This window comes from Halichoerus grypus, chromosome 1 (assembly GCF_964656455.1).
Source record: "Halichoerus grypus chromosome 1, mHalGry1.hap1.1, whole genome shotgun sequence".
Lineage (NCBI taxonomy): Eukaryota > Metazoa > Chordata > Mammalia > Carnivora > Phocidae > Halichoerus > Halichoerus grypus.
The window spans coordinates 110314724-110386812 of NC_135712.1; the positions used below are offsets into that span (position 1 = coordinate 110314724).

General features: G+C 44.3%; 1 protein-coding gene and 1 long non-coding RNA gene across 3 annotated transcripts; one reads left to right on the top strand and one right to left on the bottom strand.

Annotated features, from left to right (window-relative positions):
• Positions 1 to 16769: 16769 nt before the first annotated feature.
• Positions 16770 to 21043, bottom strand: LOC118537834 (uncharacterized). Of its 2 annotated transcripts, XR_004918305.2 has the most exons (3): positions 20947 to 21043; positions 17534 to 19126; positions 16770 to 17221 (listed from the first exon to the last, which is right to left on the bottom strand). It is a non-coding gene; the product is annotated as an uncharacterized LOC118537834 (long non-coding RNA). The 2 variants fall into 2 exon arrangements; XR_004918304.2 differs by lacking the exon at positions 20947 to 21043 and having other exon boundaries at positions 17534 to 20789.
• Positions 21044 to 21244: 201 nt separating this feature from the next.
• SIAH2 (siah E3 ubiquitin protein ligase 2) lies at positions 21245 to 40819 on the top strand. Its single transcript, XM_036095578.2, has 2 exons — positions 21245 to 22158; positions 39255 to 40819. The coding sequence occupies exons 1-2, from the start codon at positions 21739 to 21741 to the stop codon at positions 39810 to 39812; spliced, it is 978 nt and encodes a 325-aa protein (XP_035951471.1). The 5' UTR covers positions 21245 to 21738; the 3' UTR covers positions 39813 to 40819.
• The last annotated feature ends 31270 nt before the right edge of the window (positions 40820 to 72089 follow it).

Here is a 72089-nt window from a genome sequence, read left to right on the forward strand (position 1 = left end):
AATAAATAAATAATAATTTTTAAAAACCAGAATACAGATGCCTGGGCCCCACCCCCAGAGAGTCTGATTTAATTGGTGCACAGCCTGGGCACGAGGATTTTTAAAACCTCCCAGCAGATTCTAATGTGCAGCCTTGCTTGTGAGCCACTGTTAATGGACCATAAAAAATATTGTAAAAAAAAAACTGGGAAGGAAGTAAACCTGGTGTTAGAATACCTGGTTCTTCATCATGTAAAGCCACATTGAGTGCTTTAAACTTTGCTGAGCCTCAGTTGACACTTGATGCGTAAATTTACATGGCAAACCCAGCCCACGGTGGTGGTGGTGTAAGGGGTCAGTTAAGTTAGACTACAGGAAAGGACTTTATATTTTAACAAGCATAAGATATAATTAGGTGAAAGACGATAGCAGGCACAAACAGAGAGCATCTGCTTTTCTCAAAGACATCTAGATCCCTCGCTTCAACACCCAAAGAGGAATGAGTCTGTCCTTCCCTCCCTCAAAAGTCTCACAGAACCTTGTTAGCATTTTATCATAGCACCAACCCTGTATGCAAGTGACCTGCATATATGTACTGCCCCCAGAAATCTTGGGTCCACAGAGGCGGGCCACGACGGATTCACCCCCTCAGGCCTCACCATGTCTAGCACACAGTGGGCGTTCAATAAACATTTGCTAATTGAGTTGAATTGCATTATTTAACAGCACGTAAACCTGCGACATTCAGTGCATTTCAAACAACATGTCCCTGTCACCAGCAGACTCTTTATTCCAAGGACAAGCTTTATTTCCATAAATAATAAGATGCATAGGCAAAAAGCAAGAATGGTGGCCCCCCAAAACAAAGAGACACTGTGATACGTATGTAGGATCACAATCCACACAAAGGCCCTGCTGTTCCTGACACCCGAGCCACTCAACCATACTCTTCTGCTCTGGTACAAATATTAGTGCTATTATTGTAAACTTGAAGAGTTAGCCAATACCAGCCTAAAATAACAGCATGTGTTTATAAAATGTAAAGGTATTTTCCCTTTAGGAGACATTAAAGCAATGAACTGGGTCAACCCTCCCAAAACATAAGGCCATCCACTGCTGAAATGTAAGGAGAGACAAAATTCACTGTTCCTTCCTATTATTTAGTTATCCTTCTCTCTTTTTTAAGATTTTATTTATTTACTTTGAGAGAGAGAGAGTGGGGGAAGGGCAGAAGCAGAAGGAAATAGAGAATCTTAAGCAGACTCCACACTGAGCGCAGAGCCCCACGTGGGGCTGGATCCCATAACCCTGGGATCATGACCTGAGCCTAAATCAAGAGTCAGAAGCTTAATGACTGAGCCACCCAGGCACCCCTAGTTATCCTTCTCTTAATCAAGGCATTGGTTCAAAAATATAAGTAGCTCAGAAAGGGCTAACGTTGACATATAATATACACAGATATTGTATCATTTCATCTAGGCTTTCATAAACTCCAACCGGGAAAATTAATTTGGATAGAGATGGGAGGGGCATTACAATTTTTTGAGTGCTTACTATATGCTAGGTCTTTTATTTTCTCATTATATTCTTATGGCAACTATATCAGATAGTAACGTGTTCAATTGTGATTAAGAGAAACATTGAGTTAAGCAAATAGAATTAATTTTTCTCACATATAAAAGTCTGGAAGTAGGAGCTACTGGCACTGGCTCTAGGACTCTCTTGGCCTTTCCTTTATGTCTATCACCTCTTAGCCACAAGATGGGAGCCCTAGATCCAGACATCACAGCGATGCTCTAGGCAAGAAGAAGCGGGAGAGGCCAGGCCTGCTGGATATGTTCCCCTTTCCCTTTTCTTTCGTTTATCCGGAAAGCAAATGCTCTCCCAGAAAGGCACTCCCACTGACTTCTGCTTAGGTCTTTCTTTTTTTTTTTTTTTTTAAAAGATTTTATTTATTTGAGAGAGAGAGACTGAGAGAGAGAGCACATGAGAGGGGGGAGGGTCCGGAGGGTCAGAAGGAGAAGGAGACTCCCTGCCGAGCAGGGAGCCCGATGCAGGACTCGATCCAGGGACTCCAGGATCATGACCTGAGCCGAAGGCAGTCGCCTAACCAACTGAGCCACGCAGGTGCCCTGCTTAGGTCTTTCTTAGACTGGGTTCTCCAGAGCCTGAAATGGAGGTTCTTATGTGAGTGACTGACAGGGAGTGTTTTCAGTAAAACTTTTAAGGGAGTAAAGAAAGCAGTTTAAAGCAGAGGGAAGGAGCTAGGCCAAGACATGGATTCTGCTAAAATCTCACCGCAGCCTAGGGTCCGCGGCATACCCTTCTAGTCATTTTGCAGCAAGGAGGCTGCCTTTGGTTGAAGGCAATTCTCAGCAGGTGGGGGATAGGAACATTGTCCCAGTAGGAACAGCAGGACAGGCCACCAACATCATCTTCTATAATTTTATGTTCCAAAGCTAGGTAACATGGCTGTTTTTGGTTACAGTGGATGTTTGGAAAGTATTTGGTTCTTCAGCTTCTAGAGTGAAATGTGAATAATGCCCAGTTATTGACTGAAGCCAGTCAATGGTGTCTTCCAAAACAACTCCTGAGATAGCCTTCTTTTTGTTAAAGAGGGAAAATTTATTTCCTTCCATGTGAAAGGAATTCCACTAGAATGGCAGCTCTCAAACTTTTTGGTCTCAGGACCCCTTTAAATTCTTAAAAATTATTGAGGATTCCAAAAAGCTTTCAATTATCTGGATTATGCCAATAGCTATTTACCACAGTAGGAGCTAAAACTAATAAATTTTTAAATATGTATATATTAATTCATTTAAAAATAACAATAATAAATCCATCAAATATTAACATAGATAACTTGTTTTTGTCAGAAATAATTATATTTTGGGATGGCTGGGTGGCTCAGTCAGTTAAGTGACTGCCTTCGGCTCAGGTCATGATCCCCGGGTCCTGGGGTCAAGCCCATCATTGGGCTCCTTGCTCAGCAGGGAGCCTGCTTCTCCTTCTGCCTGCAGCTCCCCCTGCTTGTGTCCCTCCCCTGACAAATAAATAAATAAAATCTTCTAAAAAATGAATAATTATATTTTCTAAAATTAGAAAAAGAGTATAATTGTTACATATTTTTACAACCTTAATATCCAGCTTAATAGAAGAGAGTTGGATTCTCATAGCTGCTTCTGCATTTAGCCTGTTTTGCAATATGTTTTTCTTAAGATTTATTTATTTATTTTCAGAGACAGAGAGAGAAAGAGAGCAGGGGGGAGGGCAGAGGAAGAGAGAGAGAGAGAGAGAATCTCCAGCAGACTCTGTGCTGAGTGTGGACCCAACACAGGGCTCGATCTTCAACCTGGACATCATGACCTGAGCCAAAACCAAGAGTCGGTCGCTCAACTGACTGAGTCACCCAGGTGCCCTACAGTTAGGTTTTTTTGGTTGAAGTATATCAAGAGAACTCAGCCTCACGGAGATATATAGTTGGGAAAGGGAGGAATATTTTAATATTTTCAGATAATTGTGGATATTCTGCTTTGATACTATACCAAAACTCAACAAGTGGTAGTTTAATTGCAATGTAAAATATAAAACCACATCAATGAACTTTTCAAACTCTGTTACATTATAATTCTCTCACCAATCTTGCAGTTTGAATGGCTGTTGATAACATCATACACTGAATATTTAGGAAGTTTGGGTTAACTGAGTTGAGCAGATCTTCCAAATGTTGCCTCACTTCATTATAGAGTATCCCCAAACCACATTCATTAACATCACCACCAATATCATCAGAAAAGTCTTTAAGTACTGGAAAGCTGTCGAGCCTATGGTGGTGTATACAAGTGTTCTAAACTTCTAATTTTTTGCTTAGAAGCACAAATTGTATTATTAGCAACAAATACTATCAGTTACCTTGAAATGACAGACACTTCCTTAGAGAAAATGTTTGCCGAACGTCCCGGTCCAAATAACCATAATTGTTTGTCAGCAGTGGCTGGTGAGTAAAATGGTGTTCGGGAGGGAAAATCTACTTCAGCTCACAAGGCAAACAACAGCCCAAGGGCTTTTCCTGTGGACGAGGCCTGTGTTCCAGAATGCCACAGCAGTGTACGCAACAGTTGGTGTGATAAAATTAACTGTGTTCATTAAAGATATTCTTAAACTCTGGATTTGGGCTTCTTTTCCCTGAGTGTGGGGCAGGAGAAAACAGTGACTACTAGTGCAGTTTTGTGCTTCCACCCTGATTCATGGAAAGACATAAGCATTTTCACCCCGTCAATGCAAATGTCAACATAGTGGAAAAGTCAAATAGCAACTTAGCGTTGTTACGAAAATACTTTTTTTTTTTTTTTAAGATTTTATTCATTTATTTGAGAGAGAGAATGAGTGAGAGAGAGTATAAGCCCAGGGAAGGGGCAGAGGGAGAGGGAGAAGCAGACTCCCTGCTGAGCAAGGAGCCAGATACGGGGCTCCATCTTAGGACCCTGGGATCACGACCTGAGCTGAAGGCCGATGCTTAACCAACTGAGCCACCCACGTACCCCTGAAACTCCTTTTGACCTTGCTGACCCCCTGAGATGATCTTGGGGACCCCCAGGGTTCTGGAGACTATACCTTAAGAACCTCTGTACTAGAATCCATTGCCAGGTTCATTCAGCTTCCTGCCTACCACTGGCTTCCTTCCAGAGAGAAAGGGGAGGCTGAACTCAGTATGCCTAGCTCCCTCTCAGTCTCAACAATCAGAATCCATGTTTCCTCCCCTCCAGGAGACTGAAACAGGGTTTTTGCCAGTATTGAACATCCTCTCAGTCTATTACTGGTTACCTTGTATATAGCTTTTTAATCACTCCGTTTACCTCTCTAGGTAACAAGCCACTTACAGCAGTGACCCTGGACCAAGAGGGGACGTCTGACCTGATCTTAGACACTGGGATGCCCTTCCCTGGAAACCTGACACATGTCTGGTTAAATCCTGTGCCCTAAAACAATAGAGATTTGTCCTAAATGTGCTTAACCAATATGTCTGGGAAAGCAGTTCCTCCTGGAACAAAAGGAAGGTCTGACTCGGGGCAGATGTCTTCTTGGCATTGCGCCCCCATCTCTGGAATCAGCATGAGAATTTGATTTTGACTATCCAGCCCCATGGCAGGCAGTAATGGTGGGACTGCCAATCAAGATGCGCTTGCTCCCAGGCATGAGTAAGAGACATGTTAGCAAATTAAACATTCTTCCCTAGAATCTGAACCTTGAGTTAAGTGACTTTGAGGTTGAAAATGAATGATCATTCATCCTAAAAGCAGACCCAAAAAGACTGTCTGGTAGCCCTTGCCATCTGATCCGCAGTTCTATCGAAAACCACAGTTCATCCATTTTTATTCCTGTTCTCTGAGGTAACCCATATCCTCCCAATAAAACCCCTTTTGCTAAAATCAGCCAAAGTCTGTTTCTGTTGCTTGCACCAAATGACTCTGACTGATAGAGCTCTGAAGACAAACTGGCAAACTCTACCTTAGGAAGCATAAACTGCTTACAACTCCCCAAATCATGATTTTCCAGGCTTGAAAATGTTAAGATCCACCAGCTGCCCATTATATTTCACTGAGGTCCAGGATCTGGGACTTGTGCATATTTTCGTGGCTGTTGCACTTATTTCCACGCCACCTACCGTCAAGCCACAGTGGGAAACCTCTCTGCAGCTCTTTCCTGGCAAAGTGATGATAGTTCCAGAACCCCTGAGACATGACCTTTTAATGATTATTTGATAAGGAAACATTGCTTGCTAGATTTTTATATCATGCTTTTAGCACAGAATATGCTGGGTGAAATGAGCATTTATGCCTTGGTGCATGGCCAACTGAAGCCATATCAATCTACTTGGTTATTTGAATATCATGGAAAGCAGCAGCCGGAGGAGTCTGAGACATGACCCTCCTGTTGAATTTACTATGATCCTGATGGCACTGGCTAGCCACTACGCGGGTGATCCTGTCTCTCCCGATTCTCCAGAGTCAGCATCATGAAGCTTCGTATCACGGAACAGAATCTGATACCGCAGGGGTTGCAAATACACCGCACAGTGTTCAGGGTCAGCGAATATCCTATATGCTAGGGTCACAAATCTGGATGGCTAAGGAATCAGGCAAAACTGAAAGTAGCAGACTCATGGGGACAATGACCATTGTCTCATGTCTCCTATCAAGGGAGGAGTCTGGCGTTCCCCTCCAGACAATTGGAGGCCACCCTCGAAAGGGATTTGTGAACTTCACAACCATAGGCAAGTCTCATTTCCCCACTGCCTATCACTTTTCACATCACAAAGGGGGACAGAAATAGAGTTGCTTTGAAGTTCAAATGATGAAAGTTACCATGGAACTCTGCTCTTTCAACAGAGACCCTCAGAGACTTTGATGGGTAACAAACAATTTAGAAGGTCAAAGTGTTAACACATCTACATGGAGGCAGGGAGACAGAGGGCCAAGTCTCTAATATGCTGACATCACGTTTAAAAGGGTCCAGTGGCAATGCCTATGACAGTAGCTATCGTAGTAGCTGGCTTGCCGTGTCCTAAGGAGTCTATTATTATTGTTACGTTTCCTTCACACATCACGTGAGTGCTATAGTTACAATGAATTGACATCCTAAAACATAGCCAGATCATGGTGAGCAAAGAAGAGAAGACTGAAATTCCTCTGTGACAAGCTGTCCTGTTCATGCTTAGTCTGAACAAAAAGCAGACTGGTAAAGGGCATGTCAAAACCCAGGGGAGGGGCACCTGGGTGTCTCAGTGGTTAAGCGTCTGCCTTCGGCTTGGGTCATGATCTCACGGTCCTGGAATCAGGCCCCGCATCAGGCTCCCTGCTCAGCGGGGCGTCTGCTTCTCTCTCTCCCTCTGCCCCTTCCCCCCACTCATGCTTTCTCTCTCTCTCACTCTGCTCTTTCTCTCAAATAAGTGAATAAATTCTTAAAAAAAAAAAAAAAACCCAGGGGGAAAAAAATCCCCCCACACAGAAGTTTTTTTTAAAGGATTTGTCTTAAAAGCGATCATCAGAAGAAAAAAAATTATAACTACATATGGGGATGGATGGATGTGAATTAGACTTACTGTGTTGATCCTTTCACAATACATACACATATCGAATCACTATGTCATACACCTGAAACTAATATAATGTTATATGTCAATTATATCTCAATTTAAAAAAAAAAGGGATTTGTGGCTGGATTTGACTGGTGGGCATCCAATTTATAACTGTTGGCCCGAAGGGTATATTGGAAAAGAACAAACACAAGTATTGCATTTATTGAACTAAATGCCCAGTGACAAGGTATGCACGCCTTGTCAAATACCTTCTCTCATTCAACATTCACAGTAACCCTACCAAACACATAAAGACACCCTCATTTGCACATATAAGAAAAATAAGCTTCAGACATCTTAAACACCGACCCAATGTTACATAGCCAGTAGGCGGTTTTGCTGAACTTTGTTCCCAGGTAGGTCTACAGCCCTTGTTTTTTTTTCCATGACAAATCAATGACCTAAATGTCCACATTGCACAAAGAGATGTTTTGTTCGGACGATGAAGCTGTAAAAGGTTGTATTCGTTACAAACATTCCACAATCAATAATTGTCACATAAAAATCTGGATTTCCAACTTGAGGGGAAGACCAAATATTGCCCTCTCTGGCCACTCTGGACCTGCTGCCATAGCTGGTAAAACCTTGGACGTAGACTTGCCAGTGGCACGGTCCCCAGGCGCTGGTTAGTGGCTTCCCCTCTTCAATGGCGCCAGGCCTGCACCATCTTATTCTATGAGCTCATATCAACTGGCTTCATTTGCTGACTTGCCTTGCCTGGCTCCTGTGGACCCTGCAGTTTGTCCCCTCCGCCTTCTGTCCAGCATGTGTTTTCATCCCAGACCAAGGGCAGCTGTTACATTCTCCGCTGCCATCCCTGGGCAGGAAGTCCTAGAAGTACTTCGAACTACACCCCCTCAAAGTATAGCTAATTTGCCTCTGGGGTTTATTTAAATCGTATGCCTGTGGCAATGTTTCAAATTTGAATGCTACTTTCATTAAGGTATATGAAATCGGGATGTTCTTCCCTTTGCATCCTGACCAGAAAGGAATGTGCATCTTTGTTCAGACTTGCATCATGGAAATAGCCATTTTATTCCAAGTGTCCCTAGAGGAAGCACAGAACTTAACTGGTGGGACACATGACTCTTGAGTTTGTAGTTGGCACACTATCGGCCATTGAAGGGCCCATCAACTTCAAGCAAGCAAAACCAACACTCCGCCTCCCCACCAACTACAAATTCTAAAAGCTAACAAGATCACCTCATGTAATATCTAATATCCTAAGTCAGAGTCTTGGAGTGCCAAGAATCATTTTGATCTACGTAGGTCAATGGGCTTACAGGTTAAAATACACACACACACACACACACACACACAACGTTCATTACCAATGAAATAACTCATTGGTAACTGGCTTTGCCTTACCTCCCCAAAGTCTTCCTTAACTAATCCAATCCCACCTTCATATCATTTCCTCTGAGCAGTCAAGTGTGATTTCATACTTGTTGAATTATTAGCTCTTGGAATTGAATTGTAGAATTTAAGTGCTAAAGGGAACTTAAAGGATCATTTAATCCAGGCCTTTCATTTTATAGATGAAGAAACTGAAATCCAGAACACTTAAATGATTTGCTCAAGGTCACAAAGATAGCTGATCAAGGCCACACTTGACCCAGTTCCACATTCTTTACACTGCAATGTGCATCCATTTATTATGCACCCTCCCAAGCACAAGTCTGAAAATAGTGTGGCCTGGTTATGATGTCTGTAATTTACTTTTATTTTATTTTTTTTTTTTTTTTAAAGATTTTTTTATTTATTTATTTGAGACAGAATGAGAGAGAGAGAGAGAGCACATGAGAGGGGGGAGGGTCAGAGGGAGAAGCAGGCTCCCCGCCGAGCAGGGAGCCCGATGCGGGACTCGATCCAGGGACTCCAGGATCATGACCTGAGCCGAAGGCAGTCGCTTAACCAACTGAGCCACCCAGGCGCCCCTGTAATTTACTTTTAAATACTTTAGCTCGGACAGTGTGATATAAATGTGTTTGTTAGTCTCGATGTACACCCTAGGGACAGTTGGTGGCCCTAATCAAGGATCCACAGCTAGCACTTAATCAAAGTGCCACACACCAAAGAGGAGTCTCACAAGGCTTCAGCTACCTTCAACCAACACCAGAGGTTTGCTAATTATAATAAATGTTATTAATAGGCTTCCATTGGTGAAATTAGTGACTCATTTATTAGCATAATGGATACTATAAATGGACTGCCACTGGTAAAATTGCTGAGGTTCAAGACAAAATGTTTTAGAGACATTCCTCACCCTTTCACAATCAAGGTGAACCCTTCACCTTTGCCCATCCAGGGCTAGAAACAGAAATGGTCCTATGTCCAGCCCTGATTTCAGATTCTGGTTGGCTGATACCACCATAGGGACAACTGAATCCTGCCTCTAGCTGGGGCCTCTGCCTCAGATGAATCCTTCAAACAAGATGTGGTTAGAGCCCCTAAAGAGACGAGAACTGGGACTCCCTAAGATTACAGAACAGATTGTGTGAACTGTTCCTGGGCCTACTTACTAATGCATGCTTATTAAATAAATGCCCATATGCATGTAGAATATGGCTGAATACTCATTTTATATATAAACTAGTTATAGTGAGATTGTCAGGAAGTATCCACTGTCACTTATCCCTATGATTGGCAGCTACTGACATCAGAAAGAATCTAACAGTTGCAAATGACCATTGTGAGTTGAATTGTATCCTTGAAAAATTCACATGTTGAAGTCCCAACTTCTAGTACCTCACAGTGTGACCTCATTTGGAGACAGGATCTTTACAGAGGTAATCAAGTTAAAATGAAGTCATTGGGGTGGGCTCTAATCCAATACGACTGGTGTCCTTACAAAAAGGGGAGATTTGGGAACAGATACAGGCACAGAAAGAACCCATGTGAACCGAAGGCAGAGATCAGGGTGATGTGTTTATAAACCAAGGAATACAAAGACTGCCAGCAAACCACCAGAAGCTAGGAGAAAGGCATGGAACGGATTCTGTCTCACAACCCTCAGAAAGAAGCAGCCCTGCCGATACCTTGATCTTGGACTTCAAGACTCTAGAGTTGTGAGACAACTGTGAAACTGTTGTTTAAGCCACCCAGTGTGTGGTACTTTTTTATAGTAGCCCCTAGCAAATTAATACAATGACCAAATAGGCATAGGTCTGTTTGTAAAAAGACTTCAATAATGGTTTGGACTGATAAGTCCAGTTTCACAAGGGTTGAAAACAGTGACTAACTGTGGAATTCCCAAAACATCCAATTGCATTAACTTGTACCCCTGCTTAAAAATCTACCCAACAAACCTGACTGGGGAAGGATGAGGTTGACACTACCTAAAGCCACGGTCAATGCTCTCTAGCCAAAGTCTGCCAGAAACACACCTGCAGTCAAAGTTATGCCAATATATTGTCTCAATGCAATGAAGGAGAACGCACACCAAAGGGAGCCATGGAGGTCTCAATAAGAGGGTGTTAGAAAGAATTTATGAGATTTGGGCTTGGCGGGGGGCGCCTGGGTGGCTCAGTTGGTTGAGTGTCCGACTCTTGATTTAGGCTCAGGTCATGATCTCTGGGTCGTGAGACTGAGCCCCGCATCTGGCTCCAACCTCAGTGCAGTCTGCTTGAGATTCTCTCCCTCTGCCCCTCCCCCTACCCCCATGTGCTCACGCTCTTTCTCTCAAATAAATAAATAAATCTTTAAAAAACAAAAAAGATTTGGGCTTGGTAATTATTTGGGGAATAGTTCAAGGAAACAGAGCTTTGCCCTTAATTGGATGCTGTCAGAAAGCAGGGTGATTCTATTATTGGATATTTTAACAATTCTCATCTAAAAGGCAGAAAGAACAAAATGAAGCTAAAGCTGTAATTGGTAAAGAAGCAACAGCCACTCATATTAGCCTATAAAGGGGGAGTTTTGTAGTTTAGACCATGTTTGTTTTTTTTTTTAAGATTTATTTATTTATTTGAGAGGGAGAGAGAAGAGAGCTGAGCAGGGGGAGAGGCAGAGGGAGAGAGAGAATCTCAAGCAGACTCTAAGCTGAGCACAGAAAGCCCCATGTGGGGCTCAATCCCAGGACCCTGAGATCATGACCTGAGCTGAAACCAAGAGTCAGACACCTAACCGACTGAGCCACCCCAGGCGCCCCAACAATGTTCTTCTTTTTACTCAGATGTGATTATGGAGTGATCATGTTTTTCTCTTGCTCCTTATGGTCACTGAGTGCCTTGAGTGCCTCCCATGATATTGATGTTCTGTAAAATTGTTGATGTTCCCCAGAAGAACACAAGGTTTTAGTTGTGTGTACCAACCAGTCCCACTCCCAACAGAACTTGCTTTTCTCTTTCTCACCACTGATCAGTCTTAACATCATTAAAAGTTAGGGCAGCGGGATAATATGTGTTGTCAGATGCAAAAAGAGGTACAATACATTATCTCAGTATACCACATTATCTTGTCAAAAAAGATAAAAACTGAATCTAAATCTAATTAAGCTCTAAACCAGCACTGTCCAGTGGAAATAGAATACAAGCTACGTATGTGATTTTAAATCTTCTAAAAGCTACATTTAAAAAGGCAACAATAAAGAAGTGAAATTATTATTACTATTACTATTATTTTGAGAGAGAGAGAGCAAGAGAGCGGGGGTTGTGGGGAGGCACACAGAGAGAGGGAGAGAGAGAATCTTAAGCAAGCTCCATGCTCAGCAGAGAGCCTGATGCAGGGCTCGATCCCACTCTGAGATCAGGACCTGAGCTGAAATCAAAAGTCGGATGCCTAACCAACTGAGCCACCCAGGCACCCCAAGAGGTGAAATTAATTTTAAAATATACCTTATTTAGCTAATATATCCAAAATGTTATCATTTTAGTATGTAATCAATATAAAAACATTAATAAAATATTCTATTTTTTAATAGTAAGTCTTTGAAATCTGGTATGTATTTTACACTTATAGCACATATCAATTCAACCCACATTTAAAATGTCCAATCACCACATGTAGCTAGTAGTTGCCATATGGGCAGTTTAGCTCTAGACCTGACTTCCAGTTTCATGGAAATATGAGAAATAGAGGAAGGCCTCTCTCCATCAAAGAATACAATTAGCCTAATCTGCAATTTGTGAAATTCTACATGGAGGACTCAATTTCTTCAACAAAGAAATGGTTTAAGGGAAAATAAAAGGCAGGACAAACTCGTATAGATTAAAGGATTCCTGAGAGACATACTAACCAAATGCAATCTTTGGACCCTGTTTGAATTTTGAGTTGAAAAATAAAACTGTATAAAGATATTTTTGTAGTCATTTGGGGAAAGTGAATATAAGAGATTCTCTCCTTTTTTTAAAGATTTTATTTATTTATTTGCCAGAGAGAGAGAGAGCACAAACAGGGGAAGCGGCAGAGGGAGAAGCAGGCTCCCTGCTGAGCAGGGAGCCCGATGTGGGACTCGATCCCAGGACCGTGGGACCACGACTCGAGCTGATGGCAGACACTTAACCGACTGAGCCACCCAAGTGTCCCAAAAGTTGTCTTTTACATGTTATGAAATGATGATTAATTCTGTTGGATGTGATAATATTATTGTGGTTATATTAAAGAAAAAAGTTCTTATCGTGTAAAGATGTATACTAAAGTATCTATGTGTAAAATTGTATCATATCTAGAATTTGCTTTAAAATAATCCAGAAAAGTAGGGGCGCCTGGTCGGCTCAGTCGGTATAGCATCCAACTCTTGATCTCAGGGTCATAAGTTTGAACCCCATGTTGGGTGTAGAGATTATTAAATAAATAAATAAATAAATAAATAAATAAATAAATAAATAAAAGATATTCCAGAAGAGTTAAAAAAAAAAAAAAGTAGGAGGGTGGTAAATGAAACAACAACGACAGAATGTTGACATGATGGGTGATGGTATGTGAGAGTTTATTATACTCTTTCCTCTACTACTGTGTATGTTTTATATCTCCATAATAAAGTATGAGAGAGTTTATTATACTCTTTCCTCTACTATTAGTATGTTTTAATATCTCCTCCTAATATTTCCTCTACTATTGTGTATGTTTTAATATCTTCATAATAAAATATAGTAGCAACAGGGACCCATGGAGGACTCTCTCTCTCCACAAGTATTAAAGAATGCAGCTGATAAATTCCTCTATAGACGTAATTCTATAGCTTCAGGATCAAGGAGCTCACATGATGCATTTATGACTCTATCTCTGAGCTCTTTTGTCTGCTGTGTTGGCATTACTACTCTCAGACCGACTCTTTTATGTGGTACAATTACCTCTCATTGGCCAGACATGGGTCACTCCCCTTTCCCTGATCTGTGGCCAGGGGTAGACTGCTTTAGTTGGCCAGGATCGGAGCAAGTCGGTATAGCTGGGCAGGTTATGCAGTACGCAGAACACCACATGTAAGGAGGCACCATTCATACCAGATACCATTGATCTATATACAAATTACAACAATTTACGACAGATGGAAGTAAAATGCCCTGAGGAGGGTACTGTATGGTTAGTCCTGGCCAGGGCCATGTGTCTATCCCAAACTGGGAGGTGAGGTCAATCCTACCCAAACTAGAATGTTTACCCAAAGTGACACTGAGGAGCATTTCTCAGTAGTGGGAATGGATGTTGGGTAGACAAAAACAACAGATGCTCACTAGAAGCCAGTACTCGTATCCCTATTTTCTAGATGAGGATACAGAGGAACCTGTCTAAATCACATAAAACTATAAGAAGAGACAGACTCAGAGAGGTGTGTCTGATTCCAGAATACACTGAGTTTCCATTTAACCATCCCAATTCACTGTCCTTAATAGGACAAGTCTAAACCTATTTGGTGTTCAAATTCCTCCAATGAATATCCCCCCCCTTACTCATTTAATCTCAACCCTCACCATTCAAAACTGAATCTACCCCAGGAAGGAGAATTTACCGCTCTCATGCATTCCTGCTAGGAACTAATGATCCTTCTATTCTACTCATTTGAAGTAACCATTCTCTCCAAAACTCAAAGCCTTATGCTTCCTTAGAGTCAAGATCAAAACTTCCATCACAAACTCCAACTTCTTTCCACAAAAGCAAAGATTTTACATTAGTTTGAAGTAACCCCAACTCACCACTCAAATTCCCCAATGGGGCTTACATGCTAAGAAGCTAGCGGTCATGGCTTTCCTTATAACACAGATAGCTTTTAGAACATCTAACTGGCCCTCAACTCCACTTCTTAGAATTCTTTCTCTCCAACCCTCCCCCCCCAACAAGAGTGGGCAGCCAGCAGCCATGTTTGCACTGAGGGAGGCTGCCAGCCTGGCCTTAGTGATTGGACAGGACATTTCCAGCCTACCTAAGCTAGGCCAATCAGATTTTCATCTGAGACCTGGACTTAAAGCCAAGATCTGGCAGTGCTTCAGTCCTTAAGGGAATGAGCTGGAATAGAGAGAACCATAAACTCAAAATGAACAGGCTAGCTACATCTGACCCTATGCTCTGGAAAACAGAAAGAGGAAGAAAAATAAATATCCTCTTTATGAGGAAGAATTAAAGAGCACAAGTTGCCTCGTCCTGGAGGCCCCACTGTTCCTGATTCCAATGTCAAGGGCTGCTAGCAACTGCCTACCCTTTTGTCCCATGTGAGACCCCCCAGATTAGTCTGAAGTAAGTTCCATCTTTTGCATTCAAAGAGCCTAGGCATACCTGGCCTAAGGGAGGGCACACAGCAAGCACTTAACTTTACACTTGGTGAATGCCAACAATAAGGTAAACGATTTGCATGTTCTCTCTCATCACATGGTATCCAGTCATTCATCTACCAGGGTTATTTATGTTTGCACTTCAGAGGTGGCAAAAGAGGTGCTGCAGGAAGGCTAGTGGCAGGAGGCAGAGTCCCCAGGTGACTCAGGCAGAGCCTCAGGAACGGCAGGGAAGCAGGGATGGCATGGAGGGGTACGCTGTGGAAGACTGAGGATACAGAACTAGGGAGAGGTGAGCAGGACTCCCCACGTCCCAGCCAGGTAAATAGGGGCAATAACGGGACCACTCACCTAGTCTGACCAAGTAGAAGGGGAAGGAGCTCATCTGCAGGGAAGCGAGGAGAACTAGGGAGGAGATAGGTGCACAGGCTTTTCTACCTTCTCTGAATCTCCAAAGCACAGACAGCTGGAGAAACCAATTTTAAAAAATCACCTGCTTTCCATTATGGAGTCAGATTCTTCCTTTTATTACCATCTCTTTTCTCAGACTCAATGACAGCCTGTTATTGGATTTTTAATCTGATGAAATTGATGTTGAAGGAGAGGAATGTATTATTTGAGGCCTCAAGGTTATGTCAATTTTGCTGGTTCTCAATGATCCACATTCCATGTCAGGCCCCTACATGAATGAGGCTCTCTGGGGAATCTAAATGAGGCTGGGGAGGCAGGGAGAATGGGGAGGGTATTCAGGACTCTCTCTCCCCTCTGCCTTTCTTCACTTCTCACTAAGGACTAAACCTGGTTTGTCTCACTAAGGGAGGGATCCAAGAATAAATAGTCCAGGGAGAGTGCCTAACATGCAACTCTACCTCAATAGCTAGCTCAGAAAGAGGGGGAGAGCAGGGGTCTGATTTGGGGCGGTATGTAAAGGGATAGGACAGAAGCCTCCCCAGGGTAAATAAAAGTTTTAAGAGCTCCATACCTCCCTCTCCCTGGACTGCCTTCTTTACACCCTTCTTTGCTTGTCATATTCCTACTCCTGCTTCAAGACCCAAATGAACAAAACTACCCAATCTTTACATTTTTAGTTGTTACATAAAGATATATAAAGAAAAAAACCACTCAACTGAAATAATGTCCCTTTTTCTTAATATCGTCCTCATACTTATCCAAGAAGCACTAGTTTCATCCTCCTCTCTTTTCCCACCTCTATTATGGTATTTATCACACTGTTCTAGAGTTTCAGAAAGATTTCCCGCACGATGGCCAAGTGATTAACACCACAGATACTGGAGTTAAAACCACCTGGATCCAAATACCAGTTCTGCCATGTACCAGCTGTGTGACCTGGGGCACGATTTAAATCTCCAAGATCCTTACTTTCTTCACCTATAAAATGGGGTAACAGTCCACACATCATAGGGTTCTTATAAGAATTAAATGTTATGTGCTTAAAAGGGTGTCTGATATACAGTTAGCACTGTGTAAGAGGGAGCTACCATTAATATTATTCCCCCTCTGAGCTACTGACTCCCCAAGAAGTCAAGCCTGGGTCTGATTTTAGCCTTGGCCTCCAAACTAAATAAATCTTTGCATTTAGTCTGCTGACCGATGGCCACAACTACTTGGCTCACAACTCCACCCTCACCTTTGCCCCAGGACTGAATTCTGGCTTGTGCCAGGAAGCATCCCTTGGAGCACTGGGCCCCCCCAGCCTGTCTAGTTTCTTTTCTCCATGGTCTACAAGTTGTACTCACACACTGCCTTTGAGTTACTCTTATTGAATTACCAATTTCAGCAAGTCATCTCCCAGACGCAAGGACCTGACTGAAGCTCCTGGTCCCTTCCATGCAGTGCAAGGACCACCTTCTTTGGCTGTTTGGCCTTTTGCACATCACTCATTCTGGCACCAACCCTACAGCTAAAGCAAGGACAGACAGACAAGAACATCTTTTTTTTTTTTTAATTACACATGAATAAATTCTCATTGCAAAAAAGGGAAACAAGTAAAGAAAAACAAAGACAAAAGAAAAGGTGAAACTACAAAAATATAGAAAATACAAACTAAAAGCTTCCCCACATCCCTTCACACTCCCCTCCCTAGAAACCATCACTGTCATCAGTTCACTGGCTCCTTCTAGGCCTTTCTATGCCCTTTTTGGGCATGCAAAGAAATAGTAGTTTTGCTTGGCTTGGTTCTTTATACATAAACGGGATTTTTGGCGGGTTTCTTGGTTGCAGCTTGTTTTTTCTGCAGAGCAATTTGTCTTCGAGACCTTGTCCCAGTTGCAGAGGATTTTGTAGGATGGCTTTACATAGTCTGTTTTCCTGTTGATGGACATTGAGGCTGTTTCCAAACTAAATGATGATTTCATTTTAGCACATCTTCCATCATATGAAACTATCATTTAAAAAGTATGAATTTAAATCAAAATAAGAAACATGAATTCTTGATTTTTTTTTTGTATTCTAATTTTTTATGTTTATAGTTGTATACAACAATAATCATAAAACTTTTATTCCTAGATTTGGTTCTATATACTTAAGCAGCATTATAATAAAAATAATTTAAGATAAAGTAGGGGGTTATACTTTGCATCTCTTTTTACAGACAAGCTTTTGGACTTTGGGCAAGTGTATTAGTCCTATAATGCTATGTAACAAATTACCCCCAAACTTAGTAGCTTAAAACAACACACATTTATTGTCTCACCATTTCTGTGCATCAGCTTAGCTAGGTCCTCTGGCACAGGGTCTTACAAGTTCAATCCAACTGTCAGCCAGTCCTGGAGTCCCCCCTGGCTGTTGGTCAGAGACATCAGTTCCCTGTGGTGTGAGGCTTTCCATAGGGCTATTTGCAGCTTGGCAGCTAGCTTCCCACAGAGCAGACTTAGAGACAGATAGATAGAGAGTGAGATGGAAGTCTTAGTCTTCTTGTGACCTCATCTCAGAAGCAACCTTCTATCACTTTGGCCACAGTCCAGTCATTTCAAGCGAGTTAGGAGGTCCAGCTCTCCCTCAGAGGGGGAAGGGGGATTACACAGGGCACAGACACCAAGAGGAGGGATCACTGGAGCCATCTTAAAGGCTCCTTGCTACCAATATCTTGGCCTCTCTGTACCTGTTTTATCATCTGTAAACATACACCTTATAAGTCATGGTGAAGTTTAAAAGAATTCAGCTATGCAAAGTGCTCAGAACAGTGGCACAGGACACAAAACCAATGCAAATGCACAACATACACCGTGCAATACACAGTACTAAGTCCATGATGGTTGTTCAAGAAATACCCAAACTTACTCACAAGTTTGAGCATGTGGATTTACCCCAGAAACAAAAGTACTTTATAAAAGTAACAGTTCCTACCATAATTGCCAGGAGGCCTCACGGTCACCTCCAGAATTTCCCACAAGCTTTCCCCTTATCAGAAATTTCTGTGCAGCATGCTTCAATGCACTCTTGAGTCATCTTTAAATCTCAACAGAAAAGGCCGACCACACTTTGCTCTGAAAATGCACACCATTTGCCTGAGTGCAGAAGTTGCCCAATGTGCAAAACCACACAATTTGTAAATTACAGAAAGAAGAGCAAGAGCTTGTCTGTCTAGCTGGAGCATTTTTCATTGTGCTCAGCAGTTTAAGGGAGATTAGGGGCTCACCTGGGAGTTGTTTTTTTTTTTTTAAACAAGACCCATCCTGGTATTTTAAAGAAAGAAAGGTTACTCAGTATACCCCTTGTCTTTAAACTGTAACACAAAGGGGGAGAAGGATTAAGGAGAGTGGTCCTGCTTCATACATGTCCCTTTTGTGCAATCCGGACTTAGTGGGTGGGGGATGGAGGCCAACCTGTCCTCCAGCAGATGTGCTAAATGAGTCATGAATCAGGAGATCACAAAAGACTGGGAGACCCCCCCCCACCTCCCCAGGCCACAAAGTCATGCATAAAATACAAGCCTGGCAATAGCAGCAACTCCCAAGGACAAACACACAACTCCACATAGCACATATCCCCTTGGGATAGAGAGTGTTCTCGCTCACAGTGCCCATGGTGCAAAGTCCACCTTCCTCTGATTCAAAGCCCCAAAGAAGGAAGAAGAAAGAAGCAGGACCAGAAAGGCCAGTCTGGCAGCCTGGAGAGGTCACTGATGTGGGTCAACCAGCAGGCCTGTCCACTCTTGTCCCACGTACCTTCAGCAACTGCCCGGAGGAGATTTTTTTTTCTTTAATCACCCTAGGTCGACCTAATCAAGAGGGCAATGACGTAAAGGAGGAAACAAGAAGAAATTTCTTCATACCACGGGAGGCATCTGACAGGGTAAGAGTGGATAGGTTAGTTGTATTTTTAGAAAAATAAACCAATTGTCTCTGCGGAGAACTGTTTTTCTTGTTCTTTGTTTCAACGTCTCCAAAACCAAATTGCTTTTTGAACCATCATGGCCTAGCTGGCTGGAACACTGGAAGCTTATGCCAACATGGCCAGGGTGGGAACCCTGCTTGTCCAGTAAAAGCCAGTATAAGCCCTGGGAGTGCAGGGTACCTGCACTGAGAGGCGAGAGGTGGAGGGAAGGAAAATAAATTCTGGTAATAAATTCTACTCACTTGGGTTTTAAATTAAAAGTGGAAAATATATTTTCTCCAATAAAAGTGAAACCGTGGGTGATTTTTTTTCTATCGGTGTCACTATTATGTTCTGGATGCTCTAAAAAGGTAAAAATGAAATAAATACAATTTAATTTTTTTCCTCGCAAGATCAGCTGAGGAAAGAATTTATGTAAAGTGTGCCCACTAAATTCGGTGCTTTATTACAGGCTCTATAACTGTTTTCCGACCGTGTTGCGAGTGCTAATCTCAACTCCTTAACAAGACTATAAGTAGGAGTTGGGTATAAATGAAAGGGATATAGACTAGTAGTGAAAAGGGGGCTCTGGGGCATTTTCCAACATTATCAGCTGTTTCATCTTGAGCAAATTAATCCCCCTCAACTATAAAATGGGGAAACAACAGTACCCATCATGTAGGGTTGTTACAAAATCCTTAGAACCATCCATGCCTGGCACATAAAACTAGGCAAAACCATTCTCAGAGCCCAAACAATGGCTGGCACATAAGTGTTCAGGAAACATTTACTGAATGATTGAATGACATCATGTCTATTAATTTTTTTCAAGTTAGATCAAATTTCACCAATTCTATGCAAATATTCTTTCTGGATGCCTTTCTAAGATGAAAGTTTATTTCTTCTGGGCTCTAACAGGATATTTCTTACATGATTTTATTTATTAAATATTCACTAATAGTATTTTTTTAAATACCTGACAATGAAGAAGTGCTTAGGATACGCCAAGTTCTTGGCATTTATCAAACTCATTTAATCCTCGCTGTCCCACTTATAAGGTAGGTACTGTTTTTATCCCACTTTTACAGATGAGAAAACGGAAGCGCAGAGAACTTAAAAGACCTTGCCCAGAGTCACACAGATGGCAAACGCAGGGCGCGGTTCTTCACCCAGTCCTGACTGCTATTCCTTACCACTGTCTGTCCAACAAAGAATCATCCGATTCCTATCTAGGTAGCACCTTTCCCCAATTCCAGCGTCAGTGGCTCATCTTATCCCGAACAGCAATTCGACTGGGCGCATTCAGTATACATTAAATTAGTGCGCGGTTCACTCCGGAGTATCATCACCTCTCTAGGGCTTCGGCTAGTGTGCGGGGCCGCACCTACACCTTGCCTTGGACTTCCACGGGATTTCAAAGACGAGGACGCACCGCGTTGTATTGGAGGGTCTCCCAGTCTTCCTGAGGCCTCAAGACCCAACCCACATTTCTGGCACTCCCTCAGTGATCTCGAACTCTCCTTTTAACCAACGCCTTCCATGATCTCCCTCTCCCTGGCCTGCTATCACGTCAGAGGCGCTCCACTGAACGTCGCCAGGTCCGCCGGTAAATCAATAAAGAGTTTACCTGCTCCCTCCCCACCACCCACCACCCACCACCCCCTCCCCGGGGGACCAAGACTAAGGAGTGGTCCACACCCACCCTTAGCAGCCCAGCACTAGGTCCCGTGCCAGCCGCCGACCTAACCCGAGCCCCTTGCCCTGCTCCCGCCCAAAGCTTCGCGTCCTGACCCAGCGTTCCAGACTCAGCCCGGCTGGCCGCGGCGCACTCCTCCGCTCGCGCGAGGGTGACTCAACCCGGGGAAAGAGAAACCTCACGATTTTTTCCGACCTGTCCAGGGGCGCCGCGTCCCGCCCCGCCCACCACCCTAGCCCCCGCCCGCCTGAAGCAGTCCTTCTGGTTTGCGCCCGGGGAAACGCCGGCGTAACTCCCCGGGGTGTGGCCTGAGGACTTCGGCGACGCCTTGCCAAAGGGCGGCCCCCTCCTCAACCCGGAAGGCAGAGCCCGCGAGGCAGCGGCGAGCCGGGCATGCTCACTGGCGCGGGCCGGGCCCGCAGCCTGGGCAGAAGAGGCCCGCGCTAGGCGGCCCCCTGCGCTGCCAGCTGGACGCGGGCGGAGTCGGCGCCCCAGCGCAGGGTGGCTCTGCCAGTCCCCGCGCGCCTGAGCGGCCGCACACGTGTCCAGGCGTCACGTCCGCGCGCGCCCCCGGGGCTTGCGTCAGCTGCCGCTTCAGAAGCTGGTGGGCCGGGGTTCTGCGCACCGCTCGGGTTCGGGGCCCGCGACGCCGCCGGGAGGAGGAGTCTGGGGGCGCGGAGGGGTGTTGGGAACGTCGGGGGCCGCGGAGATCGTTGGTGCAGCCCAGTCCCCGGCCTGCCCGGCGCCGGCCGTCTCCGCTGCTCGGTTCCGGGCAGGGCGCGGTGGCGTTGCCTCGGAGCCTGCCGCCCGCGGGGCGTGCACCGCCTTGACCCCGGCGGCCCCGCGGCAGGCAGGCGCCCGCAGTTCCATGGTTGGTTCGGAGCGCGATGAGCCGCCCGTCCTCCACCGGCCCCAGCGCTAACAAACCCTGCAGCAAGCAGCCGCCGCCGCAGCCCCAGCACGCTCCGTCCCCGGCTGCGCCCCCGGCCGCCGCCACCATCTCGGCTGCGGGCCCCGGCTCGTCCGCGGTGCCCGCCGCGGCGGCGGTAATCTCGGGCCCCGGCGGCGGCGGCGGCGGGGCTGGCCCGGTGTCCCCGCAGCACCACGAGCTGACCTCGCTCTTCGAGTGCCCGGTCTGCTTTGACTATGTCCTGCCCCCCATCCTGCAGTGCCAGGCCGGGCACCTGGTATGTAACCAATGCCGCCAGAAGTTGAGCTGCTGCCCGACGTGCAGGGGCGCCCTGACGCCCAGCATCAGGAACTTGGCTATGGAGAAGGTGGCCTCGGCAGTCCTGTTTCCCTGCAAGGTAAGCCCAGGTGCCACCCGCGCACCTTCGCCGGGCGATCTCCCGGAACTCCTGTGTCTTCCAGCCCACTCACAGGAGCTGAGAGGCAGGCAGGTGGCATCTCTTATTTTTTAAAAAACAGATGTTTACACTTGTCCACCCTCCCCCATGCCCACCTGTCCACTTTGGGAGTAACTCTGAGCTGACAGTTGCCCCGAGCGCTGACCCCGGACTAATTGGCACGCGATCGTTGTAGAACACATCACAGCTCTCGCCGCCGGGTGCCTGCGTACCCTGCAGAAGTGTGCTTGGTGTGCTCGGTAGGGCTAGGCTGCACCAGTGAAACTTGGACCGGGAAGCTGACTGGGGGGGATTGAGGAGGGAAGAAATGGGCCAGCTAAACGCACCCTTTACCAGCGCTCGGCTTGGAAGGATTGGTGCTCGATTCCTCCTGCGCCCCGCGCCTGCCCTCTGCGCACGCCTGACACGTGGGAGCCCTCAGGAGTGTAGCTAAAAAAAGGGCGCCTACAGCCTGTTTTCCTCCAGCAACAAGAAAACCCTGCAAGCCACGCCTTTCCCTCTCCTAGCCTTCCAAGGACTGGGGAGATTTGTATTTGTACTAAGTGGGGGTGAAAACAAGAGTTGATCAGGAATTTAACTGGAAGGACACGCAAGAGCTGTTAACAGTGCTTCCAAGCCTACCACTTTATTTAGTTTAAAAAGTTATAAGTGCTCTTGCAAAAAATGCAAACCACTCAGAGTCAAGAAAAGTCAAGGGAAAGACCAAGACCTCTCTCCCCCTTTTCCACCATTGTTAGGTTTACTGTGTATCTTTATAGATTTTTTTCTAGCCATATTTTAATACATTTTCACAGCTGAATATAAAATCGTGGATGTCGGTGTGTGTCACAAAGGTTCATAAGCACACACAATGGACGCAAATTCTCCAGAAATAACTTGTGCAAATTGCTGTTTTAAAGTCATATTATCACGCATATTTTTCTACATCTGAAACGTAGCTCTTTCTCACTGTATTTTAAATGGCTGCATAGTTTTTGTGTGGTCATATTATAGCATCTGTTTACTTACATCTACCACTTGAAAATCTTCAGGAGTAGTTTCAGAGACATACCTCTCTACAGTGCCTCATTATAATCTAGGGCTAGACCATAACGTTCATTTTCTAAACTTAGAAATGGAAATAATGTCATTAATACTTTTGAGTTGTTTTTCTTTTTTCTTTGTAATAGGAACGGTTCTGCCTCTTGGGCCATCTGAGCTGTCTTGCATTTCTCCTTGGTGCTGCTTATTTTTATAGGGCAAGAGCTTATTTTTAAATTAAAAATAGTCCACCAGAGAATTGAAGCTTGGGACTCAAGTCAGTAAAATGAGTGATTTAATTTGGTCTGTGCCCTGCCACAAATCCAGTTTAAAATAGCATATTCAAATAAAGGGTTGAGTCTGTGTTTGGGCTATGGGTTTTCAGTTAACCTTAATAAATTACTCTGCTTTCAACCACTTCTCATAGAATGCTAACTAATTCACCCAGCCCAGTAGTTGTTTCTCATCAAATTTGGATAAAATATTTCTATAATTTTTAGGGTCATGAAGAAGGTGGCAGCCTAGTGATCAAGAGAAGATTTGGCGATAGTTGACATAACAGTGGGGGGTATTTGATGTTTGAGATATATTGTGGGGGCTGCCGGGGGTGCCCCACAGGATTTCTGGGGAGCTATCTTTTCAGCTCACTTTTTCCCAGAGCTTCAGCAGCTAATAGAAGAAATGGCTGTAGGTGAATTACAGTTCACAAATGAACATTTGGTATCAGTCAGTATTGTGTAATTTATTTTTAAAAAGCAATCTCATAAGAGTGTTTTCTTGGTCCCAAGAGGACGAGAAGGAAACAGTTGTGCTATATAAGGTGTGAAGTTTCACTTTCAGGGTCTAGGATTCTGGTTCCTACTGAAGCATGTTTTCTCCTAATATGTAATATGCTAGTGAAGCCCTTCTCAAAAAACAGTTCTCTTGGGACTCAGGGGTACTCCGTGTTTCTGACCATGTCAGTGACTCTCTGTGTCCCTATTCTGTATGAATGCAGTTAGGGAACACCATCACTTTGCAAGCTGAAATTAAACAGAGTCAACCATTCCCTTAGAGCCCAGGTGCCAAGTTCAGAAAGTGATCTTGGGGTCACTTCCGTGTGTGAGATTTATGACGCAGGAGAATGCGTGCCTCAACTTTGGTTGACCAATAATCCGAACTATTGACAGGGCAACTCAACCAGTTAGTTTAGATAAACCAAAGTTGGATTTATACAGCAAGCACCAAAGATAGGTCAGTTGAGGAGGACTGAGGGAAAGAGGGAGTAGTAAGACCTAGGTCAGACTTCAACAAAATAGATCTGTGTAGCTACCTCTTGGCTTGTGCTTGCTCCTGGTAATCATAGGGATTGCCCTGTGACTGCCCCTACCTGCTCTCAGAATCTCTCTCACGTGGGCTGCCTCATGTGAGAGAAACAATGTTGGACTGAAGTACCGGAGCCCAGGTCTCCAGAGTAGCCTGGTGCTGCCACTGTTTGCCTGAGAGACCACCTCTTGGGGGCCTTCGTTTCCTCACCTGTAAAGAAAGGGACGAACTGCTTGACTTCTAAGGACCTGTAGCTTCTAGAATACCATGAAAACAAGGGAGGCGGTCCGGACTGGTTATTGGGTGCCCTCTGTATGCCAGCTACTTTGTGAGGGCCATCGTTTTTTAGTTTGCCTTTCTTTTTTTCCAGGTGAAGAAACAAAATGCCTGTAGAGAGATTAAGTGACTTGTCAAGATCAGTAGGCCAGTTCATCAGCCTGCGTCCCAAAGGCACGCATCCTTCGTGCTACATAGTGATTATGTATCTGAGCCTTTATTCCAGGGCTCCACACTGTAACTTAAGGTTGACACCAGTAACAAAACCATCTGATCGGATGAATTTACCAGCTCTGACAGGGACATCCCAATGAGACAACATACATGTTCACTATAAAATTCACTGGCAGGAATTTTATAAGACATGTGGGATGGGAAGGCCAGGGGGAAATAGCCTGCAAACCTAATATTGAGGGGCATGTCACCAGTCCACAGCTCTGGACTGCCCATGCTTCCGTTGGCCCAAAAACAGATTTGTTGCCAAATAGCTTCCTTACAGAGGTATGGGGCCACTTAATTAAAGGCTAGAATGTTGCCAGCGTCTTTGATAGAGGGCATCACGTGCATTGTTAGCTCAGGTCTCCTTTTAAGAAAAGGATCTCTATCAGAGTAGGGCTCTCTTCCACTTGTGATATTTTTAGTCCATTCTATGGCTTGCTCTGCGCCTGAGAAGTTTTGACATCCTGTTCCCATATCTCAAACCCACCGTCTCTCAGTGGAGCGTGGGTATAGGGTGAGAAGTGAAGGTTGACACATCTGTGCCCCCACTCAACAGTGTATTTTATTTTAATATCAGCCAAGTATTTCTCTCCACAACTGTAGGGAATGCTAAACCACTCCAGCCCACTTACACTATGATACATTTTCTCTCCATTTTTTTTTTTGGTTTCTTTTCTCTCAAAGTTTCCAGTAGCACATCTCCGAATAATTATTGAACTGGAAAGCCTAAGTCAGACAAGTCTTCCCTGCATTTGGGTTGTGACAGTGTTGTTTTTATTCCTTAAAATAAAAAGCCAGATAACCCCATTGAAAGTTCAAGCCTCTTCAGTGTGGACAAACCTAAATGCCAGCAGGGACAGGTGATGCAGGAGAGAGGTACCTGACTCGTGGCCCCAGAGTTCAGGAGACCTCAAGGAGCAGTAGAGATGGGAGCCAGAGAACACACCTCCGAAGAGGACAACTTGTGCTCAACTCTGGATGATTGGCAGGGGTGGGAGTATGGATGCAGCAGGCCAGACCTTTGGGTTTTTTCAAGAAAAGCCAGAAATCTGAATTTTTAAAATGCGAAATATCTCCATTTTCTTAACATTGGCCGAATTCATATTTAAATCTAGAACTTACAGGCCAAACCCACATGTCTGCAGACCAGATTCTGCCTGCCAGTGCGACCTCTGATCTGGTTCCCTCTCAGAAAGCATTCACTGAGCCTGGAAGTTTTCATTTTACTCTTACCATACATGAACTTTGGAATTCTGAGAGGTCCCAACTGTAAGTGATTTTATAGCTTATTTTCATCTGTGTTTTGCCAAGAGAATATTCTATTCTGGCCCCCTGGGAAACCTGAACTGTTGTCCTAGTGCCTACATGTTTGACTTTGAACAGGTCAGTTTATTTCTTTGGACCTGAGTGTCTTTAAGAGAAAGAGTTGGACTAAATCATTGTATCAAGAATCTTGTGGGGCGCCCGAGTGGCTCAGTCGGTTCAGTCTCCCTGTGGCTCATGTCATGATCTCGGGGTCCTGAGATCAAGCCCCATGTCGGGCTCCCTGCTCAGTGGGGAGTCTGCTTCTCCCTCTCCCTTTGCCCCTCCCCACCACCCATGTGCTCTCTCTCTGCTCGCTCTCTCACTCTCTCAGATAAATAAAATCTTTTTAAAAACTAAAAAAAAAAAAAAAAAAACAATCTTTTTGTGCCCTGAAATTTCAGAATCTAGTAAACTGTTCCAGGGAAGAGAGCACTAGGCCAGAGACAGAACTGGGTCCCCATCCTGGCTTTGACCTCGGTCCAGTCACATACTTCCCTGAGCTTGTCTATCTGTCAAAAAGAATGGAGGTAATACCTAGCTGATGGGTGCTCTGAGATCAGATTAGAGCTATTAAGTCTTTTGCTTCATCATTTCAAATGGAAGGTGGGTGGTATCAGGGTGGTTGCTAGGTGATGGGTGATCAGTCACCTAGAAGTCTGAAAGGATACGTCAATTTTCCAGAACCATTTCAAAGATCTTTTCTTCATCTAAAAAGTTCCCCTAAGACGAAGATCATTTACTTGGGATATTATCCCTATGGTCCTCACTAGTGCCTGAAGTTGGACAGGCTTACTCATGAAAGCATGCGCCAGCAAGCACCGGAGTCCACATACACTGATGGGGAGGCTCAAGATTTTCAAGAACACAATTGACAGTTTTTCAGTGTAAAATTAAGAACAGAAGCACTAGGGTGCCTGGGTGGCTCAGTTGGTTAAGCTTCTGCCTTCGGCTCAGGTCATGATCCCAGGGTCCTGGGATCGAGTCCTGCATCAGGCTCTCTGCTTAGCAGGGAGTCTGCTTCTCCCTCTGTGCTCTCCCTCTCTCTCTCTCAAACAAATAAATAAAATCTTAAAAAAAAAAACAGAAGCACTAGAAATGCTGTGTCGGAGCACTAACATTTAATGCTGATTCTTCACATAGTTGGCAGCCACTTTTCACAGGTCATCACCTCCTACAGCCAGGAGTCAATCATTGTTACTTAAAGTTGACCTTTGGTACGACCAGAAAGGGGGAGAACCAAAAGGTACAGCAGGTCTGGCCTATAAAATCCCCATCCTGAGATTAGATTAGATTCTGCTGTTCTGTGTTAGATCCCTTTTTTGAAGCTCCATAAAAAGTGCCATATGTGTTTGACTACAGTAAGACCTCCCTATAAAATGTCTTAAGAGGGGGTGCCTGGGTGGCTCAGTTGTTAAGCGGCTGCCTTCAGCTCAGGTCACGATCCCAGGGTCCTGGGATCAAGCCCCCTTTCGGGCTCCCTGCTCTGCGGGAAGCCTGCTTCTCCCTCTCCCACTCCCCCTGCTTGTGCTCTCTCTCTCGCTGTGTCTCTCTCTGTCAAATAAGTAAATAAAATCTTTTTAAAAAATAAAAAGTAAAATGTCTTAAGAGCCAGACATCTGGGCATCTGACAAAATTTGCGAACAGTGGCATCTCTCATTCAAACTCATAAGGTCCCCACTCCTGAGAGGGGCACACAGTAGGTACACATTTGCTGAAGTGAATGCCCAGCCTTCGGGGCCATTGTGTATTGCTAGCAGGTTGTGCAGGGCGTGATTATACATGGGGCAGTAGAATGTGACAACACTCTGTACATCCTGAAAAAGAAAGTAAGAAAGCTAAAAAGTTTTCCTGATTAAGTGTATCTTTATATTAAACCTGAGAGTGTACTTTCAAAGGCTTAGGAGAGATACTGAAAATTCTCTAGCAGAATTTCATCAGCTTTACCCCAGATACCCATCCAGCTCCATTAGTTTTTTAAAAATTGAGAAACGGTTCTCATTTCCAGTTTCTGCGTGATTTTTAGATGGTATGGTATCTGTGAGTAAAAGGTTACCCGCCCCCCCCCCCCCCAGTTTTCAGCCACAGATACTGTAGATGGATGAAAGATACACCTGTGTTAAATGTGTGGGCCTGGGCCCTATTTTAAAACTTTGAGTCAACAAAGGTAGTATTTTTGGGTTACTCCTTCCCGAGGCTACCTCTTACTCTAGTAGTTTGGAGGGAGGCCCTATTTGAACCTCCTAGTCTAGATCCCTGCTCCATCCCCACACGAGGGGTTTGGTGACCTCTCCAAACCTCAGTGGCTCCTTGGTAAAATGGGGTACAGATTGGGTTGCCATGAGGATCAAACATGGTAAGAATTCATGCAAAGAGCCTAGCACAGCCCCAGCACAGGAGAAACACTAAATAAATGTGCACAGTTAGAAGCTAGCAGAAAACAAATGGCGAGTGTCTGAGGTCAGGTCCAAGCACAGCCTTGAAAAAGAAAAAAAAAGAATGTTTTCTCCCACAGATTCCCCCACTGAGCTTCTCTTCGCTCCTCCTAATCATGTAGGTTTTCATACAGCTGGGTACATTGACCCTGGCATTGGTTTTCCAGTGACAAGACTTACTTTTTTCATTTCTTTATTGCTTTTAGAAGAGAAAGCCTAGTCAGATTAGGCAACGTTTTTTAATGTGTATATTTTATTTTATACATTATAAAACATGGGTTTGGTTTGTTTTTTTTTAAGTAGGCTGCATGCCCAGCATGGTGCCCAACGTGGGGCTTGAATTCACGACCCTGAGATCAAGACCTGAGCTGAGATCCAGACTTGGGACGCTTAACCAACAGACATACAGAAGCCCCTATAAAATATGTTTTTAAAAGTTATGATCATTATTTTTAAATGTAGAATATATAAAATATAAAATCTCATAACAATCCTCCCACCTAGAAATAACCACTACACCATTTTTGCATAAGTCCTTACAAACTTACCTCTACATCAATGGAGTTTTTTCACTCAAAGAAAAGCAGGTAAGATAGGGAAACCACATGCTATTTCATAACATTTTTTCGTCTAACACATCGTGACTGCTTTTCAAGATTGGTAACTAGTCTTAAAGGTCATGTTTAATGGCTGCATAATACTACAATAGGACCAGGGTTATTTAACCAAGCTCCCGTTTGTGGTCATTTAAATCATTCTGTTTTCTTACTGTTGAAAAAATTATTTTTTAAAGTACTGCTATAACAATCCTTGTGCATAAGAAAGTAATTATTACCTAATGATAACTTCCTAGAAGTTGGGTGGTAGGGCCCAAGGGTATGTATAGAAATCAAAAAGCTTTTGATAGCAGCCAAATTGCGTTCTCACTTGAGATCCTTCACAATTGAGTGCCCATGTCTCGCCAGCCAGCATCACCTACAATGGGTGTTACCCTTTTGGTTTTCTTAATGCTACTGCCTGCCTTTTCTCCGTGGTGTAACCTCAGGCCAGAGCTGGCTCCTCCTGATTACCTACCAACTTTTCATCACATCCACCCTTGCCTGGGAATCTCCTGCAGCCTCTCCCTCCTACAAACCATCTCAGCCCAGCCAGTCGTTGCCCCATCCCCAACCTCACCCTTCTGAAACTCTGAGTCTAACGGTGGAGACAGACGTGTGAGCAGCGCCCTTCGGAAGTAGTAGAAAGGAGCAGAGGAGTCTGGAGACCTCCCAGCAGTGGTGGGGTCAGAGCTACCTTATGAAGGACAAGCAGCAGTTTGCCCAGGAAGAAGGAAGGGATGTTAGATCCTGAGGGGGTTATGTAGGGAGGCCGGTGGAGCTGCTTGTCAGAAGGTTGTTTACCTTGTCTGAACTAGGTGCATGATCTCATTATTTTCCTAATTACTTTGTAAAGGAAACAGGACACAGTATCCTCTCGGAGCGATTTGCCTGAAGTCATGCAGTTTGTAAGTTCAGGGGACAGAAACTCCAGAATGGGTGTTGTATTACCCACACAGTGTCTCTTCTACCTCAACCTCGTGCCTCTTCCGCTACCCGCTTCACCCCACTTCACCCCACTGAGGAACAGTGGTTCCGCCTTCCCATTCCAAAATCACATAATGGCTTTTGGAGGGATGACAGTGGTACCAGAAGGGCCCTCTTCTTGGGATTGCCAGGTAAAACACGGGATGCCCACTTAAAATTGAATTGCAGAGAAACAATTTTTGGGGTAATTTCAGATTTTTTTTTTTCTTTTTAATGTAAATATAACCCAAACATCACCTGAGACGTACCGGGCATCTCATATTTTTAGTTGCTAAATCTAGCAACCCTAACACTTAAGTCTTCTGGTGAATTCGATTGCTTTAGTTGAGAGATAAAGACTGTGGAGGGTTGTAGCACGGTTTGAAGCATATCAGAACAGTTAATGTGATTATGCAGGGGGAGGCTGGCCTAGGAGAGGAAAGGCATATTGAAAAAGAGGGGGCAAGGTACTAGGAGTGTGGCATAAAGCCTTCAACTCCGGCTCTTACGTTAAGGTGCTTTTGTTTGCTTGAACCTACACTCTGAAGGGACCTTACCAAACTGGTTCTCCAAGACAGTGTGTGGTCCCTGGCTAACTCTGGCCATGGTCAGGTGAGAAGCGTATTTGGTCAAAAGTCAACTTTTGTTTAAACCTTCTACGATTAAAAACCAGCCCCTGCCAGCCCAAGGAGTCTTTGTAAGGCCAGATGCACCTTGCCCCCCACCCCCCCCAATAGCAGGATGTTCTCTGATGACTGCGCTAATAATACGCCGAAGTCTTCCACCAAGACACCTTTAGTAAAAAAGCTATCTGCAGCAGGGGGCTTGTCAGGGTTCTCTGAGGCAGGAGGAGGAATTTTTGAGCCCGAGATTTGAATTAGAATTGCCTTCTCGGGAAGAAAGGTAATGAAGTTTAGATGTCAGTATTTTGTTAGTCTCACCACTGTTTGAGGGTCCCGGAGCCCAGTGATACCACCTTCTCGTGTTAGTATCCATGAAAGCTTTATGGCATCACTGGCAGAGGATTCTCTCTCTGCACCACCTCATCGTGGAGGTAAGGAATCTACCGTTTGGGTTAGGGAAGATCCACCAAGGTTCTTAGAGGAAGGATGCTAGACAGATGCAGGTTGAGCATCACAATTAAGGCACAAGAAGAGAGTTCACTTTCTCCTGTTGCCCGGGTCTGCACTTCATCAGAGTCCAGGGATGAGTTGACGGTTTCGTGGACGCACTCGGAGCTGATGTCGTGGGCTGCATTAGTGCCCACAGACACAAGGCGCCTGAGCTCTAACTATATGCTTTTTTTATATATATCAGGAAGGATATAGAACATTTTTTTATTTCTTTAAGATTTTATTTATTTGACACACAGAGAGAAGCACGCTCACAAGCAGGGGGAGCGACAGGCAGGGGCAGAGGGAGAAGCAGGCTCCCCGCTGAGCAGGGAGCCCGATGCGGGACTCGATCCCAGGACCCTGGGCCGAAGGCAGACATTTAAGCAACTGAGCCACCCAGGCGCCCCGCTCTAACTGTATTCTACCAGTGGTTGTAAACTCACTTTAAGCAAGAGGAATATATAGCCGTCTGAATGACAACAGTATCGTCGTTTCTCCATCTATGTGAGGTTTCAGAAAAGCTTCAAACACGCCCATCCCAAATAGTTTATGTAAATAAAATATGTGAAAAGCATTTATCAAAAATAACAAACCCACACTGGCTGAAGTCTGAAATAAACATTTTTCCTCATATGATCTTAAGGTCTATTGAATTTTTTAAAATTCTAAGTTCCATAGTAAGACTTCTAATTAAAGTAAAATTAACACACACGGTGGAGAACAGTCATCTTCTGCAGGTAAATCTAATATGTATTCATTTATCTACACATATCAGGTGGGTGGGAAGCAGGCAATAAATCAGTAAATCAATAAACAAAATTAATAGACCCATAAGTTAACTAGAAAATAACCTGGGATCATCATCCACTGATATCTTGAGGGCAGATTAACACACTTTAGTCACTAAGGAGCTAGTTTGAATTGCTAGAAGTCCTTTTTTAAAGTGGTAAAGTCTAAGTTTAATCTCCGGTTAAAACGTAAGTTTCACCATGATTTGATTCTGTACAAGGCTTAGCTACAACTCCCATTTGAATAAGTCTCAAGAGTGTTGAGAAGATAGAGACCTCTACCAGTAGTCCCCTAATTATCTGCTGATCAGGCATAATAAGTTATACCACCAGGAGCTCATCCTTCCAGCCAAACTCATACAACTCTGATTCCATCTATGGGTTCACCCCCGCAGTAGTAAAAGGGGTTTACCTGTGTAAGCAAAAGGGGGTGTGGGGAGCTTCATTCCTGGAGCCTCTTTCTAACATGTCTGGAGTCAAATAGAGGAGTTTCCCATGAACCACTAAGCATGGTGGATAATGAAACTGCAGTAGCCAGAAACTACATATAGTCCAGGCCCACAGATTTGTAAGGTGCCCACAAACTTTTAAAGGATCAGAGGAGTAATGGAGAAGGCTTTATCTTCCATGGGTTGCAGGGAAGTCAGAGAAGTGTTGGTTATTATAACAACGATGTCTTCTTCATTGAAAAATTTGACTGGTTCACTACAATGAGTTCCAAGAGCTTCTTGTAAAACAAAAACTATTGACTGACTTCTGTTTATCTGTAGATACGCTCTTAAAAGTATATTTTCTTAAAAAAAATAACCTAGTATAATAAAACAATTCATTCAGCCTTCTCTGCCAAAAGAATCTCTATTCCATAAAGGATAAATACGCTAACTTAGTCTCTGAATTTTTTAACACATTTTTATTTTTATATGATTTCAAATGTCCACAACAGTCATAATACAAAACTATTCTTATATACCCTTTATCCAAATTCACCAATTGTTTCCTTTTTGCGTCATTTGCTTTATCATTTTGGGTGCTCTCTATTCTTACATACATTTATTTAGCCATTTCAATGTAAAATGCAGGTGTCCTGCCCCTTTGCCGCTAAATACTGCACTAGGTTTCTCCTAAAAACAAGGACGTCTGCTTGTATAATTATGGTCCAGTTATCAAAATCAGGAAATGTGACATGCATAGATACTAGTATCTACTCCACAGTCCGTATTCAAACGTCAGTTGCTGCCCTAATAATGCCCTTTGTGGCAGTTTTGGTTTCCCAGTCTGGGGTCCTGCATCACATTCAGCCATATGTGTGCATTTCGTGATCATTACAGCTCATCAGATGGACAGAGAAGCTCAGTTTGCTTGTGGTTACTCTCAGACAAGGTCATTGCTTGGATTTAATTCAAAAGTTGATGAGCATCAACAACAAAATATTGAGTGTGCTTTGTTTTTCCTGAGACACTCTCCTTTGAGGCGCCAGCAGATACTTTGCTAATAAATTTCAGTTTCCTAGGAGGTGTAAGCAGGCAGAGGCAGGGCGGTTACCCCACAGTCCCCGAGCAGGGACGTGCCCCTGCCCAGAGCTCAGGGCGCCTCCATTGTAGTAGACTGTTGATTGTTGAAGCTCAGGAAATCGTTCTTGAATTGCACGGACTCACATTTAATTAAATAGATTAAGTGACTAGTTCTAAACCAGTCACAAGATCCGTGACCTTCACTAGCACCCCAGCTAAGCAGGGTTATTCTGTTGATATACTCATTCCTTAAACAAATACAATGTGACTGTGTTTATTAGGTAAATAACAGGTGTCTAGTGTTTGTTTTCTGACGTACCTCATCATATTTGTAAGTAAACAGGTTTCTGTGCCAAAAAAGGAAACTCTCCCTAAATTCAACTGAAATACAACCTTCATACCCCATGCCCAGGAAAAGAATTGGCACTATTTACTGCTTTCTACAAAGACTTAAAAAGGAGGCATGGGGTCACACATTGCCCTTTATGGCAGAACGTGTTTGCACAAGACTTTTGAGCCACCGCAACCTGAAAAGTTGCTAAAGAGAAGTCAGAAATGTTATTTCAACATTTGTTTCTCATTCTGCTGGGTCATCTTCCCGTTCCCTATGTCTTCTTGAGCTTTGGGCTTCTGTGCGTGGTTGTGTCTCTGTCCCCCTCCCCCGAAAGAGGTTGACTTAAAGTGAATTCCCTCCTCACCCCACCCCCAGGGGACATGCGCAGCTGTTCCCCAGTGGAGAAAGCTCATTTATAGCTGTGGACGTGTGCCGGGGGCACACAGGCAGCCCAGGTGTGTGCAGGAAGAGCCAGGCATCTCAAGGGAAGCAGGCATCCTCTGAACCCTCCCTGTTTGGTGGGGCAAAGCCCTAACCAGAGTGTGCAAAGTGAAACCTCAGAACCTTCTTGCCAGGTACCAGCGAAGTCGGGAGGGCCTAATTACTGGGTACTTACTGGCGAGGCGCTGCTCCTCATTCCTTAGGGAGAGGCGCTTTCAGGGCTGTCTTTCTCCCTGCAATCCAGGGAAGAAGTCACTATTAGGACCTGCCTCTAAAAGCAATCCATCCGTGGACCCTGGGTCTTGTGTGTGGTGGGTTGGGGACTGGAGGTCCAGGCAGATGTGAATTCTTTCTTTTACTTCAAAATATTCTTTGACTCCTAAGCGATTGTGTACCATGAAAGAGCACTCGATGAAGAGCAGGGGAGTGCAGGGCTCTGCCTGCAGTGTGGCCTCGAACGGCGGAGTAGCCCGGATGAGTCAGTCAGGCTGTAAAACGGGTAGAACTAGCAGCCTAGCCTACTTCCATGGTTTGCAAACAACCGAGTTCTAGTTGTGTGTCTCAGCTGGCGGCTGGTGTCCTCGGTAGCGCCCGTTGGGCAGGGCAGTGACCAGCCTGACCTGCTTACTGGTGTGGGCCCCTCCTCACAGCTGTCATTGTGGCTGCCCAGCCAGGTTTTGTCATCCATCAAAATCAACCCCAGGCCGTTTTGCCCTTCCCCAGACATTTGGCCATGCCTGTGACATTTCTGGTTGTCACAGTGGGGGAGGGGAAGATTGCTACTGGCATCCAGTGGGTAGAGGCCAAGGATGCTGCTAACCAGCCTACAATACACAGCACAGCCCCCACCACAAAGGATTATCTGGTCTAAAACATCAGTACAGCTATTCCACCACTTTTTGAATGTTCACTTGACGTTACTTTGCTTTTATAAAAGACCTGTTTGTGCTAACCAAAAGAAATCCGAAGAGGATTTTCAGTATTACCAAAAAAAAAAAAAAAAAAAGGCAGAAAGGGAAAATAGCATTCAGCATTTCTTTTGCAGTGCACATCCTGAGCAGCAGGAGTGGCCTCGCCAAGCTCCTTTCCTGGGACCTACACTCAGCATCTCAGCATCAACACTCCATAGCTTTGAACTGCATCTGTGAGCATCTGTGCTTTATCTCAATTGATTTTGTGCATCCGTTAGCAAGATGTGTCCTAAGGTATCAGAAAAGCCCAAGAGAGGTTATTTTTTGGAACTAGGAATGCTCGAAAATTTTTCCATATAAGTTAATGGTAATTGCTTCTTTGCCTTCTGCCATTTGTCTTCCGAAGGGTTTCATGGGAACACTGTAGTTTCAGATATCGGGGAAAACCTGTAGTGCTACCGTAGAGAATCCCGGAAAATAAACTAAATTGTCAGTCAAGTCCCCGAAGGAATCTGGACCTGCCTTCTCATTTAGGTTGTATCCCCTACTGTTTGCTCCGCTCACCTCATGCTAGAACCAGATGGAACTGCTCCATCCATCGTCTACTTTGCCCACAGTGAAGCTTTCCGTCTCTCCTCCTCATCCCATCCCCACTTTGAAATCACCTGTCACCCCTCTGGTCATCCTTCACGTAGCTCTCTGTACTTTTGATATTTGTGAGTTGTTTGTTGCTTGGTGTGGCCGCTCTCGACAGGAACCACCACAAGGGTCTGCAGTGGATTCCCTCTGGGTGCTCTAGGACAGAGGTTGGCAGTTCTTAGGAACCCTTGGCGCCTGTCGGGAAAACGCAAGCTAGGGGCCAGGGTAATTTGGGTGTGCTGCTCAGAGGCACCTAGATAGTTCTGCAATGTCAGGGAATCCATAGACCCCGAACCCTCCCTCCGATCCCTGGATGAAAGCCCCTATTCCAGAACAATGCCGAGACGGTAACAAGGCTGAAGTGTGGCGTAAGAGTGCGTGTGTCTGTGCGTGCATGAGTGCACACCTATTTAAAGTGTAGATTTTTCTTTTTAGAGATCATCTCTTACCTAGTCATCATAAAAGTAGCACCAGTGGTCATGAAGACATGCCCTCACCCATGATGGAAAAGAGAAGGAATAGATTGGCTTTAAAGTTCAGCTTGTTTAGAAAAAGCAGAGTAAGCACCTCATACTTTAAAAATATATTTATTTAAGGGGTGCCTGGGTGGCTCAGTTGTTAAGCATCTGCCTTCAGCTCGGGTCATGATCCCAGGGTCCTGGGATTGAGCCCCACGTCGGGCTCCCTGCTCCACGGGAGGCCTGCTTCTCCCTCTCCCATTCCCCCTGCTTGTGTTCCCTCTCCCGCTGTGTCTCTGTCAAATAAATAAATAGTCTTTAAAATATATATATTTATTTATTTATTTAAGTTAATAGAGGCTGTAGCAAGACTTTTTTTTGTAAGGTCATTGTCCACACAAATGCTCAGTAATGCCTTTTCTATTTGTGTCGCTTGGGGGAGGTTCCCTGTTCTCTATATTTGGGTCGAAGGAAGAGTGTCTGGCTTGTAGGGCAAACCAAATAATTCCGAATATAAATAAATATTCTACCTGAGCTACACGAGAAAAAGTTCTAAAATAATCGCTGGACGATAAATATTTGTTGTACATCTGAGTCCGTGAACATGGAGTGGTTTGGGGCTTTGGGTCAGGGAAGAGGTGCAGGTGGTACTTTTCTGGACGCTCTTTGCCAAAGTTCATCGCGTTCCTGGAGTTGTTCGTGGGCAGCTGTGGTAAACAGCCCATTCTGAAACTTCCTCAGATCCAGAGATTAGGGGCTTGTTTCGGCCAGAGAATGTTCCAGGCTTTGGGCTAATTCTTGCTATTTTTATTGTGTGTAATGTGTGCGTTTAAAGTGGACATAAATGCCTCACCCATCACTCACAGAAGAACATCAGAAGGTTCTGTATTCCTAACCACACTCTAGATTTAAAACAGAGTTAATAGGGATTTGGGTGTTTGAAGGCCTTACTGTTAGAAACACCAAGTAGAAATATATATGGATAAATTAAAGTTTGTTTCTCCTTCTGATGATAAAGTTTTTTATACCCCGTGCCTTTAAAATTAGCCCATGGTTCAGAAAGGCGAATAAGCGCTCCCTATGGGCAAAGTAAATAGCAGGGAACTACTTCTACCAGTTTCCACTGAAGGTTGCTATAATCCACTTTAGGTATAGGGGAGGAGCCAGCTGCATTTCTTTCTTGAAGCCACCCCCTCCTTCCTTGCTAGGGGAGATTCATCTCCCTAAGAGTGGAGCCGGCCCTCTTAGTGACTGTAGCTTAGGGTCCTGTATGGAGAAGGTGCTCAGTGCCTGCTTGTTGCAAGTGATAAATTCATCTACAAAGGTTAGAATTTGACTGACTTAAAGTTTATAAGGGGTTTATTCCTTCCGCAGGATATAGAGAACCAAAAACAGACGTGAGGCTTTGTTTTGTGAGCAGATGGACACCGCGTAGTAGGCATAGGACCCGGCCCTGCCCTCATTTGCTGTCTTCCTGTCTGGGGAAGGGGTGGGAGAATCCAAGTGAGGTAACCCAGACAGTTTACCTGCCAGTGCTCCGACTCCCTACTTTCACCCAAAAAGGTGATTCAGCTCTCCTTATTCTTTACAAGACAACAGTGCAGTTCTCTGGGCAAGTGTCTACTTGTGGGCTGATTCCCCATCTGGTATCTAGGAATTAACACTGTCATTCTTGTGAAGGTTGGGAGCAGGAGTCTAATTCCTTTTGGTGTGGTCTTTTCCCAAGATAGGTGTGATTTATTCATCAGAAATGTCATCCCAAGTGCAGGGAGAAAAAGGTTTTGTCCCTACCCTATTATGGCAGCATTGAGGGACTGGCTGTATCCCAATCCTCGCCTGGGAGCCTACCCTGGGACCACTTTAGTTCCCCTGCCTCCGGGGCCTGGCATGAGGGCCTGACCTATCTGGTCATGAAGATGGGCGCTGGGACTTGAGGAAGCGGTCTGGGCCCTTCTCATTTTTAACCTCCACTGGCTGGAACCAAACTAGCCAACAGGGTCCTGAGTTAGTACCCAAAAGTATGTCCAAAGCCCCTTGGGGTTGGGGGGTTAAAAGGTGGAGAAAATGAGGTAATATTTCTAGCGATGTGAGGGGGGTCCAGCCCTCTCCTGCCCTGGCTGGTCACTCCGGCCGGCAAGAGCGGGGACCGTCCCACAGCCTTCCTGCCAGTCACTGATTTGAGCTAGGAAGAAGGCGCAGGGGACAACCAAGAGGGGCTCTACCGCTTTCCTAATTGTCTTTAGGGGAAAACCAGTCTGGAGGCCACATATCCCTTGCCCAACCCTATGCCTAAGCCATTTTAAATTTTACAAAATTCTTTAAATTCACAGAAAACATGGGGCAGGCCAGGTTTTCTAGGGCTGGCTCAGCAATCCTGTTTGAGAGCGCTTCACTGGTACGTTTTCGGCGATGTTGGAACGGCATGCCGTCTGTTCCTGGGGGAGGAAATTCCCCCGATTTTCTGGCCGGCGGTACCGATGACCGGTGCGAACGGAGGCTTGTTAGTCGTAACTCTTTAGCTCCCCTGGAGCAGGCTTGTTAGTCGTAACTCTTTAGCTCCCCTGGAGCAGGCTTGTTAGTCGTAACTCTTTAGCTCCCCTGGAGCGAGCGTAGTTGGAACGAGGCTAGAGTTCAAGGCCGGGCAGCGCACGTGGGCGAGCCCTCTCGGCGGAGTTGTGCGCAGGCCCGGTGGCTCACGGCGTTTCTTTCCGCTCTTGCAGTACGCCACGACGGGCTGCTCCCTGACCCTGCACCACACGGAGAAGCCAGAGCACGAAGACATCTGTGAATACCGCCCCTACTCCTGCCCTTGCCCCGGGGCCTCCTGCAAGTGGCAGGGGTCCTTGGAAGCCGTGATGTCCCATCTCATGCACGCCCACAAAAGCATCACCACCCTGCAGGGAGAAGACATCGTCTTCCTAGCCACGGACATTAACCTGCCGGGGGCCGTCGACTGGGTGATGATGCAGTCGTGCTTCGGCCACCACTTCATGCTGGTGCTGGAGAAGCAAGAGAAGTACGAGGGCCACCAGCAGTTCTTCGCCATCGTGCTGCTCATCGGCACCCGCAAGCAAGCCGAGAACTTTGCCTACAGACTGGAGCTGAACGGGAACCGGCGGAGACTGACCTGGGAGGCCACGCCCCGGTCCATCCACGACGGCGTGGCGGCGGCCATCATGAACAGCGACTGCCTTGTGTTTGACACAGCCATAGCGCATCTGTTTGCGGATAATGGCAACCTTGGCATCAATGTGACCATTTCTACGTGTTGTCCATGAGGCGCCGCAGTTATTTGGGCCCAGGGCTCTATGGGGAATAAAGGTTTTTACAGATGTTCTATTCGCTGTGTCTTCACGGATCAAGACCCACAGTTAACCCCATGTTCTGTTTGAACAAGCAGCTTCCCATCTGGCATTGGCCCAACAGAGTTCATTAAACAGGGATGAATGCGGTTGGCCTGCTAGTCATTTGGAGTCTGTTCTGTGATCTAAAATCAACTTTGTTATTAAATTTTATTTACTTCCTGAACAGCACTTGACAGGTTGCTCAGGGCTCCTATAGACCAGTACGTTAGGAATTGGAGGCTCCTTCCTGCCTGACTCCCTCTCTTGGTTCCTCCAAGTGGACAAAAGCACAGTGACTGTCGATAGATTCCTTAACTTTTACCTTTTTAGGGGAGTAGGAATTGTTTTAATGCATTTTAAACAGTGTTCTCAAACTGGATGGCTAGCCAATAGGCATAGAATCACCTGTAGTACTCATCTGAAACATCCAGATCTGGGGAGCCTGTGAATTTAACAATCTCATCAGGTGATTCTGTTCGACAATAAAGTTTGAGAATTGCTGGATTAAATTGTGGAAAGGGTCCAGATTTTAAAGGTGCTTTACGATTGCCCTCTACTGATACTGTTTGTCTTTCTACTATTTCATGCCCCCACCACCTACCATTCCCAAATTAAAACCAGAACTGCAGATCCCCATGAACACACTCCTGAGATTTGGTCACTCTCTTGTGTTTGGGGTGAATTGCCTAGGAAAGCAAATCATATGGCCACTGATAGTTACCACATAGTTTTTGCTCATCACTAGTACAGATGACCTGTTTACATGTGGCTTCCCTCAGAGGCCATCCTTGACTGTAGATGGTGGGAAAGACTAGATCAGTAGAGTTGGAAAAGCTTTATAACCAGTGTCATATGCTTGCTATTTAAAGGTATGTGTTGGATTGTTGTTGTTTTTTGCCACATTCACTTTAGTTTTTTAATAAATATTTTCCAAAAATGAATATTGTGCTTCTTTTTCCCAGTTGTATGATGTTTATGTATTGGGTGCTTACTGTGTACAGGTGCATGAAACCTCACCACTACCTTGGGCTTGCAGCTATCACTATTTCCACATGAAGAAACAGTCATTTGTCCAAGGTCCTGACACGGGTCTGTCTTAGAACTGGGGTCCAAACTCACTTCCCTGAACCATGCACAGTCCTTGGTGTTACTGGTCTCTTCCTTGGAGATGTTCTTTCAAGTGCCAGCACTTGTGGAAGAAGAGTATTTCCCCCGTGTTACAGAATCAGAAGGAAGAGCCTTGGCTAAAGCTGACGTCCAGAGTGTCCCGGGTTTGAGCCAGGGTGACCCACTCTCTCAGTCCCAATCCTGAACTGTCAAAGGAATTCAGAATATTAGCCCCATATGCCTGGTGCGGATGGAAGACTGCTTAACTGAGCGGCCTAATGACATTAGTGTAGCACCCAATGGAAGGGATGGCTTTAAAGTTGTTTCCGTCTTTTAGGTGAGATGCAGTGTTGAGTTTTTATCCAGGATAGAGTTCTGACAGTTAAGGAAGGTTCTAGAAAGTTTCATTGTACACAGCTCGGCCACAGACATTTCTGCCACGAGTGTTTTTGCCACAAACATTTTCACTGCCTAACTAATTGGCCATAAGGCAATTTTGCCATGAAAGACAAAAACCACAAAAAATAAAAGTGGGAGATTCATTAAAAAGGACATAATGAGGGGCGCCTGGGTGGCTCAGATGGTTAAGCGTCTGCCTTCGGCTCAGGTCATGGTCCCAGGGTCCTGGGATCAAGCCCCGCATTATTGGGCTCCTTGCTCCACGGGGAGCCTGCTTCTCCCTCTCCCACTCCCCTGCTTGTGTTCCCTCTCTCGCTGTGTCTCCCTCTGTCAAATAAAATCTTTAAAAAAAAAAAGGGACATAATGAAGCATGAAAAATAACAAAACAAAAAGACTTTATTGTGGAATACAAAATATTTTTTTAGAGAGAGAGTGTGGGAGCGGGGTGGGGGGAGGGAGAGGCAGAAGGAGAGGGAAAGGGAGAGAGAATCTTCAGCAGGCTCCATGCCCAGCATGGAGCCCAACACGGAGCTCTATCTCACGACCCTGAGATCATGACCTGAGCCAAAATCAAGAGTCAGACGCTTAACTGACTTGAGCCACCCAGGTGCGCCAGAATACAAAATATTTGAATACATTTAAAACGTGTAAAACGTGATACTGCACAAATAACTGATTTTACTTGGTGGATTATACCTAATCACTGGTCTTCAAGTCTTTCATTCATAGTATTACACTTTTTTTTGCTTGTTGATTAGTCTCCTTGTTCAGCATCACACTTTTTACCTTTTTGCTAAAATTTCTTCCTTCATTAAGAAAGGTAGCAGCTTCCCAATACTATGGTACATATTTGTAAGCTTTGTATCATGTTGTGAAAGCGTCTACGCTGTTGTTTGTTCTTGGCATCCTGTCACATGTTCATTGCTAGACCTTCCAAAGTTGTATGGGCAATGTGCAAGAAATGCCAAGGGTATAATGCGCTGTAACTGAGCTTTGTTATCATCGTACATGATGGGCTGTCATTTTCTGGTATAGATTGTAATCTGGCTTTACACTCATTTCACACTTCCCATAAGCTTAATCACTGTACTTTCTGTTAAGTCGATCTATTTACTTGTTACAATCCACTATTTCAAGACCACCACATCTACTTGTCCCTGTACAGACCATTATGAGGGCTAGCTAAGATTTATAGCATACAGAAATGAGAACTTTGTCACTGGAGAAACGAAATAGACAACTAGTTTCAATACATTAACTCTGCCAAAAGCAGTTGATTCATCAATGGAGAAATGAAACCAGTTATTTGATCTTTTATGGCAAAATTGCCTTACGGACAATTAGTTACACAGCAAAACTGCTTGTGGCAAAGCTGTCTGTGGCAAAGCTGTTTGCAGCGAAAATACCAGACACGGTTAAGGAATTGCTCAAGTAACTTATCTTCCAGGCTGTTCTTCAAATAAAGGTGAAAAATTGTGCCCTGAGCAAAAGAAGGTGCTTATAACAAGTTTGGTAAATGAATGAGAACTATAGCTCTTGTTACCAAGAAAAATCACACTCAAGCCAGTACAAAGGGGGGATCTGCGGAGGTGAAACTAGGATCCAGGAGCAGGTGGACTTAGATCCTCAGAGCCAGAGCTGGTCCAGATGCGGCTGTCCAGTGTGTGTACAGCACCCAGGCACTGTGTTTTGGGCATAAACCAGCCTAGCTTGTCATCCCTATCTAAGCCTTCTTGTTCTGTGTGATAGGGAAAATCAGGACTGACTGGTCGACAAGGTACTGAAGGTAAGAAAACTATAATCAAAAGCCCATGAAGATGGAGATCGTGGAATCAGGTTATTCCTAAAGCATAAAGTGTTAGCTTTTCAGCCCCAGGAGGTAAAGTGATGGGCCAGCAGCCATATGGTGCATTCATGGCAGCACTGATTCTAGAATTCACACTCCCAGTTCAAACATGATTCCAGAACTCAACAAATGAAAGTAAAGTTTTAGGCAACAAAACTCTGAACTTTTACTTTCCAGAGTTATTTAGCTCCCTTTAATCTCTGGAAATCTGTAAGCTTAACTTTTACTGTCTGGCTTTTTTAAAACTAAGCATTTTCTGCCCCCAAACAAACAAAAATCCCCAGGTTATTCCCTGTTTTAAGAGGAAGTGAAAACAGCAAAAAAGATTATGTAAATTAAAACATCTTTTTATATAGTTCCAGTTGCACATGCAATTTAAAACACAGTGATAGGCATTTGTCAAAACTCATCACATGGTCCACTTATGTACTATATTGTTTTTAAAAAACTATTTCTTTCCCTTTTCTGTCCTAGTTCTATATTCTAATTTGATAGAAATCAGGCTGAGCAAGCAAGATGGTAGATTCAACCTGTGTCTTCCAATGCCTGAGCCATTCTAAAGAAAAAAGATGCTCAAAATTCTTTGGACGAAAATGTTCATAGTTGTTAATTCTGGGGGTGGCAGGAACCTGAGTGTATGTTATATTCATATTTGCGTTATTCTATATTCTATACTTGCAAAAATTTTTTAAACCAACTAACCTTGAGATCAGGCATTCTCAGCCTTTCTGTGAGCAAGAGTATGTCTTGGTTTACCTGATTCCTTAACATTTAGGGGACTAAGAGGGTGATGTGCCCACAGTCAACTATCCAGCGCACATGATAGCGAATTTCACAGGTGAGGTCAACTGAGGGTTCAACCATCGAGTAGGATCTGGAACTACCAGCAGATTCAGACAAATAGCTGAGTGTCTCTGTCTTAGCAGCAGAATCATGCAACCTCCCTACAATACCATCCAAGGAAATTTTGCCTGTACCTAACTTCAGGTTTTAGGGTCTTGCCAAGTATCAGCAGCGTGACCTTAGGTTGGTCACTTGACCTCTCTGGTGCCACGTTTCCTAACTTGCAACATTTGAAAGTTTGTTTTCCAAATGCTTCCACTATAGTACTAATTTCTGCGAGACAATTGAACTATTTAAAGTTGAGGTGAGCAAATCATGCCAACCAGGTTTTATATGAGGTGATTCTGGGATAATTGTGACCCAGCATGTGTCAGTCGGCGTTAGCTGGTGACTCACCCTCCAGCTGCCTCTCAGATTCCCACGGTCTAGAGTAGGCACAGTGGCTGGGCACAGAAACCATTTTTGCTTTGTAGTTCTGTCTTGAGACGCCTGTGGCCTTGACTTTTCCTGACTCATGCAGCCTGTGCTTGAAGTATGATTATAATTTCACTGGCCCAAAAGAAAGCAAGTCAAGAGTACTTAAAGAATAGGAAATCTAACTCTCTGTATTGTTAAACCTGCTTCAGCTACTAATTTGAAGCTCAGAATTTTGTATTTGTGAATTCTTTTAATTTGTATTGGAGTCCCCAGATGATAGGGCAAGGAAAAGTGTTAGAGCCTATTGAGACCAGCACCTGCTATCACCACCACTATTTTACAGAAGAAAGAGAGAGAGAGAGAGAGAGAAAGAAAGAAAAGAAAGAAAGAAGAGAAAGAGAGAGGGAAGGAAACAGAAGGAAAGGGAGGGGAAGGGATGGGAGAGGGGAGGGGAAGGGGAAGGGAGGAAGGAGAACTACAGAGGGAAAGCCACACATGAGTTAGAATTTGTCATGATGACAACATGGTATCTTCTATATTGAGCAAAAGGGAAACATTATAAAACTATTAAAACTACAAGCCAACATTTTATAATAATTAATGCAAATGAAGGGTATTCTTCCAACTTCTCCCCAACTCCCCTGCCACCACACAGGCCTGGACAGCTATAAGAGCTCCCCACAGCTTGTCCCCCCTCTTGCCCTGATCCAATCAGAGGCTCTTTTTAGATGAAAGTTAGTGGTGTCACAAGCTCTTTAATAGTTTCTTTCAGGGTGCCCTGTTCTTCTCCTTCATAGCACTTTCCACAGTTACACTGTATATTTTATTTGCTTAGTGTCTGCCTCCCCTCAACAAACTCCAGGGTGATATAGACTGAATTTTTTGCCCATCCCCGTATCCCTGGGTACCTGGGCACACCACGAATATCTGATGAAATCAATCACTACCAACGTTAGTCTGCTAACAGCACTACAGGAAACACCTCAAGAGTTAACACTGTCTGTTTTTATATCAAAAATAACTGGGGAATTTGCCTCAGGTAGGCAGGGAACGAATATGGAGAGATAATCAAACAATCCAGAGAAGGGAGGAAATAGTCTCTCTGTCTCAGTCATTCTCTAGGCAATGGCAGAAATGCTGGCCTGAAGGGTCCGTGCCCTAAAATTTCTTATGTCAGAGTATCACCTGATATTCATATCAAAGGCAGACTCTTGATGATCCTTGCAGGGGACACAGAGGAGGGTTCCTTTGACCCTATGGGGACCTGTGTTATAAGATTGGATCAGCTTGCAAAGTTCAGCAAGATAACAGCAATTGCCATTTATTGGGCTCCTGTGTGTGCCAAGTGCTTTGTCTATATCAACCCATTAAATCCTCCCCATATCCCAATGGGGATAAGGGTTTATTAGCCTCAATTTGAAGTTGAGGAAATTAAAGTTCAGGGAAACGAAGCAACTTGCCTAAGCTCACAGCTGATAAGCAAAAGAACTGGGATATGACCAGGTGCTGGAGTCCGTGACCCTTCACCATGTGACACGATGCATCGTTATTGCTGTTTAGATTTCACACACTTTGACCACCAAAAGAAATACTGCTTCTTTGTAACAGACAGGGATGAACAGAATATAGGGATGCAAATGGCTGGTGGATACAGAACACGTGTGCTTTAGAACCGCTTTTCTACTGTCACAGCACGTTAGACGGGGACCGTAAGCTAAGATCATTCAGACCCTCGGTACTCAAAGTGTGGTCCATGGACCAGCAGCATCAGCATCACCTGGGAGCTTGTTAGAAATGTGAGCATCTCCGGCCACACCCCTGACCTACTGAATCGGAATCTGCATTTTAACACAATTCCGAGTTTGAGACACACTGGTGAAGACCGGGGATTCTCAACCCACTTACCCTTCAGAGGACAAAAGTATATGAGGACCAGAGTTAGAATCCCTGGCAGTAGGGCTGAGCTTCTGTGGGCTTTTTTAGAGCTTCCCAGGAGAGTCCAACATGCAGTTAGAGTTGAGAACCACTGATCTGGTCCAAACACCCACCTTATTTTTATTTTTCCCTTGTTGTACACTGCAGTTAAAATAAGCGAAGTGACCTACCAAGTATAAGGAAAAGAGTGTGAACTTTAGAGACCACACAGATCAACGTTTGGATCCTGATTCTGCCACTAATTTGCAGTGGGAGGCTTTTGGCAAATCAATAGCCTCCCTGGGCCTCAGATTCCACATTTATAAAATGGAGCTAACACCCACCTTAGAGGGTCACCGTGAGAAACATCCATGCAAGGCACAGAGGCAAGGACGTGTGTGCACAGCAGGACGCTGACCAATGGGGACTACTCTGACTGCCCGTCAGATCACTTGGGCAGCAGGTGGCTGGCAGAGGAGCTAAGTGCTGAAGCCTTGAAATTCCTGCCCCCGGAGTCCTCTCCAAGTGTACAGCCAATGTGTTAATATGACTTTTGTTAAGACTCTGCTGAAAATGGGGCGCCTGGGGGGCTCAGTCGGTTAAGCATCTGCCTTTGGCTCAGGTCATGATCCTGGGGTCCTGGGAGAGAGCCCCACATCAGGCTCCCTGCTCAGGGGGTGAGTCTGCTTCTCCATCTCCCGCTGCTCCTCCCCCGCCTCGTGTTCTCTCTCTCTCTCTCTCTCTCTCTCTCTCATAAATAAATAAAAAATCTTAAAAAAAAAAAAAAAAAAGACTCCAATAAAAAGACGCGGGAAGAAGCAGTTGAAAGGCAGTCCACAGGGAAGGAAGTAAAAAGGGGCCTCCTCTTCCATGTGCTCCCACACCCGCAGACTGCACCCCTCGTCCCGTCTGTTCCAGCCAGCTAGTGCTAGCGGTCAAAGATGTCTCATCGTTTAGTTAGCATTTTTCAAACATACAAACAAAAACCACTTTCCATACCGCATTTTGATCTGTATTTACTAGAACAGGAAATTAACACAGGTGGAAATAGCCCCTCTGGAGAAATGCCTTCACCGTGACGGAAACTAAGAAAACACAAAATGTGGCTTTGCATCTCTACCTGAGAAAGTCCAGGGTTCAAAGAGTGTGGGAAAGGAAAGGTGTTCTCATTCCTGTGTTAGCAGTGGGTTTTGTTTTTTTTTTTAACTTTTTTTGTGGTAAAATATACTTACCATAAAATTACCATGTTAACCATTTTTAAGGGTACAGTTCAGTGGTATTAAGTACATTCACATAACTGTGCATCTTTCTAACAGTTTTCTTCTTATACTTCCTTCGTTTTCTTCTTGCACACACCTACACATATGCATACGCACTATCTTCATGATTTTGTGGCTTTGGAACGTTTCGCATATATAATTAGAAATGATCTGAAGAGGGGCCCCAGGGCAACATGCCTTTTCTTCTCATTGGAAGAAAATTTATTTGGTGAGTGACAATCATGTGCCAGGTGCTTTCACATACTTTATTCATAACAACCTATAAGGGAGGGAGGGGGTGTTACACTCATTTGTTACAGATTAGGTAACTGAGGCTCAAGGAGGCAGATCAGCAGGTACACAGCCACGTAGAAAGGACTATGGCCAGCATTCATACTCGTACCTGCAGGACTCCGAAGGCCATGCTCTTTTTTCCTTCTTCTTTAAAGAAATATTTTTTTATTGGGCACCTGGGTGGCTCAGTCGGTTAAGCATCTGCCTTCGGCTCAGGTCATGGTCCCAGGGTCCGGGGATCAAGTCCCACATCAGGCTCCCTGCTTTACGGGGAACCTGCTTCTCCCTCTCCCTCTATTGCTCCCCCTGCTTGTGGGCTCTCTCTCTCTCTCTGTCAAATAAATAAGTAATCTTTTTATGAGTTATTATCTTAAAAAAATACTTTTTGATACCAAAAAATGTAAAGAAAAAATAAAAATCACTAACAAACTCCTCCCCTAATCACTGATCCATATTGAGGTCTTCCTGTCCAATTCTTTGCATACACCAGTACATTTATTTCCCTGATGTCCCGTTGAATGCGGTACAGGAGAGGGGGATGGCAAAAGGATGTGACAGTGAGGGATGGAACTTCCATGTATTTTTTTCTCTGTATATGTATATGTTGCTTGAATCTTTTACAATAGATGTATTCGCAAATGAGTTGTGCAGTAAATGAATAGAAAATAATTGGAAGTAAGATCCAGAGGGGAAAAAAAAGAATGTATTGATCAACAAGGGAGACTTGTCAACCTAGAAACATTGAAAAAGAAAAGCCCAAGAGGCAAAGATTGGCTCAGAACCAAGAACTCTTTAGGGTAAACAATAAGGCTCAAGCTGATAGGTATGTTTCTAACATAAAGACAGACGCATCAGGCTTTCAAAGCAGGATGTCATTAAACCTCCCTATCACCTAGTAGTGCAGTAGTTTTGGTCTAATTCTGTGCCTGCCAGACAGCTTTCTAAATACAATTTAACTTCCCATGTAATTTGCTTACAGGGTGAGAATGTTCTGGGTAGATTATTATAAATTACTTGACAATTTACTTGACAATTACTACTTGACAACTACTTGACAATTAAACCTTTCTGCCAATTAAATTAATTGGTTTTCAAATATTTCTTCATTCTCTGAGAGCTCTGTTCGTCAGTCGGCATCACTAAATTCTGTCAACCCAGGATAGCGTCAGTTTGAACTTTCCAAATCCGTAAGTCTGGACTCTGGTTTATGGGAAAGGTCAACTGAATGCCATTCCTTGGAGTACTTTCTAGGCTGAGGGGCAGGAGGATTGCAACAGACATCTCTGGTCTTACACATCCAATATGTGCCAGAAAACACCATTATTAGCACCACTGCTAACATTCCTCAGGTCATGTGGCTAGACAGGGCCAATCTTAGGCCATTTAACAGCAGTACAATGTGGTAGTAGGCCAGGGCAGGTTCTGAAGAGACAGACCCCGGCCACAAACACTGGGGGAAAGCCCTATCCAGCAAGCACAGATGGTATCTGGCTCAGGCATTAACAGAAGTAACTACCAATTTCAATAATCATTCAGCCTCAGGTAGTAGAGGTAGGACTGAGGTGTCATGAGGGCTGAGAAGCGCAATGGTAGAAGGGAATCGAAGAGTAAATGATAGGCAGGGATCCAGGCAGCTGTTGACCTCAGGTGAGTCCACCTGCAGGCATCAATACCTGGTACCTAGGCAAAGACTGGGTTTCTTTCTTTCATTCATTCATTCAACAAATATTTGTGACATACCTCTTGAGGAGACACTCCTCTATGGGACTCTCATGCTCCTGCATACCTTGTTCAGTATACCAGGGATACAAGGCCTGACTACTCTTTACCTGGGCCGTTTCTCAGGGTTGTGCTGTCAGCAAGCAACCTTGAGGGATGAAGTAATGCCTTCCCCAGGGATGAAGAGCAGGCTTGCTTACTGCTTACTATAAAAGACATGAATTCCCCAAGTTCAGCGTTCCACACCTGCAACACAAACTCACTGCACAGACAGTCTCCATCTGACCCACATCATGTCTCCCGTGAGAACTGGGGGCAAAGGAACTGAGGCAAGCATGCGGATGCTATGCTGCTTGCTGTCCTGGGAGTAATAAAGTCCTGTTGTTTCTGACCCTGGAGTCTCATGTCTCCTCCAGCATCCAGGGACTAGTAAAAGGCTAACTTACTAGCTTGTAAATTGGGTAAAACCAAATTCCAGACCCTACAGCACCTAGTATGTGTGCTAGGCCCTATACTAGGTCTTGGGGATAAAGCAGTGTACAAAAACAGGCCCATGCCTGTTCTCGAGGAATGAACATTCAAGTGGGGGGGACGACCAATAGATAACAAAATAAAAAAGAAAACAGAGAGTAAGAAGTGTTCTGCAGACAACATAAATGGGGTGATGTGCTAGAGATGACCAGGTGCCTACGCTAGACTGAGTGGCCACAGAAGGCCAAGAAAAAAGCACCTGGAGGGAAGCACAGAGGCAAGAAGAGAACAGCAAGTACAGAAGGCCTGCGGTAGAACCAGCCAGTGTGGCCAGAGGACGGTAGTCACAGGGGAGACGGTTTGAAGGCAGGTCAGTAAGGAGCTAGATCCTTGCCCTGTGAGGCCAAAGCTAGGGATTTAGATTTCTTTCCAGGTGCAAAGGGAAGCCATTGGAAAATTTTAAGAAGGAGCATAAATGATCTGATTTAGATTTTTAAAACTGGCTCTAGGTGCTCAGCAAAGACAAATGGTTGCAATGGGCAAGAATGCACACATCTGGGATGTTATTGCATTAGTCCACGTGAGACATAATTATGGCTTGGACAAGGATGCGCAGAGGAATGCTAAATAGAAGTGGACAGATTTGGGCTGAGTTTTAGTATTTTTTTAAAATTTTATTTATTTATTTATTTATTTATTTATTTGAGAGAGAGAGAGCATGTACTGTGGGCTCAATCCCACAGCCCTGAGATCATGACTGGAGCCAAAACCAAGAGTCAGACGGCCCTGACTGAGCCACACAGGCGCCCCAGATTTGGGCTGAGTTTTAAAGTTAAGAGTTGGCAAAAGTGCTAAAGGACTGGATGGGGGAGATGGGGAAATGGGGTGGAATAGTAGTTAATAGGAATAAGAAAAAGGGAAGAACCAAAGGTGATCACTCCTAGGTTACTCCCCTGAGAAACAAGGTGAGTTCCAGTTGCTGAGATGACTGAGACGAGGGAAAGAGCTGGTTTAAGAGAGAATCCAGTGAGTCTCATGGGTGAAGGCAGACGCAGACGGTTGCTCGGGTCTGGAGTTCTGAGGGGAGACCAGGCTGGAGGTATCATTTCGGGGGCCACCATCACATGGACGGTGTTTAAGTTGTGAGGGGTGTGAGGGGATGAGAAGACTGGGCGAGATGATCTGGATAGCGGAGAGTGAGACTCAGGCCTGCATCGCACAACTGCCACATGAAGAACCAGAGCCCAGAAATGGGACTTCTAAGAGTGGCTGCCAAGGTGGGGGAAAGCCTCGAGGATTTGGTGTCACAAACCCCCCAGGAAAATATCACATTCAAGTAGAACAGAGGGGTCGGCTATTGAACATTGCTGAGAAGACTGTCCATCTCCAGTTCCCTGAGAGACAAGCCCTAAGTACTGCTCCAGTTACTGCCTCCAGACCCTGGGACAGTGGTATCAAATAAGACGCACAATGCAGCTCAAAGGCAGAGTTTCCATTACACCAGACGAGCGTGTGGGGCTACCTGAGTCCTAGAGTTACAGAGGCTTCTGCTGACAAGAAGAGATGTCCCATCCAGAGTGTGGCACACTTGCCACCCTTCTCCCTAGACAACTCACCCTTCCCCCTACCCCTCCCACCCCTGAGGGGCCGGAGGGCATACCTCTGGGTATGGACTCCCTTATCTGTCCAGCTATGCTAATGCTCCTCACCTTTCAAGGCCTAACTTGGTCCTCCTCGTTCAATACACCCCCATCAATTGTTCTGTGCTTCCTTCTGTGCTCCTTACATCCTTGATATAATTTAATTCTCATAGACATGCTGAGGTGAATATTATCATTTTCATTAACAAATGAAGAAAGTCAAGCTCAGAGAGGCTAAGGAACTTGCTTAAAATCACACAGCTTGCAAGTGGTGAAAATGGGATTCAAGGCCAGGACTGTGGCCCTTCCCACGGACCTGCCTGCCTGCACATGTGGCGAGGTTAGGGACTCTAACAGTTTAGCTCAAGGCTGAAAGCAGAAGATAAAAAGGCAAATTACAATCACAAAAGGTGCAACTACATAAACTGTGTCATTACAAGCAAATGACAGTCAGAGGACATGCAAATTGCTATGGAGTTCAAAGGGAGATCAGAAATGCTTCTTGGAAGAGGCAGTGTGTGCAATGGGCCTTGAGAGCTGGGTAGGATTTTGCAGGGCTGAGGAAGCTGGGAGGATGTACAAAGAGAAAGGAGCAGCCACATGGCTCCCCAGTTGCAGTCAGTGCCTAAGTCCAGCCTTGTCCACCTCACCATCCCCTTTACAGGGTTTTCCATCTCTCATATTTCCTTTATCCCTACATCCCCAGCACCTAACCCAAGGTCATGCACACAGGTGTCCAGTGAATATTTGTTGAGTTCAACAGTGTCCTGTCTGATCTCCTAACTAGTCTCTCCTTTATCTAATCCATCCCTGTACCAGCCAAATGTCGTGGCTAACCCTGCCCACAATTAAACCTACTCCCTCTAGAGAATTTGCCTAGTTTCTGGAAAACTCTATGGGAACGCCCAATAACTCACACACCCACAAGCTCACAAAGCTGGCCTCAGTTGATATGACCTAACCCAAGGCCAGCCCATTCGTTGGCTGAGCAGCAACCAACCCGATTCTCTCTCGAGAGAGAGAGAGAGTGGAAGACCGTCCATGGTGGGCACAGCACCCACACAGTCCTGGGAAGTTGGGGCTGTGCCAAGATGAGCCCAGCAAGAGAAGCAGAGACATGGGAGCAAGGGGCCCCAAGAGGTGGAGGGAGCAGCCACATGGCTCACCCTTCCAGGTCCCAGTCCTCACTCCTCACCCCACAAGGCCCAGCGACACTCCTTTTCCTGTTCTGAGCTATCTGGGAGATAGCCCCTTATGCCTTCCCAATGAACTCCCCTAGTTACTTTTTTCCCTTTCTCAGTTTTAGACTGTATTTATTGACTCCCACCCACCACCGTTACAGTGAGTAACACATGCTTTCTCTCTATGATTTTCATTCTATGATTATTATTGTCAAGATTTATAATGTTTTTTTAAAACCTTTTATTATGTAAATTTTCAAAAGAAGGAAGGGAGAACAATGTCATGAATTTGATGTACCTTCACCAACTCCAACAATTATCCACCCTTGGCCAATCTTGCTTCATCTATACCCTCTCCTATATCCACATGTGGATTTTTTTTAAAGATTTATTTATTTTTTAGAGAGAGTGGGGGGAAGGGCAGAGGGAGAGAGAGAATCTTCGAGCAGACTCTCCCTGCTGAGTGCCAAGCCCCATGCAGGACTCAATCCCAGGACCCTGAGATCATGACCTGAGCTGAAATCAAGAGTCAGACGTTCAACCGACTGAGCCACCCAGGCACCCTCCACGTGTGGATTTTTAAAATCAAATCCCAGGTATTTATATCATTTCATTTATATTATTTCATCTCTCTGTGTACTTCAGTATAGAGTATCTAAAGATTGTAACTTTTATATGACAATACTGTTATCACACCTATTAAAATCAATAACTCCTTAATATAATCAAATACCCAGTCATCTCCTATTTCTCTGGTTGATGTATTCTGTTTGAATGGGAATCCATGTGAGATCCTACATCGTTACTGATGAAATGGTTACATCTCTTTTAATCTATAGATTCTCTCTCCATCTCTTTTCTTTCTCTGAAATTCTTTATTCAAGAACCCAGATTTCCTATAGCACTTTCCTGTAGTTTCATTGCATCTCCGGACGATCACTTAATATAATCTTCTGCACCTTGTATTTCTTTTAAATCTGTGGTCAAGACAAGAGGCTTGATCAAAGTCAGATTTGACTTTTTCTTTTTTAAATGAGGCGGCTTCATAAGTGGTGGGGGTATTGTGTCCTTCCATAATAGGAAGGACAAAATCAATCAATCAATCAATCTCTATTGGTTATGTTATCAGCTGCTGATAGCCCACATCCACTTATTAGGGATTACAGAATGATATTCCAAAGTCATCACTCAGTCTTTATTGGCTGGAAAACTTCTATAGTAAAAAACTTCCCCTTTTCAACCATTAAAGGTACATTTTACAAGGGAAAGGTAAGATAAATGCTTATTTTCCTTCATGAGTTTACAAAACAGTGAGATGATTTCTTGGCATCCTCCAAAGTAACCAATGAAGTAACATTTTTTAAAATACCATTATGTATCATGGATTTTTTATGTATTTCAATCTATTGCAGTTATTATCCTTATTGATGTTCATACCATTTCATCTTGGCCTAGTGAATGCTTATTCAGCTTGATTCCTGGGTCCTTTTCATATGACCTAAATAGTAGTCTTTAATGTTCCAGGCTCATCTCATTCTTTTCCTGCCTTCAACCTAGAATCAACTATGTCTCTGAGGAACCTTCAATTCTTTTAACGGGAAATAATAATTCAAGACCACAGCCTAACGTTCACTGCAGCATTACAAGCATACCTCGGAGATATTGCAGGTTCCGTTCCAGACCACCACAATGAAGTGAGTATCACATTAAAGCGAGAAGAATGAATTTTTTGGTCTCCCAGTGCATATAAATGTTTACACTATACTGTAGTCTATTAAATATGCAATAGCGTTACGTTTAAAAAAAGACAATGTACATAACTTAATTAAAAAATAGTTTATTGCTAAAAAAATGCTAACCATTATCTGATCTTTCAGCAAGTTGTAATCACTGATCACAGATCACCATAACAAATATAATAATAATGAAAAAGTTTTAAATATTGCAAGAATTACCCAACATAACACAGGGACATGAATGAGCAAATGCTGTTGGAAAAATGTCACCAAAAGAGTTGCTCAACGCAGGGTTACCACAAACCTTCAATTTGTAAAAAAGGCAATATCTTCAAAACACAATAAAATGAAGCCAATAAAATGAGGTATGCCCATATTTACAATAGCTAAGACGTGGAAACAACCTAAATGTCCATCGATGGATTAATGGATAAAGGAAATGGGGTGTATATATATATACAATGGAATATTTATACAGCCATAAAAAGGAATAAAATCTTACCATTTGCAACACCATGGATGGAACTTGAAGGCATTACGCTAAATAAAATAAGTCATACAGAGAAAGACAAGTACTATATGATCTCACTTATATGTAGAATCTTAAAAAAAAAAAAAAAAAAAAAAGCTCATTTATACAGAGGAAAGATCAGTGGTTGCCAGAGGTGGGGGTAAAGTGGGTGAAAAGGGTCAAAGGTATGCATTTCCAGTTATAAAATAAACAAGTCATGGGAATATAATGTACAGCATGGTGACTATAGTTAACACTACTGTATTGCATATTTGAAAGCTACTAAGAGAGTAAATCCTAAAAGTTCTCATCATAAGAAAAAATAGTTATATGTAACTACGTATGGTGACAGTTGTTAACTAGACATAGTGGTGATCATTTTGCAATATATACAAATATTGAATTATTATACTTTGCAGCTAAAACTAATATAGTGTTATATGTCAATTATACCTCAATAATAATTTTTTTAAAGATTTTATTTATTTGAGAAAGAGACAGAGAGAGTGAGAACACGAGCTGGGTGACGGACAGAGGGAGAAGCAGACTCCCTGCTGAGCAGGGAGCCTGATGCAGGGCTCAATCCTGGGACTCCAGGATCATGTCCTGAACTGAAGGCAAACGCTTAAACAACTGAGCCACCCAGGTGCCCCACCTCAATAATAATTTTTTAAAACTAAAATGTTTTTAAAAAATCACAATCTAGGCAATAGGAGCATTCCCTTTATTCTTGAACCAGTTTGTATGGATTTTATGCCAAATACACTTTGACTAGAATTTTCAATGCTTCCACCAAAATAAATGACAAAGAAGCAAATTAGATCACACAAATCTGATTTTAAAATCTTCCCCTGTTTTTAGACAATGATGCCAAGACAATTCAATATGGATATAATAGCTTTTTTAACAAATGGTGCTGGGATGATTGGATATTTACATGCCAAAGAATGACTTTTGATCCCTACCTCACACCACATGTTAAAATTAACTCAAAATGGATCAGAGACCTAAATGTAAGAGCTAAAACTATAAAACTCTGGACATCATCAAACTGGACATCATCAAAGTTTAAAATGTGCTTCACAGGATACCATCAAGAGAGTGAAACGCAGCTCACAAATTTTTTTTTACAATCTTACATCTAATAATGATCTAGTATTCAAAATCTATAAATAATTCTTTTTAATATATATAAATAATTCTTATAACTCAACAAAAAGACAACCCAAATTTAAAAATTGGCAAAGAATCTAAGTAGACATTTTTCCAAAGAAGATATACAAATGGCCAATAAGCACATGAAAAGATGCTCAACATCATTAGCCATCAAAGAAATGCAAATCAAAGTCACAAGAGGAATCATTTCACACCTCCTAAGAAGGGCATAATAAAAAAGACAGATACTATGATCATTGGTAAGACTGTGGAGAAATTAGAAATCTCATACATTGCTGGTGGGCAGTTCTCCAAAACGTTAAACATAGAGTATCATATGACACAGCAGTTCTACTCCTAGGTGTATATCCAAGAGAAATGAAAACATATGCCCACACAAAAACTTGTATATGAAGGTTCATAGCAGCATTATTCATTACAGGCAAAAAGTAGAAAAACTCAAATGTACATCAACTGATGAATGAATAAACTATGGTATATTCATATAATGGATTATTATTCATCAGTATAAAGAAATAAAGCATGAATACATGCTATAACACAGATGGACCTTGAAAATGTTACGCTAAGTGAAAGAGCCATATATAAAAGGTCATATATTATATGATTCCATTTATATGAACTGTACAGGATAGGCAAATCTACAGAAACAGAAAGTAAATGAATGGTTGCCTAGTGCTGGGGATACAGGGAGCCAGTGAAGAGTGACTGCTAATGGGCATGGGGTTCTTTTTAGAGTGATGAGAATGTTGTAAAATTGATCTTAGTGATGGTTGCACAACTCTGAATACACTAAAAACCACTGAATTGTATATTTCAAATGGGGAATTGTATGGCATATGAATTATATCTCAATAAAGCTGATATATATGTATATACATGCATACATACACATACATATATATGTATATATGCATATACATATATGTACCTATGTATACATATATATACATTTTTTACATCTCCCCCTGGTGACTTTGTGCCTCCAGGACTTGAAGCTATATTCATTCATTCATCTGTGTATTCAATACATATTTACTAGGCATCCACTATTGAATCATTCATTTATTCAACAAATATATATTGACTACCTACACTGGGCCAGGCACTGTTTCAGACACAGAGGATTCAGCAAAACATACAAAAAAACCTAGCCTTTTCATGGATAATAACAGGCAATAAACAAAATATACAGGAGGATTTTATACAGTGTAATACATAGAAAATAACTGATGCTATGGAGGAAAATAAAGCAGGGAAGGCATAAAAGTAAAGCAAGGTCAGTGGGGAAATAGCAGAGGGGAAGGGTTGCAGTTATAAATAGGGTGGTCAGGAAGGGCTTCACTGAGAAGATGAGACATTTGAGCAATGATTTGAAGGAGGTGAGGGACTGAATCACGGCAGACTTCTAGAGGAAGAACATTCTAGGCAAGGAAAATAGCAAGTGCCAAGGTCCTGGGGTGGACGTGCCTAGTATGTTCGAGGAATATCTGGGGAGCAGAGTCAGTAAGAAGGAAAGTAGACTATGAAGTTAGAGAAATAAGGAGAGAGACAATCTCTACTATTCTTTTGAGGTAGAGCTGGGTGGAGTACGTCCATCTAAGAAAAGCAGAGATTATTCTGGACACCAGTCCCATGAGGGGTGCATATGCAATCACTAAAGTTACAATCACTGGTGTACTGACACACGTTTTGAGTGAATTTTTGAGAAATCCGGAGATTCAGTTGATAAACACAGCTATTATTAAAAATCAAATTTATAATAAATTTACAATTAAATAAATTATGTTAAAAACAGAAGCATTAAGTACTCCCACTTTCCCAATTATTTTGCTACATTTAACTATTATGTAGGCTGCTGCGGTTATTCATGTCCATTGTATCTGTATGGCGGAGATACTAGAAAGGGTGAGCTATGTAGTGCTTCCCCTCTCAACTCTGCATCACGCTCAGTGATGGCGCATTAGCTCGCTTGAAATGGGTCATGGTAGGAGTATTTATACCACAGAAATCAGCAAACGCTCCACATTGTGGTTTGATTTATTGTTTTGTTTTGTCTAGACTTTAAAGTGAGGGAAAAAATGCTAGTAGTACAGCTTTAACAAAAAAGTATGTCATATTAGGAATCGTTACATAGCAAACAGAACAAAATAGTGAGGAAATACTTTTCCAGTATTTTGAAAACTATTACATAATTTAGCAAAGAAGTCACTCACATCATTGATGACACTGATAAACTAGTGAAATTCTGACATGTGTCTTTGTTTCTTCACTCTGACCTCACTAGTGTCAACCTCTACTTAAGCTGTAACTACACTTGCTCGTCAATTTCAACCTCAGGTTGGTACATATAGGTGAGCTCAGCAAACAGCAATGAAAACATTCTGAGGGAATCAACTATCTAGAATTTACAGTAAAGAATACTGTATATTGGGACGCCTGGGTGGCTCAGTTGGTTAAGCATCCACCTTCAGCTCGGGTCATGATTCCAGGGTCCTGGGATCGAGTGCCACATTGGCCTCCCTGCTCAGCAGGGAGCCTGCTTCTTCCTCTGTCTCCCACTCCCCCTGCTTGTGCTTGCTCTCTGTCTCTCTGTAAGTAAGTAAGTAAGTAAGTAAAGTAAATAAGTAAGTAAGTAAAGTAAGTAAAATAAGTAAGTAAATAAATAAATAAATCCTTTAAAAAAAAGGGAAGAAAAAAAAATTCCCAGGGAATCAATTGGCTATATCGAATTCACAGTAGAGTACTATACATTTTTCTTTGTAACTTGTGTGCTACAGGTCATTGCTATCAGTAAGATGTGTACTGTGTGTGTGTGTGTGTGTGTGTGTGTGTGTGTGTGTGTGTGTGTGTGCTTACATTTATTTTTGGAGAGCTGGTTGTTAAGCATTTACCAGCTACCAGCACTGCTCTGGCTCTAATCCAATGTCAGATCAGTGATTACAGATCTTAGGGGCCCAACAGATAGAGGGAAGAGAGGCTTCTCAGGACAACCAATCAACTGAAAGGGATGGAGTTATTTTGAAATCCTTCTGCTCTGATATTCAGTCTGCCAGGCTGGAGGCCAGAAACCCCTTTGCATTTCTAGGGATGGTTCCCTTATTTAAGGTAGGTGAGTCTCGCTCTCCATTTATGGTAGTGATACAGTTTCCTTTTCAAACGAAAACTGTTTAAAGTACCAGGGGGAAAAAAGGTCAATTTCCAAAAGGAAAACATTCAGTCAATGATACAGGTAAAACACAGAAGGGACAAAAATTCATATGGCGGCCTGCAGTTGACCACACTTTGGGCAACACTCACTCAGTGCTGAAGAACAGGCTGTGAAGAGCTACACCGGGACTCCTATTCAGGCATTCCTAACGACCCCTGGCGTTTTGAACTTCCAGCCTTCATGTCCTGGCCTGGACCACAGGGACCTGAATCGGTGAGAGGCGGGAAGCCCAGGGCCTGGCACCGGTGCAGCTGACTACAGAGGGGCCCCGGGGAGGAGCCTGGGCTGGGCCGGGCCTCCTCACTGACCCACACCAGGCACCGCCTTCCACCTCCTCTCCCCGAGCTGCTGCGTGAGGTCCATATTCACACACACATAGCAGTTTTGCTCCGTAATCTGTGATGGCCTGGACACAGCGGCCGGCGCCCTCTGGCCGTGACTCAGCATGCCCAGACCAAAGCCGCCTTGCTGCTCGGGGCTGCTCGGGGCTGCTCGGGGCTGCTCGGGCAGCCGGCTGCCCCCACGGGACAGAAGAAAACTCCCACTACCCCCCCCAGTGCACTCTTTGAGTTCCGCTTTTTCATCTTTTTTTTTTTTTAACTTCCCTAGGTGGGGGATTAGGTACTCTTCAAGTAGGTAAAGTAAACTTTAATAGATAAATACAGTTAAACATTGGTTGTAAGAGATTTCATCCCTCTGTCTGGGCTTTAAGGGTGGGAGACATTGCTTGTGGTTTAAATAAAAAGGCCTAATGCTTCTCCCGGGTTCCTTCAGCGATGGCCCATCAGAGCCCTGGGGGACGCGTGCCCAATGGCCTCCGTCCCTGCCCGCGGAGTTTTGGCCAGCTAGGGAGGGGACCAGCTGTCGATAGCACAGTGCCGTCTGACTGCCGCCAGACCCGGTCTCCCCCTTTTGCTCTCTGCTGGCTCTTCTCTGTGCTGGGCAGTTTGGCTCGCAAGGAAGGGAATCAGTCGAGTTCTGAGGTGACAGGCATTTACTGTCATCATCACGACGGCGGCAGCAGCCGCGTTAGTGAGCATTTGTGCCAGGTAGACCCCATTGTCTCCCCACCCTTCACCCTACCCACCCCCCCTCTGGGCCGTGGCAGGCGGACTTCTGTATTGTGCACCCACCTCCCTGCCTTGCGCGCTCGCCTCCAATTGGATTGGTCTTTGGGTGGCATGGGCAGGAGATGAGAGGGAGGGAGGAGAGGGCTTGGGGTTCTGTACCCCCTCCACTTCTTCCCTGGACGGCCGACTGGCCCAGCTGCACGCTCGTCCAGAGCCCACGGTTCCTGTCCCGCCGCCCTCTCTACCTCTGGGTGTCTGGTAACTGCCCCTTCCTCGCGCCCTCAAGCCAGGAACGGCAAGGGCCCCTGCAGGGGCTAGCCCCAGGGGGCTCCGCCATCCCTTGCTGCTGTCCCTGCACCTCACCCACACCACCTGTCAATGGTCCATTCCACTCTCCTCAGTTACCCAACGGAGGGTCCTGCCCAGACCCAGACTGCTCCCTGGGCACCTGGCTTCTCTCTGCATGCTCTATCCTTTAACTCATGCAGTCGTCACAACAATCCCACAAGGTGGACACCCATATTAGCCCGGTTCACAAAGGAGGAAACTGAGGCATAGAGAGGGCAATTAACTGCCCAAGTTCACACAGCAGTAGGCGGCATGGCCGGCACCCAAACCCAGGCAGTGCAGCTCCTGACGCCATTCGGGGTCAGGACGTGTAAGGGAATAGCAGCGTAGGTGTCTGTCTTTGGCCCTGAGAGCACAGGGCCGGCCAGACACATAGGCCGCTGGAGTCTGGGGCGGAGTGCAGAAACGGAAAGATCCTCCAGGCCACTCTGCAGAGCGCTCCCTATCTCACAGCTCCCAGGACTGCCGCATCACTGTGACTCAGCCACATTGCCTCTGCCCACCCTGTCACCAGCACCCTGCTCCTCTCCGCTCTCTGCTTTTTTAAAGATTTTATTTATTTATTTATCTGAGAGAGAGAAAGTGCATGCGGGGGGGGGGCAGAGGGAGAGGATCTCAATCTGGACCCCACCCCCGCCCCCACTGTGTGGAGCCCGATGCAGGGCCCGATCTCAGGACCCTGAGATCACTACCTGAGCCGAAACCAAGAGGCAGTGCTCAATCCACTGAGCCCCGCAGGCACACCTCTGCTTTCCTTCTCTTGTCCTCACTGCTTCTGCCCAGGGCCTTCTCTGTGTGTCCTTTAATTTCTACCCTCCACCAACTGCTGCTGACACCTTCAGGGGAGGGTCTGCTTGATTGGGCCAGTCACCAGTCAGTCTGTTCCGCTCCGAAAGTCACTGGCCTGGCCCTGGGTCAGAAGCTGCGTGGTTACCACAAGGGGATGGGGGGCCTGTGGAAAGCCACCAACAGCCCCCACTGCAGGATTGCTGCACGCAGAGAACACAGGAACACACAGAAGCTAGAGTCTGCACAGCCGGCGCCGGGGCAGAGATCCGGGCTTCTCATGGGGGAGGAAGAACAGACCTTCTCACCACTCCTCGGGAGGCCCTGGCTTCATGCTGGCTCTCCTTGAGAGCAAGAAACTGACGCCAAATAACCCTCGCACATTACCATGAGCTAGGTGAGGCAAGACTCAGCTTCTCAGAGCACCCCAGCAGACTTAGGCCTCAGGCCTGTCCCAAGTCCATCCCTGTAGACATCTACCCGGGTCGATGGGTATGGCCAGAGTGGGAGGGTCACCTAATACCGAATGACAAAACCAGGCTGGTCGCACATAAGAAGCCACTCCGGGCCCCTTCTCAGACCTCTCCAGGTGTAGCAAGCACCCAGATCCTGATAGATTCCTCTGGGTACATTCCTCATGCGCCCTCCACTCCAGTCTCCCCAAACTTTCCACAGGTTCTAGACATAAAGCATTCATGACTCGGGGTGCCTGGGTGGCTCAGTCGGTTAAGCGTCTGCCTTTGGCTCAGGTCATGATCTCCGGGTCCTGGGATCAAGCCCCATGCTCAGCGGGGAGTCTGCTTCTCCCTCTCCCACTGCCCCTCCCTGTTCCCCTCCCCCACTTGTGCGCACTCTCTAATAAATAAATGAAATCTTTATTTAAAAAAAAAAGCATTCATGACTTCCTGTCTGCCCAAACCATTCCCTTAGCCCCGAAGGTCTTCCTCCACTTACTTCCAGCAAATTACTTTCTATTCAAGAAAACTCCCCAGATACCCCAAACTGGATCAACTGTCCTATCGCCTGTGCCCCCACTTCTTGGTTCTTTGGAATAGCACTCACCATGTCCCACTGCCAGGTTTTAGCTGCCTGTCTCCTCTCTTAAACCACGAGCTCCTCAAGAACAAGGCTAGTGTCTGATTCATTTTTATATTTTAGGGCCCCTCCCCAGACCATGAACATACTAGATGGCCCCCAAGTGATATAGATAAATAAGTGATAAAGAAAGATAGATAAGTGATATTAAAGAAATGAATAGATGAAGAGCCAGGAACATAACCAGAAAGTAGCAAATAGGAGGGTGACTGTTATTTCCCTGCAGGGAATAGTGGTGAGGGATGGGGAGGAGGGGACCAGGCAAGGAGGGAAAGCCAGCGCAGGGGTGCGAGATCAGCTGGCCACCATGTGGGCCTCGGGGGCCTCATCTCGCTGGAAGCTTCTGAGGAGCCACACAGAAGGACCTCACAATTGCCCACCTAACAGACAGAACGGGGTGGGGGGAATCTTCACCCTTCAGTCCCATCCCCCATTGATTGAAGTTTGCCCCACAGCATGGCGGGTCCCTCACACATCCAGAAGGCAACCAGGAAGCAAGTGTGTCCACACTGCATGGTCGGGGAGACACCAGGCAGCAAGTGAGTGATTCTCGGCGCCGCTAAAGTGAGAGCTGTTGGGCCGCAGGTGCAGAGAGCTGTCTGCCACAGCAGTGGCTAGAGCAGCAGCTGGGCCAAAAGGAGGCAAAGCATCCATGCGGGTCTCTGGAAGGCATAGATATTAAGGCTGGAAAGGCCTGGTGAAGGTTATACTGCAGAGGGCCTTGAAAATCAGTCCTTAAGGCTTAACTGGGTAGGCTTCCCAGAACCGCTGCGAATTTCTGTGCAGTGCAGAATATCAATGGCAGCACCAAGGGGTGGCTTGAGTCAGTTTGGTCCCCTCCCTCCTAGGCCAATCTGCCCTCTCCCCAGACCTCTCCAAATAAACCTAGAATTTAGTGAAAACCAGTACAAGTGCTGTACCCTTACTCCCATCAATCAATGGCCATGCCTGAGCCCCTCGAGGAGACAGAAATACTAAGCCCCAGTTGGAGCTGCTGCCTCCCCCCTCCCATGAGGAAATCCCTATATTTTTAAATACTGAGTTCTCTGTGTACATCTTTAAGATCTAAAGAAAGAGGAGCTTGGGAACCTTTAAGAAAAAAGCCAGTCACGAGAGATTCCTGGTTGCAACCCACCAGGGTTGTTACCTGCTGAAGAAATAGTTCCATTCTAATTTCCAAAAAGGTTTAGAGAAATGATAGGTGAAAGGGGGAAAAAAAAAAAAAACCTTCAAATTGGTGAAGAATCAAGAGGAATGCACCTGGAAAACGCCATGACATTAATTTTTCAACTTCTTAAACAACTCTATTAGGACCTATACAATGAGAGCTGGCCTTTGGTGCACCTAACACTTATGCATTCCCCTATCTTAGCTCCGGACTCTGGTGGCACATTCATCTGAATCTCCTCCACAGTAGCTTTCTTTGTCCTTTCTAGATAAACTGGATTTTCCTGAACAGTCCAAGATCAAAGGCAAGAGGAGAGATTAAGATGTATTTTCTTGTGTGAGACATCGCCTGGATCACCAAACACAGAGTTCACCAAATGTTTTGAGTGGTGATGACACTATGCAGACAAGATTACAGAGTTCTGGTGTGATGTTTAATTAAAACTTTTCATCTGATCAAGGGCACCATCACTGTTGGTGACAATGTAAATTACCCATCACCCAGAAATTCTGCTTCTGGGAATTTATCCTAAGGAACTAATAAAGAATGTGGGGTAAGATTTAGCCACAAGGATATTCACTAGACTGCTCTTGAGAAGAAAATTTAGAAACAACGTAAGTCCCCCAAAGAGGGGGATTAGCTAAAGATAGTACCATCATACAGTGGAATTCTGTGTTCCCTGTTGCTATCAATGTAAACACTGTGTGTGTACATACACACTGAGAGACATGTTTATAAATTATGCTCTGACATAGAGTGAAAAGAATCTGTGGTATTCCCCAGATTTGGGTAGATGGGATTAGGAGCATGTTAAATGTTCTCTTTGCTTGATTTTTTCCATTCTGAGCATGAACTGCTTTTGTACTATAGAAAGAATAATTAAAGAATAGTCCTACTCAGGGAAGTCCCATTGCTCATGGACAAGGTGGTCAGAATTTCCCTCTTTTTCCAGGCTCAGCTCATGGACTAGTTTAGTCTAATAGATATTTAACCAGCTTCACTAGGTCATGCCAAGCCCTGCAAATTTCTGGGGACACAATGGTGAAGGTGAGGTATGGTTCCTGGCCTTGAAGGACTCCGGTCAAGTAGGAGCACATATACCTCAACAGAAACTCATCAGCAACCTAAGGGGAGCCTAGGATTTGAAGCGCAACTGCGCCCCCCAACCCCCAAGATCAGATACTACAGTAAAGTGCTTTGAAAGGCAGCACTGTGCTAACGTAGGCTCCCAGACTCCTCCTCCCATGAGCCTCCCATCAGAGGGACCAGCTCGCAGGAAAAGCTAAGTGTTCTCATGAGATATAGTATATAGAGTGTACCCCATGTGAGGAAATGGCTATAAGCCTCTTTTTGGCAGCCATATGTAGGTAGAATTTGAGTAATGCTGTGGTCAGCCTTCTAGCAGCAATACCCTTCTGATATAGTAATATTTCCCTCCTATAGAACAATACTACAAGACACTATATTAAAGAAAGATATTCCACTTTCCTTTATACTAGATGTTTTAGATCTGGTCTGAGTTTCAAGTGTGCCATTTTTTTTTTTTTTAATTGCAGTTGCATGTTGCCCCCTCGTGTTCATCTGTATTATTGCACCCTGTTGTAAGGTGTGAGGAAGTGGAGGGAGGTCTGGGCCCTTGACTTCCCAGAAGGGGAAAAATAAATGTAGTGGATATGTGATAGGGCTTGCAAAAGTACACAGATAATAGCCACTTAAACTGTAAAATATAAGCCATGGCTCTATTTTTTCTGTAACAATATAAAATGTTCTAGTTTTTGGTTGGAATAATAAGAGGTAATATTTAGTGTACACTTACCGGGTGCCAGGCACGAAATTAAGTGCATTGCATTTGTTAACTCACTTAATGCTCACAGCAATCCTGAGAGGGGAGACCTATTAGTTGCTCGGAGCTCACAATTCAAGGGAGGAGATAGACATAAAATGTCACATCAAAACAAAGCAAACAAAGCCAAAGGGCCTATGATCTGCAGAGAGAGTACTGGAATGAAGAGCCAGAAGCAGATGGCAGGGGCTGTGTTCCATAATCTTGTTACATTCACTGTCGTGGATGATGCCTGGATGATGTGCTTTCAGTCTACCCTCAAAAGTAAACCATCCTGAGGCACCTGGGTGGCTCAGTCAGTTAAGCGTCTGTCTTCGGCTCAGGTCATGATCCCGGAGTCCCGGGATCGAGCCCAGTATCAGGCTCCCCTCTCTGCTTCTCCCTCTGATTCCCACCCCACCATGCTCGCTCTCTCTCTCTCAAATAAATAAAATCTTTATTTAAATAAAGTAAACCATCTTTTCTTAACAGCTTTACTGAGATATAATTCACTTATCATACAATTCACCCACTTAAAGGGGACAACTCAATGGCTTCTAGTATGTTCATAGAGATATGAGACACCACAGTCAATTGTAGATCATTTTTATCACCCCTAAAAAAACCCCACATATCCATTAGCAGTCACTCATTTCCCTAAACCCCACTGATCCTAGACAACCACTAATCTACTTTTTGTCTCTATGAATTTGCCTATTTTGCCTATTCTATATTCTATAACAACAGAATCACATAATACAGGGTCCTTTGTGACTGGCTTCTTTCACTCAGCATATTTTCAAGGTTTAGCCATGTCACAGATGGGTAAGTACTTCATTTCTTTTTACTGCCAAATAATATTCCGTTGTACAGATATACCACATTTTATTTTTTTTAAGATTTTATTTATTTATTTGACAGAGGGAGAGACAGAGAGAGTGAGCACACAAGCAGGGGGAGCGGCAGGCAGGCAGAAGGGGAGAAGCAGGCTCCCTGCTGAGCAGGAAACCTGATGTGGAACGTCATCCCAGGACCCTGGGATCATGACCTGAGCCAAAGGCAGACGCTTAACCGAGCCACCCAGGCGCCCCAGATATACCACATTTTAATGATCAATTTACTGGTTTATAAACATTTGGATTACTTCCATGAATAAGGCTCATATGAACATTCATGTACAAGCTTTTGTGTGGACATGCTTTCAGTTCTCTTAGGCATATTTCTGGGAGTGGAATTGTTGGGTCATATGGTGACTCCATGTTCATCATATCAAGGACCCGCCAGACTGTTTTCCAAGGTGACGGCACCATTTTGCATTCCCACCAGCAGTATACACGAGTTCCAATTTCTCCACGTTCCTCCCAACACGTGTCTTTTTGACTACAGCCATCTTAATGCGTGTGAGGTAGTGGCTCGTGGTGGTTTTGTTTTGTATGATGGCTAATCATGTTGAATGTATCAAACCATTTCCTTTTGATACCAGTAATATGGTAGCCACACAGGCCAAATTCACATAGTCTAGTCTGATTTTTATGAAGGGTCTCAACATATTGGTAAAATAGGACTAAGGAACAATCAGAAGAGATGGAGTTGAAAATTCTAAAGATGGCAAGTCATGAATTCATTCATCAATTTGAGCCCCTGTTAGAGAGAAGAGACTGTGTGGGGTGCTGGAAACAGGGCAGACAGCCACACAGAAATAGTTTCTGCCCTTGTAGAGCTTCACATTCCATCAGGGGACATTGACCAAGCAACTATGTACATAAGGAAGTGATTACACTCATGAACAGCTCTGTGAAGGAGAAGTAGCAGAGACTCTGAGATATAGCAGAGGGTCCTGACCTCGTCTAAGGGCTCAGGGAAGTGACGTCTGAGTGGACATCTACAGGATGAGTTCAGGGTCAGAAGAGGGGGTGGTGGTATAGGCTGAAGTGGAGGGGGCCATGCGGGGTGGGGAAGCTGAGCAAGCGGGAGGGACAAAAAGGTGGTCGGTATGGCCTGTGGCTGCAGTACAGACATCAAGGAAAGGAGGCTGGAGTCACAAGCCAGATCACAGGAGGTATTACAACTTGTGTTCAGGGTTTGACCTTTCTCCCAAAAGCAGTAAGAAGCCACTGTTTGAGGGTTTTAAGTTGGGGAGCTGGATGATAGGATTGGATTTGCACTTTTATTTTATTTTATTTTTAGAAACATGAATTATTTTATTTTCATTTTTTTAATTTAAATTCAATTAACATATAATATATTATTTATTTCAGGGGTACAGGTCTGTGATTCATCAGTCTTATATAATACCCAGTGCTCATTACAACACATACCCTCCCCAATGTCCATCACCCAGCCACCCCATCCCTCCAACCCACCTCCCCTCCAGTGACCCTCAGTTTGTTTCCTATGATTAAGAGTCTCTTACAGTTTGTCTCCCTCTCTGGTTTCATCTTGTTTTATTTTTTCCTCTCTTCCCCTATGATCTTCTGCCTTGTTTCTTAAATTCCACATATGAGTGAGATCATGTGATAATTGTCTTTCTCTGATTGAGTTATTTCACTTAGCATAATTCCCTCTAGTTCCATCCACGTCATTGCAAATGGCAAGATTTCATTTTTGCACTTTTATTTTTTTTTTTAAAGATTTTATTTATTTTTGACAGAGAGAGAGGGACAGCGAGAGAGGGAACACAAGCATGGGGAGGGGGAGAGGGAGAAGCAGGCTTCCCGTGGAGCAGAGAGCCTGATGCGGGGCTCGATCCCAGGATCCTGGGATCATGACCTGAGCTGAAGGCAGACGCTTAACGACTGAGCCACCCAGGTGCCCCTCATTTTTGCACTTTTAAATGATCACTCTGGTTGCAATTTGAAGAATGCAAAAATAAGAAGGAATGTAAGCAGATCTTTCAGAAAGGGATGTTAACTAATCCAGGCCAGAGACAAAGGTAACTTAAGTCTAGAATTGGGGACACTAGAGAGATTTGAGAAGAAACTAGGAGAAATTTTGAAGAAACTTCGTGAATGATTGGATTCAGGGGCTAGGAAGTGGAAGATGTCAAGGATGACTCTGCAGTTGGATAGATAATGGCGCCACAGACTTGATAATGTGGAAGGAGCAGGTTGGGGATAAGGGAGCTCATGAGTTCATTCCAGAGAAGCTAAATTTAGGTGCCTAGGAAACACCGAGCAGAGAGGTGGAGTGGACAGTCTGATATACAAGTTCAGAACTCAGGGGATGCTCAGGGTGCAGATGGTAAATGTGGAGCCTTGGGTGGAGATAAGCTGATTTAGGGAAAAGGTGTGGAATTAGAAGAGAAGGAGCCTATTGATGAAGCATGAGTCACTGCAATATTTAAAGTCACATAGAAAAGAATTCACCAGCAGAAGAGGCTAAGGAGAGTTGAAAGAGGTAAGATGAGAATTGGGAAAGTTACTTGAGTCAAGAGATAAGAGTTTCAAGGAGACAGTAATCAACAATATTAGAAACAACACGACAACCACTGGATTTAGCGACAGAGAGATCACTGGTGACCTCAGCAGGATCTAATGTGTTGAGTGGGAGGGGCTGAAGTCAGGCTGGAGTGAGGTGAGGAAATCGAGAGGAGGCGAGTAGGCAACTCCTTTAAGAACTAAGGTGGTAAAGGGCAGAAGAGGAGGAACAGCTAGAAGGAGATGTGCAGTCATGGGAGGGTTGCATTTAAGATGGCAAGCTGAGGCATATTTAAATATGGAGGAGAAGGACTCACCCTATTGATAGAGACAAGAGGATGAGGTACAGAGGTGACAAAGCTGAGTGACAAAGATCTCAGCTTCTGGAGCCAGACCACTTGGGTTCAATTCTGGCTCCTCTATCTGCTGCCTGTGTGGCTTTGAGTGGGATGTTTGGCCTTTCTGTGCCTCAGTTTTCTCATCTCTAAAATGGAGGAAAAAGGGGCACCTGCGTGGCTCAGTTGGTTGAGCATCTGACTCTCAGTTTTGGCTCAGGTCATGATCCCATGGGATCGAGCCCCATATTGGACTCCGCGCTCAGTAGGGAGTCTGCTTGAGATTCTCTCCCTCTGCCCCCACCCTCAGCTCATGCGTGTGCTCTCTCAAATAAATAAATCTTTTTTAAAAAAAAAAAATAAAATGGAGGGGGGGAAATGGGACTACTGTTGGAAGGGTTAAATAAGAGAACATATGGAAAGGGATGAGATTTGGATAGAGTTACTTTGCCAATGCAGGATTCCAGAACCACACTGATCATCTTCACCAGTCTCTGGAGCTTTGCTCTCAATCTCAGATTGCTCCCCCTTTAAATTCTGACAGCAACAATCAGTTTCTGATTCAAAGGGGGTGATGGTAAACTATTTCTACAATTAAAAATAAAGCACCAACAAAATGTGAACGTAGGCTCACCAGAAGTCATAGACTAGAAAGTTCAGAGCAGCATGATTCACAATAGCCTCAAGTTGGAAGCTATTCAAATACCCATCGACAGAATAATCAATCAATACACTGATATATTCAGACAATGAATACCGTATGACAACAAGAACACACAATCTACAACCACACACAGCAATACATGAAAGAAGCCAGATGCAAACGAGTATGTTGTATGGTTCTATTTATATAAAGGACAAAAAGAGACAAAATTCATCGTCACTGTTAGAAAACAGGACAGGGATTTCCCTTGGGGGTGGGTAGTGACTAGAAGTGGGGGAGGTTTGGACAAAAGGAAGTTTCCTAGGGGGTGGCTAATAATAATAATACTTTTTAAAAAACATTAAATAAAGGACATATTTGGAAAAATTACTGCTTGATAATGCTCTATAGCCATCTTTCAAATTCAAGTTTCTTTATCGGGCTGGTGAAAAAAATACATCCATTCTGAAATGCAAAGCGACACAAGTTTTTGCATTGTTCCCACAAAGGCAATGACCCCAGACTCTATAAAAGGTGTTTAAGAGGCACCACTTTACAGAGGGGAAAAAAACAAAAACAAAACAAAACAAAAAACCTCTCATGTCTTCTTAGGATTTGAGGTCTTTCTTTTCTCAGAACATTCCAGATGGGTAGCTTTAAAGGAAGCATCTTCCTGACTGAGCCTCAGGGAGAGTCAGTATGTCCGGCCAGGCAGTCTCACCCACGTGTTTGAACCAGCATCTAACTGCTGATGTTCTCTCTAGGACATGCTTGCCCAGAAACTAGGAGTTTCGACTGACAGTTACTTCTCATCCGACATCGAAATCCCTGGATGTTTCTGAGACAAAGCTGAGTTGCAGCCGTGGCCCTACCCTGACCTTCTCCTGCCTGAGTCTCTTGACCTTATTTTTCTCTTCATTCAGAGCTTTTGCCCGGACTTCTGACAGAATGATTGGAGTGACCTAGCTCTGAAATTAGTATCAAACCTTTACCAAATTTTCTCTGAAACTATACCTTCAGCTCGTTTCCACCATATTGGATTCCCTATGATTTGAGAAAATAAGAACTGCACTGGTAAGTCACATGCTGCTTGGAACTTGACCTGAGTGATGGCCTCTTCCCTAGGCCTTGCTTCTGTTCCTACTTGTCCCTTATTTCTTGTTCTCTTCATATTTGGGCTCCTTCCCATTTTCCCAGGTGTGTCCCCTAATGTCCTGCTTGGGGCCAACTGTGATACCACAGGGTTAAAAATTTCCCCTTTCTCTTTCCCCCACCTGCCTGCTTAGTGCCAATTTGGAATCGGAAATAAAACCATCCAGACTCAGCTAAGTTGTAGATATCAATCATCAAAAATGAAGCCTACAAATAGATTCCTTCCAGTTTTTGGTAATTTCCTCAGGAAACATAATTCTTTTTTCTTTCTTTCTTCCTTCCTTTCTTTCTTTCTTTTTTTTTTTTTAGAGAAATGGGGAGAGAGCATGTGGGCAGGGGCTAAAGAAGAGGGAGAGAGAGAAGAGCCCCATGCAGGGCTCAGTCTCATGACCCTGAGATCATGAACTGAGCCGAAATCAACAGTTGGATGCCTAACTGACTGAGTCACCCAGGCGCCCCAACATAATTATTTTCAAATTGATCTGCCTTTGTTTTTGACTTCATTCCATAAATTAGTATTTGGAACTTCAACTATCTCACTTAGCCAATTCAAGAAGGGAGGAAGCAACTAAATAAATCACATTCCATTTTGTCCTGAAGAACCAAGGCCTATATTAATAAAGTTCTCATTAAAATATGAATAAACAGCTA

Excerpts from the sequence above, each read along its gene's own strand:
- SIAH2 (XM_036095578.2), top strand. The coding sequence starts at position 21,739 with ATGAGCCGCCCGTCCTCCACCGGCCCCAGCGCTAACAAACCCTGCAGC. Across the intron at positions 22,159-39,254 it reads CAGTCCTGTTTCCCTGCAAG|TACGCCACGACGGGCTGCTC; the intron begins GTAAGCCCAGGT and ends CCGCTCTTGCAG.